Source organism: Mobula hypostoma, chromosome 15, assembly GCF_963921235.1.
Source record: "Mobula hypostoma chromosome 15, sMobHyp1.1, whole genome shotgun sequence".
Classification (NCBI taxonomy): domain Eukaryota; kingdom Metazoa; phylum Chordata; class Chondrichthyes; order Myliobatiformes; family Myliobatidae; genus Mobula; species Mobula hypostoma.
Window position 1 is genome coordinate 72734953 of NC_086111.1, and position 72089 is coordinate 72807041.

Consider the following 72089-nt stretch of genomic DNA (forward strand, 5'->3'; position numbering starts at 1 on the left):
GAGGAATGTGCAAGACAGGTATATTCCAAAAAAAGAAGACATTTTCGAGTGGAAAATGGATGCAACCGTGGTTGACAAAAGAAGTCAAAGCCAAAGTTAAAGAGAGGGCATACAAGGAAGCAAAAATTAGTGGGAAGAGAGAGGATTGGGAAGTTTTTAAAACCTTACAAAAGGAAACCAAGAAGGTCATTAAGAGAGAAAAGATTAACTATGAAAGGAAGCTAGCAAATAATATCGAAGAGGATACTAAAAGCTTTTCCAAGTATATAAAGAGTAAAAGACAGGTGAGAGTAGATATAGGACCGATAGAAAATGATACTGGAGAAATTGTAATGGGAGATAAGGAGATGGCAGAGGAACTGAACAAGTATTTTGCATCAGTCTTCACTGAGGAAGACAGCAGTATACCGGACACTCAAGGGTGGCAGGGAAGAGAAGTGTGCGCAGTCACAATTACGACAGAGAAAGTACTCAGGAAGCTGAATAGGCTAAAGGTCGATAAATCTCCCGGACCAGATGGAATGCGCCCTCGTGTTCTGAAGGAAGTAGCTGTGGAGATTGCGGAGGCATTAGCGATGATCTTTCAAAAGTCGATAGATTCTGGCATGGTTCCAGAAGACTGGAAGATTGCAAATGTCACTCCGCTATTTAAGAAGGGGGCAAGGAAGCAAAAAGGAAATTATAGACCTGTTAGCTTGACGTCGGTGGTTGGGAAGTTGTTGGAGTCGATTGTCAAGGATGAGGTTACAGAGTACCTGGAGGTATGTGACAAGATAGGCAGAACTCAGCATGGATTCCTTAAAGGAAAATCCTGCCTGACAAACCTATTACAATTTTTTGAGGAAATTACCAGTAGGCTAGACAAGAGAGATGCAGTGGATGTTGTATATTTGGATTTTCAGAAGGCTTTTGACAAGGTGCCACACATGAGGCTACTTAACAAGATAAAAGCCCATGGAATTACGGGAAAGTTACATACATGGATAGAGCGTTGGCTGATTGGCAGGAAACAGAGAGTGGGAATAAAGGGATCCTATTCTGGTTTGCTGCCGGTTACTAGTGGTGTTCCACAGGGATCAGTGATGGGGCTGCTTCTTTTTACATTGTACATCAACGATTTGGATTATGGAATAGAGGGCTTTGTAGTTAAGTTTGCTGACGATACGAAGATAGGTGGAGGGGCTGGTAGTGCTGAGGAAATGGAGAGTCTGCAGAGAGACTTGGATAGATTGGAAGAATGGGCAGAGAAGTGGCAAATGAAGTACAATGTTGGAAAGTGTATGGTTATGCACTTTGGCAGAAAAAATAAATGGGCAGACTATTATTTAAATGAGGAAAGAATTCAAAGTTCTGAGATGCAATGGGACTTGGGAGTCCTCGTACAGGATACCCTTAAAGTTAACCTCCAGGTTGAGTCAGTCGTGAAGAAGGCGAATGCAATGTTGGCATTCATTTCTAGAGGAATAGAGTATAGGAGCAGGGATGTGATGTTGAGGCTCTATAAGGCGCTGGTGAGACCTCACTTGGAGTACTGTGGGCAGTTTTGGTCTCCTTATTTAAGAAAGGATGTGCTGACGTTGGAGAGGGTACAGAGAAGATTCACTAGAATGATTCCAGGAATGAGAGGGTTAACATATGAGGAATGTTTGTCCGCTCTTGGACTGTATTCTCTGGAGTTTAGAAGAATGAGGGGAGACCTCATAGAAACATTTCGAATGTTAAAAGGCATGGACAGAGTGGATGTGGCAAAGTTGTTTCCCATGATGGGGGAGTCTAGTACGAGAGGGCATGACTTAAGGATTGAAGGGCGCCCTTTCAGAACAGAAATGCGAAGAAATTTTTTTAGTCAGAGGGTGGTGAATCTATGGAATTTGTTGCCACGGACAGCAGTGGAGGCCAAGTCATTGGGTGTATTTAAGGCAGAGATTGATAGGTATCTGAGTAGCCAGGGCATCAAAGGTTATGGTGAGAAGGCAGGGGAGTGGGACTAAATAGGAGAAAATTGATCAGCTCATGATAAAAATGGCGGAGCAGACTCGATGGGCCGAATGGCCTACTTCTGCTCCTTTGTCTTATGGTCTTATGGTCTTATTACTGAGGGCATGGGTTGTAGAGTCCTTGAAAGTGAGTCTGTAGGTTGTGGAATGAGTTCAGAGTTGAGGTGGGTGAGGTTATCCACCCTGGTTCAGGAGCCTGATGGTTGAAGGGTAATGACTGTTCTTGAACCTGGCAGTGTGGCTCCTAAGGTCGTTTGCATCTCCTGTACCTCCTGCCTGATTGTGGCAGTGAGACGAGAGCGCGGCCTGGATGGTGCGGATCTTTGATGATGGAGAGAGGGAATGGCAACAGACCTGAGAGATGATCGGTGGAGGCGGCCATGGGCCTCTATTGAGCACCTGCCTAGGGTAGGGGTGTCTAGAATTGGAGGGCACAGGTTTAAGGTGAGAGGGGCAAAATTTAAAGGAGATCTGAGGGGTAAATCGTTCACCCAAAGTGTGATGAATACCTGGAACGAGCTGCCAGAGGAGGAGGTGGAACCAGATACAATTATATGAGATTAATTGTATGTCCATAAAGTGATGCTGGGCACAGGAGTGGTTGCTAGGCAAAGGAGTGTCTATACATAAGGTGATTCTGACAGGAAATGATAAAGTAGTGGTGGTTGGGGGTGTGGAGGGGTGGGTTAATTGGTGGAGGTGTTTATCAGGCTTACTGTTTGGGGAAAGTAACTGTTGTTGAGTCCTGGTGTGGAAAATACACAGCTTCCTCCCTGCTGGGAGTGGAACAAACTGTCCATAGCTGGGTGGGTGGGATCCTTCGTGATATTGTTCCGAGATGGATCATTCAGTCCTGTGCTATACAAATTGATAATTCCATGGAGAATACCTGGGATGAGATGGGGACAGGAACTGATTATTCACCCTCCACAACAATGCACCTCCCACACCAACTCACCTCCCACACCTATTCACCTCCCACCAACTCACCTCCCACACCACCTCATCTCCCATACCAACTCACCTCCCACACCTATTCACCTCCCACACCACCTCAACTCCCACACCTATTCACCTCCCACACCAACTCACCTCCCACACCACCTCATCTCCCACACCAACTCACCTTCCACACCAACTCATCTCCCACACCAACTCACCTCCAACACCTATTCACCTCCCACACCAACTCACCTCCCACACCACCTCATCTCCCACACCAACTCACCTCCCACACCACCTCAACTCCCACACCTATTCACCTCCCACACCACCTCACCTCCCACACCACCTCATCTCCCACACCAACTCACCTCCCACACCCTCATCTCCCAAACCAACTCACCTCCAACACCTATTCACCTCCCACACCAACTCACCTCCCACACCACCTCATCTCCCACACCAACTCACCTCCCACACCACCTCAACTCCCACACCTATTCACCTCCCACACCACCTCACCTCCCACACCACCTCATCTCCCACACCAACTCACCTCCCACACCAACTCATCTCCCACACCAACTCACCTCCAACACCTATTCACCTCCCACACCAACTCACCTCCCACACCACCTCAACTCCCACACCTACTCACCTCCCACCAACTCACCTCCCACACCACCTCATCTCCCACACCAACTCACCTCCCACACCTATTCACCTCCCACACCAACTCACCTCCCATACCAACTCACCTCCCACACCACCTCACCTCCCAAACCACCTCATCTCCCACACCAACTCACCTCCCATACCAACTCACCTCCCACACCTATTCACCTCCCACACCAACTCAACTCCCTCACCAACTCACCTCCCACACCACCTCACCTCCAACACCTATTCACCTCCCACACCAACTCACCTCCAACACCTATTCATCTCCCACACCAACTCAACTCCCTCACCAACTCACTTCCGACACCTATTCATCTCCCAAACCAACTCACCTCCAACACCTATTCATCTCCCACACCAACTCAACTCCCTCACCAACTCACTTCCAACACCTATTCATCTCCCAAACCAACTCCCCTCCAACACCTATTCATCTTCCAAACCAACTCACCTCCAACACCTATTCATCTCCCAAACCAACTCACCTCCCACACCAACTCACCTCCAACACCTATTCACCTCCCACACCACCTCACCTCCCACACCAACTCAACCCCCACACCAACTCACCTCCCACACCACCTCACCTCCCACACCAACTCAACTCCCACACCAACTCACCTCCCACACCACCTCACCTCCAACACCTATTCACCTCCCACACCACCTCACCTCCCACACCAACTCAACTCCCACACCACCTCACTTCCAACACCTATTCACCTCCCACACCACCTCAACTCCTACACCAACTCACCTCCCACACCTATTCACCTCCCACACCAACTCACCTCCCATACCAACTCACCTCCCACACCACCTCACCTCCAACACCTATTCACCTCCCACACCACCTCACCTCCCACACCAACTCAACTCCCACACCAACTCACCTCCCACACCAACTCACCTCCAACACCAACTGTATTCACCTCCCATACCAACTCACCTCCCACACCAACTCACCTCCAACACCTATTCATCTCCAACACCAACTCACCTCCAACACCTATTCATCTCCAACACCAACTCACCTCCAACACCTATTCATCTCCCACACCAACTCAACTCCCTCACCAACTCACTTCCAACACCTATTCATCTCCCAAACCAACTCCCCTCCAACACCTATTCATCTCCCACACCAACTCAACTCCCTCACCAACTCACTTCCAACACCTATTCATCTCCCAAACCAACTCACCTCCAACACCTATTCATCTCCCAAACCAACTCACCTCCAATACCAACTCACCTCCCACACCTATTCATCTCCCAAACCAACTCACCTCCAACACCTATTCATCTCCCAAACCAACTCACCTCCAACACCTATTCATCTCCCACACTAACTCACCTCCCACACCAACTCAGCTCCCATACCAACTCACCTCCAACACCAACTGACCTCCAACACCTATTCACCTCCAACACCAACTCACCTCCCAAACTTATTCACCTCCCACATCAATTCACCAACAACTCCAATTCACCTCCTACACCAATTCATTTCCCACATCAATTCACCTTGCACACCAATTCCAACAGCCAGAGGGTGGTGAATCTGTGGAATTCATTGCCACGGGCAACTATGGAAGGCAAGTCATTGGGTATAGTTAAGGTACGTGTTTTTCATTAGTCAGGTTATCAAATAGCTCATTCAGCCAGAAAGACCTGTAACTGTGCTGTATAAGACCATCAGACCATAAGATATTGAAGTGAATTGAATTGAATTGACTTTATTACTTACATCCTTCATATACCTGAGTAAAAATCTTTATGTTACGTCTCCGTCTAAATCTGCAATGTGCAATTTATCGCAACTTATAATAAATAATATGCACATCAGGACAGTCAATGTATCATAGAGATACAATTGTATCAGCGTGAGTTAATCAGTCTGATGGCCTGTTGGAAGAAGCTGTTCTGGAGCCTGTTGGTCCTGGCTTTTATGCTGCGATACCACTTCCCGGATGGTAGCAGCTCGAATAGTTTGTTGCTGGGGTGACTCGGGTCTCCAATGATCCTACGAGCCCTTTTTACACACCTGTCTTTGTAAACATCCTGAATAGTGGGAAGTTCACATCTACAGATGTTCTGGGCTGTCCACACCACTCTCTGCAGAGTCCTGCGATTGAGGGAAGTACAGTTCCCACACCAGGCAGTGATGCAGCCAGTCAGGATGCTCTCAATGTGCCCCTGTAGAAAGTTATTAGGATTTGGAGGGCCCATACCAAACTTCCTCAACCGTCTGAGATGAAAGAGGTGCTGTTGTGAACAGAATTAGGCCATTTGGCCCATCAAGTCCGCTCCACCATTTCATCGTGGCTGATCCACTTTCCCTCTGACCCAATCTCCTGCCTTCTCCCCATATCCCTTCATACCCTGACTAATCAAGAATTTATCAACCTCTGCCTTAAATATACATAAAAACTTGGCCTCCACAGCTGCCTGTAGCACAGATTCAACACTCTTCGTCTAAAGAAATACCTCCTCATCTCCATTCTAAAAGGACGTCCCTCTATTCTGACCTCTAGTCTTCGACACAAAGCCATAGGAAACATCCTCTCCACATTCACTCTATCAAGGCCTTTCATCATTCGATAAATTTCAATTAGGTCGCCCCTCATTCTTCTGAATTCTAGTGAATACAGGCCCAGAGCTTGTCTTCATCTGAAGACAATCCGTTCAATCTTGGAATCATTTTCGTGAACCTCCTTTTCATGCTCTCTGGTTTCAGCACATCCGTTCTAAGATAAGGGGCCCAAACCTGCTCACGATACTCCAAGTGAGGCCTCACCAGTGCTTTATAAAGTCTCCACATTACACCCTTGCTTTTATATTCTGGTCCTCTTGAAATGAATGCTAACATCCCATTTGCCTTCCTCACCACAGACTCAAACTACAGATTAAACTTTAGGGAATCCTTCATAAGGACTCCCAAGTCCCCTTGCACCTCAGTTTTTTTGTATTTTCTCTCCATTTAGAAAATAGTCAACCCTTTCATTTCTTTTACCAAAGTGCATTATCATACACTTCCCAACACTGTATTCCATCTGCTTTTTTTTTTGTCCATTCTCCTAATCTGTCTAAGTACTTCTGTAGCCTCTCCATTTCCTCAAACTACCTGCCCCTCCACTTATCTTTGTGTCATCTGCAAACTTTGCAACAAAGCCAGAAAGGCAACATCCATTACTAAGGACCCCCATCACCTGGACATGCCCTCTTCTCATTGTCACGCTTCATCCTCTTTGGAATGTATATATCCTGTGCCTTCCAGATTGCTTCCAGAAATTCCAGCCATTCCAGCTATGCCAACTTTTCCAATCTATTCTGGCCAACTCCTCTCTCATACCTCTATAATCCCCTTTACATAGAAACATAGAAACATAGAAACATAGAAAATAGGTGCAGGAGTAGGCCATTCGGCCCTTCGAGCCTGCACCGCCATTTATTATGATCATGGCTGATCATCCAACTCAGAACCCAGCCTTCCCTCCATACCCCGTGACCCCTGTAGCCACAAGGGCCATATCTAACTTCCTTTTAAACATAGCTAATGAACTGGCCTCAACAGTTTGCTGTGGCAGAGAATTCCACAGATTCACCACTCTCTGTGTGAAGAAGTTTTTCCTAACCTCGGTCCTAAAAGGCTTCCCCTCTATCCTCAAACTGTGACCCCTCGTTCTAGACCTCCCCAACATCGGGAACAATCTTCTCGCATCTAGCCTGTCCAATCCCTTTAGGATCTTATACGTTTCAATCAGATCCCCCCTCAATCTTCTAAATTCCAACGAGTACAAGCCCAGTTCATCCAGTCTTTCTTCATATGAAAGACCTGCCATCCCAGGAATCAATCTGGTGAACCTTCTTTGTACTCCCTCTATGGCAAGGATGTCTTTCCTCAGATTAGGGGACCAAAACTGCACACAATACTCCAGGTGTGGTCTCACCAAGGCCTTGTACAACTGCAGTAGTACCTCCCTGCTCCTGTACTCGAATCCTCTCGCTATAAATGCCAGCATACCGTTCGCCTTTTTCACCGCCTGCTGTACCTGCATGCCCACTTTCAATGACTGGTGTATAATGACACCCAGGTCTCGTTGCACCTCCCCTTTTCCTAATCGGCCACCATTCAGATAATAATCTGTTTTCCTATTTTTGCCACCAAAGTGGATAACTTCACATTTATCCACATTAAATTGCATCTGCCATGAGTTTGCCCACTCACCCAACCTATCCAAGTCACCCTGCATCCTCTTAGCATCCTCCTCACTGCTAACACTGCCACCCAGCTTCGTGTCATCCGCAAACTTGGAGATGCTGCATTTAATTCCCTCATCCAAGTCATTAATATATATTGTAAACAACTGGGGTCCCAGCACTGAGCCTTGCGGTACCCCACTAGTCACCGCCTGCCATTCTGAAAAGGTCCCGTTTATTCCCACTCTTTGCTTCCTGTCTGCTAACCAATTCTCCACCCACACCAATACCTTACCCCCAATACCATGTGCTTTAAGTTTGCACACTAATCTCCTGTGTGGGACCTTGTCAAAAGCCTTTTGAAAATCCAAATATACCACATCCACTGGTTCTCCCCTATCCACTCTACTAGTTACATCCTCAAAAAATTCTATGAGATTCGTCAGACATGATTTTCCTTTCACAAATCCATGCTGACTTTGTCCGATCATTTCACCGCTTTCCAAATGTGCTGTTATCACATCCTTGATAACTGACTCCAGCAGTTTCCCCACCACCGACGTTAGGCTAACCGGCCTATAATTCCCCGGTTTCTCTCTCCCTCCTTTTTTAAAAAGTGGGGTTACATTAGCCACCCTCCAATCCTCAGGAACTAGTCCAGAATCTAACGAGTTTTGAAAAATTATCACTAATGCATCCACTATTTCTTGGGCCACTTCCTTAAGCACTCTGGGATGCAGACCATCTGGCCCTGGGGATTTATCTGCCTTCAATCCCTTCAATTTACCTAACACCACTTCCCTACTAACATGTATTTCGCTCAGTTCCTCCATCTCACTGGACCCTCTGTCCCTTACTATTTCTGGAAGATTATTTATGTCCTCCTTAGTGAAGACAGAACCAAAGTAATTATTCAATTGGTCTGCCATGTCCTTGCTCCCCATAATCAATTCACCTGTTTCTGTTTGCAGGGGACCTACATTTGTCTTTATCAGTCTTTTCCTTTTTACATATCTATAAAAGCTTTTACAGTCCGTTTTTATGTTCTCTGCCAGTTTTCTCTCATAATCTTTTTTCCCCTTCCTAATTAAGCCCTTTGTCCTCCTCTGCTGAACTCTGAATTTCTCCCAGTCCTCAGGTGAGCCACTTTCTCTGGCTAATTTGTATGCTACTTCTTTGGAATTGATACTATCCCTAATTTCTCTTGTCAGCCACGGGTGCACTACCTTCCTTGATTTATTCTTTTGCCAAACTGGGATGAACAATTGTTGTAGTTCATCCATGCAACCTTTAAATGCCTGCCATTGCATATCCACCGTCAATCCTTGAAGTGTCATTTGCCAGTCTATCTTAGCTAATTCATGTCTCATACCTTCAAAGTTACCCCTCTTTAAGTTCAGAACCTTTGTTTCTGAATTAACTACGTCACTCTCCATGTTAATGAAGAATTCCACCATATTATGGTCACTCTTACCCAAGGGGCCTCTCACGACAAGATCGCTAATTAACCCTTCCTCATTGCTCAAAACCCAGTCCAGAATAGCCTGCTCTCTAGTCGGTTCCTCGACATGTTGGTTCAAAAAACCATCCCGCATACATTCCAAGAAATCCTCTTCCTCAGCACCTTTACCAATTTGGTTCACCCAGTCTACATGTAGATTGAAGTCACCCATTATAACTGCTGTTCCTTTATTGCACACATTTCTAATTTCCTGTTTAATACCATCTCCGACCTCACTACTACTGTTAGGTGGCCTGTACACAACTCCCAGCAGCGTCTTCTGCCCCTTAGTGTTACGCAGCTCTACCCATATCGATTCCACATCTTCCCGGCTTATGTCCTTCCTTTCTATTGCGTTAATCTCTTTTTTAACCAGCAACGCCACCCCACCTCCCCTTCCTTCATGTCTATCCCTCCTGAATATTGAATATCCCTGAACGTTGAGCTCCCATCCCTGGTCACCCTGGAGCCATGTCTCTGTGATCCCAACTATATCATAATCATTAATAACAATCTGCACTTTCAATTCATCCACCTTATTACGAATGCTCCTTGCATTGACACATAAAGCCTTCAGGTGCTCTTTTACAACTCTCTTAGCCCTTTTTAATGCTTGCCCTGGATTTGTCGGCCTGCCACTTTTACTTTTCCCCTTTGTACTTTTTGCTTCTACGCTCACTTTACACCCCTCTGTCTCTCTGCACTGTAATACTGATACATCTGACTTTAGTATCTCCTTCTCTAACTTCAGGATGAAATTAATCATAAACCTAATTCTGATTCTGTATTCTGATTCTGATACTATGGTTACTGACCCCCTAAGGGTTCTCTTACCTTAAGCTCTCTAATCAATTCCAATTCATTGCACAACACCCATTCCAGAACAATTGATTCCATAGTGGACTCAGCCATGAGCTGCTGTAAAACACCACCTCGTAGGCATTCTATTAATTCCCCCTCTTGGAATTATTCACCAACCTAATTTTCCTAATCTAACTGCATATTGAAATCCCCCATGACTATTGTAACAGTGCCCTTTTCTCATGCTTTTTTCTATCTCCCATTGTAATTTGTAGATCACATCTTTACTACTGTTTTTTTACTACCCATCAGGGTCTTTTTACCCTTGCAGTTCCTTAGTTCTATCCACAATGATTCAACACCCTCTGACCCTATGTCAACTCTTTCTAATGATTTGATTTCATTTTTTACCAACAGAGCCATGCCACTCCCTCTGCCCTCCTGCCTGTCCTTTTGCTACAATGTGTATCCTTGGACATTGAGCTCCCAGCTATGATCTTCTTTCAACCACGTTTCAGTGATGCCCACAATGTCATACATGCCAATCTGTAACTGTGCTGCAAGTTCATCTATATTCCATATAATACGCACATTCAAACATAACATCTTTAGTCCTGTATGCACCCTTCTCAATTTTGTCTGCCTTTTACATTGCAACTCATCCTGTTAACTGCAGTTTGACTCCAAATGAAACACAGAACACCTCCTAGGAACAGACCCTCGATCCACAATGTCTGTGCCAACTCTACTTAGCCTCTCCATCTCCTCATAATTTTATAAACTTCTGTTAGTCTTTCTCTCTGTCTCTGAAGCTCCAGAGAAGGTAATCCACATTTTGGACGACTTGTCTCTATCTTTGGGTTCACATCCACTGCTCTGTGCTCTCTGTCACTGTACTCTTGATGGTACTGATTTTTATTCCACAAGATCCAGTGTGTCACAAATCCAGACATTTCATTTTTTAATCGAGATTGTGTTATTTGTCAAGTTTAAGTTCACTGGTGGAATAGTCTTGATTCACAGAGGACTACAGCACGAAAATAAGCAACTTGGCCCATCTAGTCCATGCAAACTGTTATTCTACCTTGCAGCGTGGGCCTGCACCTGGACCATACCCCTCCCATCCATGCACCTATCCAAGCTTCTCTTAAATGTTGAAATCAAACCCATACCAATTGGACTGATCTCTCTAGAAATTTACTCTGGATCTCTAGATTGGTTATCATGTTAACCAGTAACAGCACAATGGTTACATGATAGCCAGTCTAGATGTGTTGGGCTGAAGGGCCTGTTTCTGTGATCTATGGCTCCGTAACTATGGTTACCATGAGAGGAATATTTTGCATTGGAAAAAAATGTCAACAAATACACTCAAAAACTTCTATAGTTATACCCTGGAAAGCATTCTGACAGGCTGCATCACCGTCTGGTATGGAGGGGCTACTGCACAGGACCGAAAGAAGCTGCAGAAGGCTATAAATCTAGTCAGCTCCATCTTGGGCACTAGACTACAAAGTACCCAGGACATCTTTAGGGAGCCGTGTCTCAGAAAGACAGTGTCCATTATTAAAGACCTCCAGCACCCAGGGCATGCCCCTTTCTCACTGTTACCATCAGGTAGGAGGTACAGAAGCCTGAAGGCACACACTCAGCGATTCAGGAACAGCTTCTTCCCCTCTGCCATCCGATTACTAAATGGACATTGAAGCTTCGGACACTACCTCACTTTTTTTAAATATGCAGTATTTCTGTTGTACATTTTAAAAATCTATTCAATATAAGCAATCGATTTACTTTTTTATTTTATGTATTTTTTTTCTTTTCTGCTAGATTATGCATTGCATTGAACTACTGCTGCTAAGTTAACACATTTCACTTCACACGCCAGTGATAATAATCCTGATTCTGATTCTGAAAATGGAGCAAAGCCAGGAGAATTTGAGGAAGAGTTACAGGTGTATGCTCAGGAGATATCCACAAAACATAGGAGCAGAATTGGGCCATTTGGCCCATCATGTCTGCTCCATCATTCAATGGAGGTTTTGAGGTTTTTCTTGTCAACTCCTTTCTTCTGCCTTCTCCCTGTAACCCTTAACCTCCTGACTGATCAAGAACATAGCAATTTCTGTTTTAAATGTACCCAATGACTTGCCCCATCATTAAAATGTTCCCACAACCAATGGGCTCACATTCAAGGGCTCTTCATCTTGTGTTTTCAATATTTATTTCTTATTTATTTATTAAGCTCTATAGTGTTCAGCTGAAGATTTCAACGGGCTGGGGTTCTGGACTATATACGTGTATTTTACTAATATTCTATGTGTGCTTGTTGTCTTGTACGTGTGAGAACTGGGCCTTAGGCCGCGGTGACGCACCAGGTCTCACGGACTCCACCGGGTTCGGCGTGGTGCGGCATCCTCGCCAGAATCAGAGCTGCCCCCCGCCCCCCCCCCAGTGTTCAAAGGCGCGGGTTTTGGACTCTTTTATTGCATGATTGTGATACCGTTTGTGTTTGCTATCCTGTGTGTGCTTTGTGCTGTGTGTGACTGTTGGTTCTGTCTTTTGCCCCTTGACTCCAGAGTAACGCTGTTTCATTTGGCTGCATTCATGAGCATGGTTGAATGAAAATTAAACTTGAATGGAATTGGATTATTATCTCTTTCTTTTTGTTTTTGCAGTTTGTTATCTTCTGCACTCTGGATGAACGCCCAAGTTGGGCACTCTGTCATTGATTCTGTTACTGTTATTATTCTAAAGATTTATTGACTATGCCCACCAGAAAATGAATCTCAAGATATGGTGACATACATGTACTTTGATAATAAATTTACTTTGAACTTTGAACTTTTGAACTTTGACTTAGTCTCCACTGCCCTCTGTGACAGTGAATTGTACAGATTCACTACCCCGTGGCCAAAGAAAGCCCACCACCTCTCAGTTCTAAATGGACGTCTCTTTCTTCTTGAGTTTAATATTGGGTGTCAACTCACCCAGTCGGCCCACCTTTAAGTTCATCTGTTTCCCTACCCCCTTTAACTTCCTCCGGGTCACTGACACGTGTCATGAAATTTTGTTGTTTGTGGCAGCAGTACAGCGCAAGACGTAAAAATTGACTATCAATTACAAAAAAATCCCTCACCGTCTCGGCCATCATCGGGCAAGAGGAGTAGAGCCCGCGCCACCAGGTTCGGGAATGTTGTTACCCTACAAGCATCAGGCTCTTGAACCAGCACGGGTAACTTCACTCACCCCAACACTGAACTGACCTACAGACTCACTTTCAAGGACCCTTCACTACTCATGTTCTCCATATTAATTCTCGTCTTTGCAGTTTGTCTTCTTTCGCACATGGGCTGTTTGTCAGACTTTGTTATCAGAATCAGGTTTAACATCACCAGCAAATATCCTGGACTTTGTTAACTTTACGGCAGCGGTGCAATGAAATACATGATAAGTAAATATAGAGGAAAAAAACTGAGTTACATTCGGTATATATATATCTGTCTATTGAATAGTTACGTTAAAATAAGTAGTGGAAAATAACAAAAATTAAAAAAAGTAGTGAGGTGGTCGTGTTCAGGGGTTCAATGTCTTTAGGAATCGGATGGCAGAGGGGAAGAAGCTGTTCCTGAATCACTGAGTGTGTGTCTTCAGGCTCCTTCCCAGTGGTAACAGTGTGGAGAGTGTGAAGGGGGCATGTCCTGGGAGGTGGGGATCCTTAATGATGGATGCCCCCTTCCTAAGGCACCACACCTTGACGGTGTCTTGGATACTGTGGAGGCTGGTACCCACGATGGACCTGACTAATTTTACAAGTTTCTGCAGCTTATTTCGATCTTGTGCAGCCCCACACCCCCGTACCAGACGGTGATGTGGCAGTCAGAGTGCTCTCTGTAGTTTTCGAGTGTTTTAGTTGACAAACCAAATCTCCTCAAACTCCTAATGAAATATAGCTAACACGCACAAAATGCTGGAGGTACTCAGCAGGCCCGGCAGCATCTACAGAAAAAAGTTGGCCCAAAACATCGACTGTGCTTTTTTCTATAGATGCTCCCTGGCCTGCTGAGTTCCTCCAGCATTTTGTGTGTGTTGCTCGGATTTCCAGCATCTGCAGATTTTCTCTTTTTTGTGATGAAATATAGCTGCAGTCTTGCCTTATTTATAGTTGCAGCAATATGTTGTATCCAGGTTAGGTCCTCAGAGATATTGATATCCAGGAACTTGAAGTTGCTCACTGTCTCCGCTTCTGATCCGTCTGTGAAGATTGGTTTGTGTTCCCTCATTTTACCCTCCCGAATCCATGGAGACTATGTGGACGGGAGATTCAAATCTCCCAAGAGCCTTCAAATGAGAAGCAGGTTTAATAACAATGATTAGGTAATTTGAAATTTGTTGTTTTGACTTTGGTGGCTGTCCGTCATATCCAACGATGACAAGAAACCTGTGCGGGGGAGCTTTTAAAAGTGGAAACCCAGCTGCACTCAGGCAGTTCCACTCTGTTGACCTCAGAAGTCCGGGTCCAGTGGTACAAACAAGCGTCACAAGCTGGGGTCTTCCTTGATAGCAGTGGATGACCATGACGTCTTCTGTGCCTCGTCATGCCCTTTGCTCTCCACGGAGCGTTGCAGAACCGCCATCCCGGCCGTTGGATCTCACCGTAGATCTCACCTCCCCATCCGCCAGAGCTGACTTCGCCTGCTGGAACAGGCACGTCCTTATATCCCCCAGGTGTGAGACCCACCAGTTGAAGTGGTGTACTGGGATGTGGCCACTGCCACATGCAAATGGCTACTTGGAGCCACAGGTGAGAACTGAGTGTCTGTTGGGGACCAAAGGTGGGTGAGCTGCCCCAGAACGGACATGACAAGCTCCTTCACCAGAGGTGCTACCTCTCCCTGGACACCCCAGACACCCCTGTTTTGTCATAATATTACTATAAATGACAACAATAAATAGGCAGTGTAAAACAAAAGGAATAATGAGGCAGTGTTCATGGGTTCAGGGGGCATTCGGAAATTTGATGGTGCAGGGAAAGAAAGAAAGATTTAAAGAAAGATTGGCTTTATTTGCCACAAGTACTCTCAGTGGCCACTTTATTAGGTACACCTGTACACCTGCTTGTTAATACAAATATCTAATCAGCCAATCATGTGGCAGCAACTCAATGCATAAAAGCATACAGACATGGTCAAGAGGTTCAGTTGTTGTTCAGACCAAACAACAGAATGGGGAAGAAATGTGATCAAAGTGACTTAGACTGTGGATTGATGTTGGTGCCAGATGGGGTGGTTTGAGGATCTCAGAAACTGCTGATCTACTGGGATTTTCACGCATAAGTCTCTAGAGTTTTCAGAGAATGACACAAAAAAATCTGGCGAGTGCCAGTTCTGTGGGCGAAAATGACTTGTTAATGAGAGAGATCAGAGGAGAATGGCCAGACTGGTTCAAGCTGACAGGAAGGCGACAGTAACTCAAATAACCACACGTTACAACAGTGGTGTGCAGAAGAGCATCTCTGAATGCAAAACACATTGAACCTTGAAGCAGATGGGCTACAGCAGCAGAAGACCATGAACATACACTCAGTGGCCACTTTATTAGGTACCGGAGGGATCTAATAAAAAAGCTACTGAGCGTTCATTGAAACTTCCAGTGAAATGGCTCAGGAAGAAGGGAAGAGGCTCCTGTATCTCCACCCTGAAAGGAGTAATGAGAAGAGACAATGTCCCAGATGGTGAGGGATCTTAATGATGCAGTCTTCTCCTAACTTTCCCTTCAACTCTGACCCCTCACATCCCCTGACTCTCTCCCAATAGCAGCCATGCCTTCTGCTGCCTGGCCCCAGAGACCCAGAACACCCACTCTTGGTATTCTGGCTGGAATCCTGCCGGCTGAGCCAATGAGCGCAGGTTGTTGTCATCAGGGTCAGTCAACAAGGCAACCATTGGAGGAGTCAGGCTAGAACACAAAGTCATCAAGATAAAGGGAACAAGAAAGCTTCAGTCTCCATTAATATCCTTTCCTGACCATAAAAGAAACAACAAACAACTGATTTCATTTTTTCCTTTGAATGTCAGCCAAGAAAGCACTCTCCACATCCATTAGCAGACCATTGCTCTCATCTGTCACGTTAGGATCTCTCCCAGTGGACAACCCGTACCTTGCCTTGTGCCCAGCATTGGTTTATCAGCATACACTCTGTCTCACGTCTCCAGAGGGCGGCCAACATTCTGTCCAAGAACACGCGCTCCTGTCATAGTCCATCAGTTCCAAGGCCCACCTCGTCCCTAACATAGACAGGGTCGGCCACAGGGGCCACACCAGACATCGAACACCAGTAACGCTCAGCAGGAGCCAAAACTCCAAGGACCGGGGCAACAGGCTAATGCAGAGAGTGAGAGGGAGAGAAAGAGGAAAGAGAGATTGGTGGGGTTAAAGGACGTAGGGAGAGTGGGAAAGACAGGGAGAGGGAGAGATAGACATAGAGGGCAAAAGAGAGAGGGGAAAGGGAGAGAGAGGGAGGAAAAGAGGAGGGAATGGACGGAAGGTGGGGAGAGATTGAGAGAGGAGAAAAGGGAAAGAGGGGGAGGAAACAAGAGAGAGAAACAGAGGAAAAGAGAGAGGAGACAGAGGGAGAGTTAGAGGGGTGAGAGAGAGAGAAGAAAGGGGGAGAAGGGAAGGAGAAGAGAGGGAGATAAGACAGAGAGGGAAAATGGACAGAGTGGGGGAGAGAGAGAGAGATGGGAGAGATGGACAAAGGGAGAAAGAGACAAAGAGAGATAGAGGGAGTGATTGTGTGTGTGAGTGTAAGTGAGTGAGTGAGTGAGTGTGTATGTGTGTGTCCTGCCCCAGTAAGGGTCAGGGTGTGTGTGTGTCTGTCTGTCTGTGAATGTCCTGCCCCAGTGAGGGTCAGTTTGTTTGTGTGTGTGTGTGTGTGTGTGTGTGCCTGTCTGTCTGTCTGTCCGTCTGTCTGTGAATGTCCTGCCCCAGTGAGGGTCAACATATGAATGTGATGCCTAAATATCAGATTCTGACTCCGTACCCCTGTGATGCAGTCAGTACATCTCAGGGTGATTTTATCAGACGGTTTGGATTATTACTGCTACGGCCTGTCATTTCCATCGCAGACTCTCTCACTATGGGTCCCTGCGTTTCCCTGTGGGACGCTGTCCCTGGCCGGGCCGGGCACTTCAGACAGGGAATGGTGTCCTATGAAAGGCGAGCCCTGCGTTGTCGCCACTTGAGTGGTGATGTACCGGCTGCTGCCGACACAAACATGATTTAAACACATTTGTTTGACAACACACGAAATCCAACACTTTGTGTAATACGATTAGGGAGAGAGAGTGTGGGCTCTGGGACAGAACTCCTCTCCCTCGGCAGTCTGGAGGCTCCAACTGAAGTTATATAACACCCAGATAGCAGAGGAAATAGATATTTCCTTCCAAGTCATTCAAACTCTGTTTTGTTCCCTGATTACATTTGAGCCTCGTTGGTCTTTTCCAACTTTTCTAAAAAGTGAGATCATAACAGCATAAGACATAGGAGCAGAATTAGGCCATTTGGCCCATCTACCCTGCTCCACCATTTCACCATGGCTGGTTTATTATCCCTCTCAAACCCCGTTCTCCGACCTTCTCCCCGTAACCTTTGGTGCCCTGACTAATCAAGAACTTTACATATACCCAAAGACTTGGTCTCCACCCAGCCGTCAGTGGCCATGAATTCCACAGACCCACCACCCTCCGGCCAAAGAAATTCCTCCTCATTTCATGTCTAGTTTACTTCACGCTGTGAACGGAGATGCTTACAGGGCTCCGTGTACAACTCGGAGTGCAGATACACCTGCATGCCATTGGAACTTGAGGGTTAAGTTGTGAAGACAGCCTCTATTTTCTCGATCAGCACCTCTTCAAGAAGGCAACATCCGTCATCAACGATCCCCACCATCCGGGCCAGGCCATCTTCTCACAATTTCCGTCAGGCAAGAGGTGCAGAAGCCAGAAGTCCCACACCACCAGATTCAGGAACAGCTCCTTCCCTTCAACTTCAATTGATTCTTTTATGGATTTATTGAGTATGCCTGAAAGAAAATGTATCCTAGGATTGTATATGGTGACGTATATGTACTTTGATAATAAATTTACTTTGAATATTTCAGTGCGAACATAGCATGCCCACCAAATTGTATCTCAGTACAGTCACCCTTTGGAACTGTTCACATGTGAATCTCCAAGTATTGATCACCCCTGCACTGGGATCCACCAATAATCAGTTAATTAATATTCCAGCATCAACTTGACGTCCTTCCAAACAGCTTCTAGTAAATGGGTGAGTCAGAGCCAAGCAACACACATATAAGTTGCTGGTGAATGCAGCAGGCCAGGCAGCATCTCTAGGAAGACGTTTCAGGCCGAGACCCTTCGTCAGGACTAACTGAAGGAAGAGTGAGTAAGGGGTTTGAAAGTTGGAGGGGGAGGGGGAGATCCGAAATGATAGGAGAAGATAGGAGGGGGATGGATGGAGCCAAGAGCTGGACAGGTGATAGGCAAAAGGGGTACGAGAGGATCATGGGACAGGAGGTCCGGGAAGAAAGACAAGGAGGAGCGGTGGGGAACCCAGAGAATGGGCAAGGTGTATATTCAGAGGGACAGAGGGAGAAAAAGGAGAGTGAGAGAAAGAATGTGTGTATATAAATAAGTAACAGATGGGGTACGAGGGAGAGGTGGGGCATTAGTGGAAGTTAGAGAAGTCGATGTTCATGCCATCAGGTTGGAGGCTACCCAGACGGAATATAAGGTGTTGTTCCTCCAACCTGAGTGTGGCTTCATCTTTACAGTAGAGGAGGCCGTGGATAGACATCTCAGAATGGGAATGGGATGTGGAATTAAAATGTGTGGCCACTGGGACATCCTGCTTTCTCTGGCGGACAGAGCATAGATGTTCAGCAAAGCGGTCTCCCAGTCTGCGTCGGGTCTCACCAATATATAAAAGGCCACATCGGGAGTACCGGATGCAGTATATCACCCCAGTCGACTCACAGGTGAAGTATCGCCTCACCTGGGAGGACTGTTTGGGGCCCTGAATGGTGGTTAGGGAGGAAGTGTAAGGGCATGTGTAGCACTTGTTCCGCTTACACGGATAAGTGCCAGGAGAGAGATCAGTGGGGAGGGATGGGGGGGATGAATGGACAAGGGAGTTGCGTAGGGACTTCCTCCTTTACCACCATTCGGGGCCCCAGACAGTCCTTCCAGGTGAGGCAACACTTCACCTGTGAGTCGACTGGGGTGATATACTGCGTCCGGTGCTCCCGATGTGGCCTTTTATATATTGGTGAGACCCGACGCAGACTGGGAGACCGCTTTGCTGAACATCTACGCTCTGTCCGCCAGAGAAAGCAGGATCTCCCAGTGGCCACACATTTTAATTCCACATCCCATTCCCATTCTGACATGTCTATCCACAGCCTCCTCTACTGTAAAGATGAAGCCACACTCAGGTTGGAGGAACAACACCTTATATTCTGTCTGGGTAGCCTCCAACCTGATGGCATGAACATCGACTTCTCTAACTTCCGCTAATGCCCCACCTCCCCCCGTACCCCATCTGTTACTTATTTTTATACACACATTCTTTCTCTCACTCTCCTTTTTCTCCCTCTGTCCCTTTCACTATACCCCTTGCCCATCCTCTGGGTCCCTCCCCCCCCTTTTCTTTCTCCCTGGGCCTCCTGTCCCATGATCCTCTCGTATCCCCTTTGCCAATCACCTGTCCAGCTCTTGGCTCCATTCCTCCCCCTCCTGTCTTCTCCTATCATTTTGGATCTCCCCCTCCCCCTCCCACTTTCAAATCCCTTACTCACTCTTCATTCAGTTAGTCCTGACGAAGGGTCTCGGCCTGAAACGTCGACTGCACCTCTTCCTAGAGATGCTGCCTGGCCTGCTGCGTTCACCAGCAACTTTTATGTGTGTTGCTTTAATTTCCAGCATCCGCAGAATTCCTGTTGTTTGAGTCAGAGCCAAATTGTCCTGTCAGGTTTAGTCAACTTAGAAGTGTGTGGTTTAAATGGTTTACCTCAGTTCATTACAAACTCCTAATGCACTGGTCTTCAAGGATAATCAACCTGACCCAGACAAGTGCAAGCTGACCCCGTGTCCTTCAACGAGCGTCAACCCTTGCCGAAACAAAATCCTCCCTCTGCTTTTAATAATCAGCATTGACCTGTAAAGAAAGCCTCAGCAGATAAAGTTCACAGATCGAACGTCACACCTCCTGCGATATCTGTGTACCATTCTCCCTGCAGCAGACTCACTGTCCCATGGTTCAAACGCATTGGCTCTTCAAAGGGGCAGTTCCATTGCCACTGGCTCCCCCAGCACATAGTCCCCTGGACACTGGTTCCCACTGGCACATAGTCCCCTGGCCACTGGCTCCCCCAGCACATCGTCCCCTGGACACTGGTTCCCACTGGCATGCAGTTCCCTTGGTGCTTGTTCCCACTGGTATACAGTCACTCGGACATTGGTGTCCACTGGTATGCAGTTCCTTAGCACTGCCTCCCACTGGCACATAGTTCCCTAGACACTGGCTCCGACTAGCACATGTTTCCCAGGGCACACAGTTCCCAGACAGGGCTTCCACCGGCACACAATTCCCTGGAAACTTTAAACAAACAAGAGAAAATCTGCAGATGCTGGAAATCCAAGCAGCACACACAACATGCGGGAGGAGCTCAGCAGGTCAGGCAGCATCTAGGAAAAGAGTACTTTTTGAAGTACTTTTTTCCATAGATGCTGACAGGCCTGCTGAGTTCCTCCAGCATTTTGTGTGTGTTCGCTGGAAACTGTATCCCACTGGCACACTGTTCCCTGGATACTGGCACAAAGTTACCAAGGCACTGGCTCCCAGTGACACACAGTTCTCCTGACACAAGCTCTAACTGGCACATGGTTCTTTGGAACTGGCTTCCACTGGCACGTAGATCCCTGGACACTTGTAGAAAACATTTGCTTTCATAGGTCACGGAAAAGAATATAAAATCTGGGAGATTATGTGGCAACTATATCAAACATTGGTTAGAACACATTTGGAGTATTGTGTGCTGCGCTGGTCTGCTCAGCCCCAAAGAGGAAAGATGTGGTTGTGCTGGAGAGAGTGCAGAGGAGATTCACCAGGAAGTCACCTGGTTTCGAGAAGTTTAGTTTTGAAGAGAGATTGGGAAAGCTGAGTTTGTTTTCCCTCGAGTGAAGGAGGCTGAGGACTGACCCGATACAGGTTTAGAGACTATGACAGGCATAACTCACGTAGGTGGTTAAAATCGCTTTCCCACAGTAGGGTGTATCAAAAACAAGAGGGCACAGGATTGAGGTGAGGGGGGAACGTTGTGTTATACAGAACGGTTTATATCTGGAATACCCTGTAATGGAGATGGAGGAACCTGATACAAATAATATGTTTGAGAGGCATTTCGACAGACACTTAAATAGAACATAGAACATTACAGGCCCTTCAGCCTACCATGCTCGGTTGACATTTTAACCGACTCCAAGAACAACCCAACCCTTCCCTCCTGCATGGCCGCCCATTTTTCTGCCAGCCACGTGCCTATCTATCTAAGAATCTTCTGAATGGCACCAATGTATCTGCCTCGATCACCACCCCAGGCAGGGAGTTCCACACACACACACACACACTGATCACGGTGCAAAAAACTTACCTCTGACATCCCCTCCCCCCATACTTTCCCTAATTAGCTTAAAATTATGCCCCCACGTATTAGCCATTTGCCTCCTAGGAACAAATCGCTGGCTGTCCACTCGATCTTGACCTCTTTTCATCTTATACAGTCTGTCAAATCACCTCTCAGCCCCACCCTCACTGGGACAGCTGCCTGGATACAAGCCCTCACTGGGACAGATGCATGTATACTGACTTCCACTGGAGTACATCTGTGTAGACGACCATCCACTGGGATACAGTTCTGTTGATACAGGTTACCACTGGCACACCATTCCACAGAGTCTCTCCTTCGCATAGCGCCTAGTTTAACCACCTGTACTTGAGCATATGACAATAACCTTGACTTTGGCTTTTACTTTGGCGAAGAACTTGGCTCCTTACAGGTTTTGCAAATAATGCTCAGTGCTGACGTTATTTTTACCATCTCGGTTGATATCATTGTTGGATCAGTATGGAGGCGCCAATCCCGTGAATGGTAAAGCCTACAAAAAGTGGCGGATTCAGTTTAACCATCACAGGAAAAGGCCGTCCCCACCACTGAGCACATCGACCACAAGAAACCAGCATCCCGTCTAGGATCCCTAGCATCCAGGCCATGCTCCCTTCTCACTGCTGACATTGGGAAGGAGGTACAAGAGCCTTAGGTCCCAAACCACCAGGTTCAGCAACAGTTATTGCCCCTCAACCATCAGCTCCCACACCACCAGGTTCAGGAACAGTTATTACCCCTCAACCATCAGCTCCCACACCACCAGGTTCAGGAACAGTTATTACCCCTCAGCCATCAGCTCCCACACCACCAGGTTCAGCAACAGTTATTACCCCTCAACCATCAGCTTCCACACCACCAGGTTCAGGAACAGTTATTACCCCTCAACCATCAGCTCCCACACCACCAGGTTCAGGAACAGTTATTACCCCTCAACCATCAGCTCCCACACCACCAGGTTCAGGAACAGTTATTACCCCTCAACCATCAGGTCCCACACCACCAGGTTCAGGAACAGTTATTACCCCTCAACCATCAGGTCCCACACCACCAGGTTCAGGAACAATTATTACCCTACAACCATCAGGTCCCACACCACCAGGTTCAGGAATAGTTATTACCCTTCAACCGTCAGGTCCCACACCACCAGGTTCAGGAACAGTTATTACCCCTCAACCATCAGGTCCCACTCCACCAGGTTCAGGAACAGTTATTACCCTACAACCATCAGGTCCCACACCACCAGGTTCAGGAATAGTTATTACCCCTCAACCGTCAGGTCCCACACCACCAGGTTCAGGAACAGTTATTACCCCTCAACCATCAGCTCCCACACCACCAGGTTCAGGAACAGTTATTACCCCTCAACCATCAGGTCCCACACCACCAGGTTCAGGAACAGTTATGACCCTTCAACCATCAGGTCCCACACCACCAGGTTCAGGAATAGTTATTACCCTACAACCATCAGGTCCCACACCACAGGTTCAGGAACAGTTATTACCCCTCAACCATCAGGTCCCACACCACCAGGTTCAGGAACAGTTATTACCCCTCAACCATTAGGTCCCACACAACCAGGCTCAGGAACAGTTATCACCCCCCCCAAACATCAGGTCCCACACCACCAGGTTCAGGAACAGTTATTACCCCTCAACCATCAGGTCCCACACCACCAGGTTCAGGAACAGTTATTACCCCTCAACCATCAGGTCCCACACCACCAGGTTCAGGAACAGTTATTACCCCTCAACCATCAGGTCCCACACCACCAGGTTCAGGAACAGTTATTACCCCTCAACCATCAGGTCCCACACCACCAGGTTCAGGAACAATTATTACCCTACAACCATCAGGTCCCACACCACCAGGTTCAGGAATAGTTATTACCCTTCAACCGTCAGGTCCCACACCACCAGGTTCAGGAACAGTTATTACCCCTCAACCATCAGGTCCCACTCCACCAGGTTCAGGAACAGTTATTACCCTACAACCATCAGGTCCCACACCACCAGGTTCAGGAATAGTTATTACCCCTCAACCGTCAGGTCCCACACCACCAGGTTCAGGAACAGTTATTACCCCTCAACCATCAGCTCCCACACCACCAGGTTCAGGAACAGTTATTACCCCTCAACCATCAGGTCCCACACCACCAGGTTCAGGAACAGTTATGACCCTTCAACCATCAGGTCCCACACCACCAGGTTCAGGAATAGTTATTACCCTACAACCATCAGGTCCCACACCACAGGTTCAGGAACAGTTATTACCCCTCAACCATCAGGTCCCACACCACCAGGTTCAGGAACAGTTATTACCCCTCAACCATTAGGTCCCACACAACCAGGCTCAGGAACAGTTATCACCCCCCCCAAACATCAGGTCCCACACCACCAGGTTCAGGAACAGTTATTACCCCTCAACCATCAGGTCCCACACCACCAGGTTCAGGAACAGTTATTACCCCTCAACCATCAGGTCCCACACCACCAGGTTCAGGAACAGTTATTACCCCTCAACCATCAGGTCCCACACCACCAGGTTCAGGAACAGTTATTACCCCTCAACCATCAGGTCCCACACCACCAGGTTCAGGAACAGTTATTACCCCTCAACCATCAGGTCCCACACCACCAGCTTCAGGAACAGTTATTATCCCTCAACCATCAGGTTCCTGAACTAGTGTGGATAACTTCACTCACCTCAACTCCGAACTGATTCCACACTCTCCAGACTCGCTTTCAAGGTCTCTACAACTCATGTTCTCATTATTATTTATTTCCTTTTTTTTTTGCATTTGCTCAGTTTGTCTACTTTTGCATATTGGCTGTTTGTTAGTCTCTGTGTGCATTTTTTATTAATTCTATTGTATTTCTTTTTCTACTGTGAATGCCTCCAAAAGAGTGAATCTCAGGTTAGTATATTGTGATATCTACGTACTTTGATAATAAATTCACTTTAAAACTTGAACTGGAAATATTCATTTTGTCCTATCCCACCCTCCGACACACACCCAAATTATCTGTAAATAGTTAGCGGTGTCCACGTTTATTTGGGGAGTTTATTCCCAGGGTAACCGGACCAGATGGTGATGACTGATTAGATTTCCTGACAGCTAAATCTCATTGAGATTTTAGAATTAAATCAGCCCTGCGTTAGGATCAGCCGTTGTGCTCTGAGGACACTGAAGCTCACAACAGCGGGTGAGGGGACTCCCTAAAAGTCTCCCAACAACCACTGGTTCAGGGCATCAGCAAATTTTGCCTTCAAGCAAAATAAGGTGGCAGGATATCTGTTCTCACCTGGCAGACTCTGGTATACTCTTAAATAAAAAATCATTTGTCGAGGGATTGAGTTCAATAGTTGTGAGATGATGTTGCAGATCTATAAAACTCTGGTTAGACCACACTTGGAGTATTAGGTTCAGTTTTGGTCGCCTCATATGAGGGAGGATGTGGATGCTTCAGGGAGGGTGCGGAGGAGATTTATCAGGGTGCTGCCTGGATTAGAGAATGTTTTATGAGGATAGATTGAGTGTCAGAGCTTTACCTTTTGAAGCAAAGGAGAATGAGAAGTGATTTGATAGAGCGGTACAAGACAGGAGGTATAGATCGAGTGGATAGCCAGAGACTTCTCTCCAAGGCAGAAATAACTAATACGAGAGAGGGCATAATTTTAAGGTGATTGGAGGAAACTGTAGGGAGGGATGTCAGAAGTTGTTTTTTTCATACACAAAGAGTGGTGGGTGTGTGGAAAGCACTTGGGAGAGACAGATACATTCAGGGCATTTTAGAAACTCTTGGATAAACAGATGGATGAAAGAAAAATGGAGGGCTCTGTACGAGGGAAGTGTTCGATTGATCTCAGAGTAAGTTAAAATACTAGCACCATGCTGTGGGCCGAAGGGCCTGTACTCTGCTGTTATATTCTATGTTCTATTTTGTTTCAGATTCAGAGTCAGATTGGTTTAGTTTCACGTACACCAGGGTGCAATGAAATTCAGATTCAGATCCCGATTCACTCGTCACAGGTACATCAAAACCTAGAGAGAAATATTCATTCGTGTTAACTCCGGCGCTGACATAGCCTGCCCACCACGTCCAGCAGAACATGCCAGAACACAAGAACGGCAAAGCAAGCCCCGTTCCTACCTGACAGTAACGCCGCCAGGAAGGCCACACCTTGGGGTGGCACGGTAGTGTAGTTGTTAGCACAACGCTTTACAGTGCCCGCAACCCAGGTTCAATCCCACTGCCAGTAAGGGTCACTCCCTGCGACACGTGGGTTCCCTCCGTGTCCTCTGGTTTCCTCCCACAGTCCAAAGATGTACCGTCTGGTGGTGATTAGTAGGAGGATTGCTGAGCGGCGGGGCTCAGAGGGCTGGAAAGCCCTGTATCTCAATAATTAAACACAGGTTACTCTGAACACACAACACGTCGAACCTTGACGATCGCAAACATACAGAAATATACTCCTGTACCTCTGAGTGGACATCTTAAAGTCAAATTAGTTTTCTGCACATTTCAGTAAACTGTTAGCACTTTGCTCAGCACGGATGAGTTGGGCCGAATAGCCTGTTTCTGTGCTGTATAACTCTATAGAGTCACTGACCACTACATACAAATGGACTTTCAGCCCCTCTAGCCCAACTAGTATTCTGCCTCGTCCCATTGACCTGCACCCAAACCATAGCCCTCAATAACCCTCCCTTGCTTGTACTTACCCAAACTTCCCTTAAATACTGCAGTCAAACCCACATCCACAACTTCTGCCAGCAGCTCGTTCCACTCTCTCGCCACCCGCTGAGGAGTTCCCTTTAAATATTCAACCAGTCTATGACATTGTCCCACTGGTCGGGACACCAGGTTTGGCATAAATCTCGTCTCCCCTCTCGGCCTCCCTTCCCCGTCAGAATGCATTTGGTTATTAAGCAAAGGTCCATCCCCTTCACCACAGCAGCTAGCGAACACTCTGGCAGTTCGATTCCCCTTTTAAATCCTCTGATGCTTGTCCGAATGACAGTGCTCTGTCCGGTACTGGGTCACCCATACTCCATTCTATCAGTTGGAGAGAGGGTTTATTGCAATTTAATTCCACTTTGAATAGCTTCACTTTCATTCCCTCACTTAACCCCGTTCTGATAATTCAATTTCCTCTTTTGTTTTTGCTGTAAGTATCAAAGTGAATCATTATTTGTGGCTCAACTCTCTGCCCTGGGACAGCTGGGCAAAATGGATATTTAGGCCATAAGACCAGTAAACGTAGCAACAGAATGAGGCCATTCAGCCCGTCAAAGTCTTCTTCATCATTCTATCATGGTAGATATATTATCCCTCTTAACCTCATTCTTCCCGTAACCTTTGACGCCCTGACTAATCAGAAAGCTATCAATCTCTGCTTTAAATACATCTAATGACTTGCCCCCTCCCTCCCCACAGCCATCTGTGGCAATGAATTCCACGGATTCATCTAAAGGGACTGCCTTCTATTCTGAGCCTGTGCCCTCTGGTCCTAGACTCTCCCAAATTAGGGAACACCCTATCCTTGTCCATTCTGTCTGGGCTTTTCAATACTCGATAGATTTCAGTGAGATCCCCCTCATTCTTCGAGTACAGGCCCAGAACCATCAAATGTTTCTTATACATTAACCCTTTCGTTCCCAGGATCGTCGCCGTGAACATCCTCTGGACTCTCTCCAATGCCAGCACAACCTTTCTGAGACGAAGGGTCTAAAACTGCTGAGTCTAGGACCCCAAGTGCAGTTTGACCAATGCCTTTTAAAGCCTCAGCATTACATCCTTGCCGTCGTTCCTAAGAGTGACACTGAGCACCTCACTGAACTCTGTGCAGTCCGCTCGCCCCATTCTGGAAAGGATGTCGAGGATCTGTGGTGGGTGCAGAAGTGGTTCACCAGGACGCTGCCTGATTAGAGGGACTGAGACTTAAGGAGAAGACAGACAAACTTTGTTGTCTTCTCTGGGATTTGGAAGATGAAAGGAGACCTGACAGATGTTTAAATTATGATGAGATTAGATTATGAGGACACGCAGTCCTCTTTTATTGTCATTTAGTAATGCATGCATTAAGAAATGATAAGATGTTTTTCCAGAATGATATCACGAAAACACATGACAAACCGACTTAAAAACTAACAAAAACCTCATAATTACAACATATAGTTACAGCAGTGCAAAGCAATACCGTAATTTGATAAGAACAGACCATGGCACGGTAAAAGTCTCAAAGTCTCTCGAAAGTCCCATCATCTCATGCAGACGGTGAACCTCCAGCGCCGCAAACTTGCCGATGCAGCATCCTGGAAGCATCCGACCACAGTCCGACTCCGAGTCTGTCCGAAAACTCCGAGCCTCTGACCAGCTCTCCGACACTGAGCACCGGGCACCATCTCTGCCAAGCGCTTCGACCCCAGCCCCAGCAATAGGCGATATGCAAAGCCGAGGATTTGGGGCCTTCCCCTCCCGAGATTCTCGATCGCACAGTAGCAGCGGCAGCAAAGCGGGCATTTCAGAAGTTTCTCCAGGTGTTCCTCTGTGCTTCTCACATCCGTCTCCATCAAATCCGGATTGTGTACAGCCCCCTAGTTACACATAATCGATATTCATTTGGAATGGCCACGCACGCTGTGTCACGCCGCCATCTTCTCCTCCCTCCTCCTTACAGGCATAGATAGAGTAGACAGAATATTTTTGCCCCAGAGTAAAAATGTCAAATACTAGAGGGCACGCATTTAAAGTGAGAGGGAAAGTTTAAAAGAAACATGGGTGGTTTAGTAGAGATGAGAGGTGTCAGGCCGGAGGCCCAGATGAGGCCTGTTCTGAGGTTGGAGGCCTGTCTGTGTGTGTAAGTCGGTGAGGGGTGGGAAAGAGAAAAGGGGCTTATTTTGCTGTTGATGTTTTGTTTTGTTTTATCGTTGTTGCTGCTGCTTGTGTTGTCCAGCTGAGCATTGTAGGCATGCGACCTTGGTGCCAGAGTGTGTGATGGCAGTCGCAGGTTGCCCCAGCACATCCTTAGGTTCAATGGTTCGATTTATTATCAGAGAATGTATACAGTATACAACCTGAAATTCTTACTCCTCACAGACATCCACAAACCAGAGAAGAGCCCAAAGAATGAATGACAGAAACATCAGAAACCCAACCCACCCCTTCCCCCGTGCATAAGCTGCAGAGAAAACATCAACCCCCCCCACTTGCTCCAGCAAAACCACCAAACGCCCTCCCCCCTACCCCCCACCCTGAAAGCAATAGCAAAGCCCCCATGATCTAGGGTCCAACAAAAAAAATCCACAGTCCATCCCGACACCTCGGTACCTCAGACAGGCTCTCGCTCACTAGCGAGAGAGGGAGAGGTCAGCAGCTTGTTCTTTCGACGTTACAATCTGCTGCATCACTTCTCCAAGACCCCGACTCAGGGACTAACAGGCTGTCACACACCGTCAAAAGAGAGAGTGTGGATCTCTTGAGCACAGACGCCTTCTTCCATCAGCAGTGCGTACCACCTGCTGCCTCCACGCTTCAGTCGGAGACGTTGGCGAGGAACTGGGTTGTCCAAGGGGCTGTTCCCCGAAGGCGCACCTCTTCCAGGCCGCACCCGGAGGTACCAAGCTGCACGGCTAGTCCGAGAACCCACCGCCCGTGGCGAACCATAGTTTGAGCTTCAGCTATAGGTCACGAACTCCGAAAGGACCTCAGCCACGTTGAAGAGAAAAGAGAGACATTATAAATGAAGAATAAGCTGTCTGACGGACAAACTGGAAGAAGCCGCCCAGGTCGGCAAAGCCCTCTGGTTGTGTTGAAACGGCGCATTTCACGATGCGTTTCTATGTTCACGTGATAAATAAATCTGAACCTGAACAAGTTTTTACATAGTGGTGGATGTCTCGAACAGGCTGCTTGGTGTGGAGGTGAAAGCAAATACAATAGTGGGATTTGACTGGTTGTTAGGTACGTCAATGGGGAGGATGGAAGGCAGAAGAGATTTAATTTAATTCATTACAGTTTTTGAACTATCACGGGTCAAAGGGGCACGTTCCTGCACGGTGATGCTCTATGTAAGAACAAGAGAAAATCTGCAGACGCTGGAATCCTGAGCAACACACAGAAAATGCTGGAGGAACTCAGCAGGCCAGGCAGCACCTGTGGAAGAGAGTACAGTCGACGTTTTGGGCCGAAACCCTTCAGCAGGACTCTATGTATGAACTGCAGAGGTTCAAGAAGGCACCTCTCCACCTCCTTCTCAAGGGAACCAACGTGGGACAGTAGGAGGAGTACAGAGAGGAAGAGGGCAGACAAGAAAACCTGTACTGGATTACGGGGGGAATCTGTAGCCGAGCAACAGACCATTCAGCCCAATGAGTTCATATTCTTCCCTCTTCAAAACCATAAGACCATCAGACACAGGAGCAGAATTAGACCATCTGGCCCATTGATCCGCCAAACCGTGACGGACTCAGCCTGTCTCTCTCCCGACAGCATCTCCAGGCAGCACCGCCTTAAAACAGCAATCTCCATCATCAGAGATCCCCACCACCTGGGCCTTGCCGTTTTCTTCATAGCACCATCAGGCAAGAGGTACAGAAGCCTGAGGTCCAACATCACCGGGTTCAGGAACAGCTACTTCCCTTCAACCATCGGGTTCATGAACCGACCTGCAAAGCCCTCATTTCTGGAGTTTAGAAACACTGTGACTAGCTTATACTAAAATGGGCTAAAATTTTTGTTCAAATGCTTTTCCTTTGTGTAAAAACCATGTATAATTTATACAACATGGGAAAAGTGCTCCCGACCACCAACAGTATCTCAAGAAGGAGATCTACCATCGAAAACCCCCACCATCCAGGCCATGCCATCTTCTCACTAATAGCAGCGGGCAGGAGCTCCAGAAGTGGGAAGTCCCACAGCACCGGGTTCAGGAACAGCTACTTCCCTTCAACCATCAGGTTCATGAACTGACTGGCACATCTCTTACCCAACCTCAGTAGCAGAACTCTGTGGACCACATCTTGCACTGCTACGGACTTGTCTCTGATTGTGCTTTTTTTTGTTCCAATGTCCACACCATCGGTCGGTTAAATAAGTGGTGCAGAAATAAAAAAGTAGTGAGGTAGTGCTCGTGCGTTTAACGTCCATTCAGGAATCGGATGGCAGAGGGGAAGGAGCTGTTCCTGAATTGTTGAGTGCGTGCCTTCAGACTCCTGTACCCTCCTGATGGTAACAGTGAGAAGAGGGCATGTCCTGGGTGATGGGGGTCCTTAATGATGGGTGTTGCCATTTTGAGGTATCGCTTCTTGAAGATGTCCTAGTTGGTGGGGAGGAGAAGATGGCGGCGCGATGCAGCGCGCAGGGCCGCTCCGAAATGATATCGTATTTGTAAGTAGGATGCCGTGCACAATCCTGATTTGATGGAGACAGACGTGAGAAGAATGGAGGAACATCTGGAGAGACTTCTGAAATGCCTGCTTCGCTGCCACTGCTACTGTGCGATCGAGAAACTCCGGAGACGAAGGCCCCAAATCCTTGGCTTTGCCTATTGCCTGTTGCCGGGGCTGGGGTCGAAGCGCTCGGCAGAGATGGTGCTCGGTGTTCGGTGTCGGAGGGCCCGTCGGAGGCTCGAAGTTTTCGGACGGACTCAAGAGTCGGCTGTGGTCTGGTGCTTCCAGGGTGCTGCATCGGCAAGTTTGCGGCGCTGGAGGTTCATGGCAGGAAGAGTTTTTCTTCCTTCTACCATCTGCGTGAGAAGATGGGACTTTCGAGAGACTTTGAGACTTTTTTTTTACTGTGCCCGTGGTCTGTTCTTTATCAAATTACGGTATTGCTTTGCACTGTTGTAACGATATGTTATAATTATGTGGTTTTTGTCAGTTTTTTTTAGTCTTGGTTTGTCTTTTTTTGTGATATCATTCTGGAGGAACATTGTATCATTTCTTAATGCATGCATTACTAAATGACAATAAAAGAGGACTGTGTGTCCTCATAATCTAATCTAATCTAATCTAATACTACAGAGGCTGATGCCCACGATGGAGCTGGCTGAGTTTACAACTTTCTGCAGCTTACTTCGATTCTGTGCAGTAACCCCCCCCCCACCCCCCCACACACACACACCAGACGGTGATGCGGCCAGTTAGAATGCTCTCCATGGTACATCTGTAGAAATGGGTGAGGAAACTGAAACCTATACTATACACAGGAGAGTTTGCAAACTCCACACAGACAGCAAGTGAGGTCCCTAGAACTGAGAGGCAGCAGCCCTGTCTATCGCGTGACTGAGCCGTCTAAGATACCTTATTAAGGAGAGTTTAGCCGCAAGCACAGGAGCAGTGCACAACAACCAGAAGACTCAATGTTTTAGAAGCAGCTTCTTCCTCTCTGCTGTCAGATCTCTGAACAATCCATGAGCCCATGAACACTGCCTCGCAATATTTGCCCTTGTTTTGTACTCCATATTTAGTTTTTACAGTACTGTGCTAAAGTCTTAGGCACATATACATAGCTGGAGGTGCCTAAGACTTTTACACAGTACTGTATCTGTCAACGTGGAGCAGAGAGCAAGTTTGTAAATCTGGCGAGGTGTAAGGGGCTGTTGGGAATGGCGGGGTTGGTGTCATGAGAGGGGTGTGGGACTGGTGGCAGAGAAGGAGTGTCAAGGGATGGGCTGGGGGGTTGGCATCGGTGCAGACACACCCAGCCCTGAAACACCAGGTAAGGTCATTTGATTCCAAACAATTGGTTTATTGATCATTACCAAATGTCTCTCTGGTGCTTCCCGCTCCCTCCCCTCTCCCTTCCCCTTTTCCCTCTCCCTGCCCAGTTCCCACATTCAGACCCATATCAGAATCAGGTTTATCATCACTCACATACGTCATGAAATTTGTTTTATTTTATGGTAGCAGTACAGTGCAATACATAAAATTACTACAGTACCGTGCAAAATTCTTAGGCACCCTAGCTATATATATGTGCCTCAGACTTTTGCTCAGTACTGTATAGTTTGTCTTTGTAATTTATAGTATATTTTATGTATTGCCCTGTACTGCTACCACAAGACAACAAATTTCATTACATGTCAGTGATAATGACCCTGACACTGAGTGTTGTAAGTTTATGTGTCCAGTTTGTTGGTTTTGTCTACCTTTGGATGCCATAATGCTGGTTCCCCAACAGTTAACCAGCAGGAAGGGACGAAGTAAAGACTTCCTGAGTCGTTGCTGCCTGAGACTTATTTCCCAGGGCTAATATCGAGATAAGTGGGCACATGCTGAAGGTTGTGAGTTCGAGCCCCAGCCGAGGCAGCGTGTGTGTCCTTGAGCAAGGCACTTAATCACACATTGCTCTGCGACGACACTGGTGCCAAGCTGTATGGGTCCTAATGCCCTTCCCTTGGACAACATTGGCGTCATGGAGAGGGGAGACTTGCAGCATGGGCAACTGCTGGTCTTCCATACAACCTTGCCCAGGCCTGCGCCCTGGAGAGTGAAGACTTTCCAGGTGCAGATCCATGGTCTCGCAAGACTAACAGATGCCTTTACTTTAATATCGAGATACAGTGTGGAATAGGCCCTTCCAACCCTTCGAGCCACACTGCCAGCGACCCCAGATTTAATCACGGGACAATTCACAGTGACCAATTAACCTGCCAGCCAGTACGTCTCCGGATGGTGGGAGGAAACCGGAGCATCCGGAGGAAACCCACGCGGTCATGGAGTGAACGTACAAACTCCTTACAGAGAGCAGCAGAAATTGAACCCAAATTGCCTGCAGTGTAAAGCGCTACGCTGACCATCATGCTGCCGTCCCGCATACTGGTTTTAGTCATTTTAGGGACTGAAGGAATATATAGAGGAAACGTCGGAGGTAGGTGTTTTACACAGAGTGGTGGGTGCGTGAGATGTGCCACCAGGGTGGTGGTAAAGGCAGACACATCAGGGACATTTAAGGAACTCTTAGATAGGCACATGGATGAGAGGAAAATGGAGGGCTATGCGGAAGGAAGGGTCAGATTATTGTGGGCAGTTTTGGTCCCCTAATCTGAGGAAAGACATCCTTGCCATAGAGGGAGTACAAGGAAGGTTCACCAGATTGATTCCTGGGATGGCAGGACTTTCATATGATGAAAGACTGGATCAACTAGGCTTATACTCTCTGGAATTTAGAAAATTGAGGGGGGGATCGTATTGAAATGTATAAAATCCTAAAGGGATTGGACAGGCTAGATGCAGGAAGATTGTTCCCGATGTTGGGGAAGTCCAGAACGAGGGGTCACAGTCTGAGGATAAAGGGGAAGCCTTTTAGGACCGAGATGAGGAAAATCTACTTCACACAGGGAGTGGTGAATCTGTGGAATTCTCTGCCACAGGAAACAGTTGAGGCCAGTTCGTTGGCTATATTTAAGAGGGAGTTAGATATGGCCCTTGTGGCTAAAGGGATCAGGGGGTATGGAGAGAAGGCAGGTACAGCGTTCTGAGTTGGATGATCAGCCATGATCATACTGAATGGCAGTGCAGGCTGGAAGGGCCGAATGGCCTACTCCTGCACCTATTTTCTATGTTTCTGTGATCTTGGAGTAGGTTAACTATTCAGACAAACATTGTGGACTGGAAGACCTGCCCTGCTCTGCTGTTCCATGTTCAATCCGCTGTTAATGAGTCAGACTAGGATGGGAGCTCCAAGAAGAGAATTCAGTTGGAAATCTTTACACTGCTCTCAGGGAATTAGTTCTGGCTGAGCAGTTCCAGGATTTCCTGTTTTTAATTTAGACTTCCAGCATCGAAGGTGTTGCATTGTTTCAGGAAATTCTTCTTCATGCGGTAGGGGATCCACGCCAGTGACGGGCTCCAGGATTGAAAGTGGTGCTTGACAGGAGTTCAGTGATGACCCAAGGTCCACAGACATGGACTGAGGTTTAATTAGAATTGTTCAGAACAGGGGAAAATAGTATAAGCACTGGGCCAACAAAATCTCTCAACCTAATTAAAACCTAACGCTGTCACTGTGACGTGAACACAGTAACCTAGAACTAAATTAATACCGCTCCGTTAAGGGCGTCTATTTAAGCCAGGGTGTGGTGTAGCGACACCTTCACTGGACTTTGAGGCCAGTGGTCCTGGGTTCGAATCCAGCTGGCTCCTTTCCACCTGTGCCACATTGAGCATCGAGCTAGCAGCTCGGCCTCGTAAAAAACAGACAAGAATGCTAAAGAACTGGCAAGGTTGCCACCCGATGCGCCACAAGGCGCGGAAAGGAACAGCAACAAGAGCATCTGTCTAAATCACTAGTCTTCTTTCCTGGAATATGGGCTAAGGTAAGCACAGGTAGTGTTGTCATCACTGTGCTTCGAACCAGTCAATGTATGTTTTTCAAGTAAAACCAAGTGAGGCGTTTTAAGTTTAATGAAACCTGTAACACGTTTATTTAACTCCAAAACCTACAAAACCAAAGCGCACAAAAAATCCTTACACAACAACGTCATCACGTCAGACCCCCTCTTAAAGTGAAGCCCCAACTTAATATCAATGGCTGTGGATTATGTACGTTTCTCCCGATTACATTACCCTACAGAGGACCCACAGAACTCACTGTAACTGGCATTGTGAGTCTGTCTGGAGCTCAGACAAGACACCCGGCTTGGGTCCAGTGTTCCATGGGTGGAGGAACCGCAGGTGCCTCTGGCTCGTCCAGAGGTACGTTGACAGGTATGTGCTCATGTTGTGGTGCCAGGGGCATGGCAGTGGAATACTCCAAATCTTTGTGGGGCGGTTTAAGGAGATCATCGGATTTAGGGACCATATGGAGGAGTGAAGCTCAGGGACTAGTCAAATAGCATACAATGCCAAGTACAGCGCAGACTATCAGCCATTTTAACATGCCCCCTATGGTCCTTCACGGGTGCATTAGCGAGGGCTATGTGAACTTGATCAGGCATTTGCTGCATGAGGAGTTCTTTAAAAATAAAACAGGGATGGTGATTTCCCAGGAGAGACAGCATGTGGTCCGTTAGCTCTGATGGCTTAGCATCGCCGAGACTGGGCAAGGCGAGCAACTGTTTGGCGCGATCACACTCCGATAGTTCAGAAGTCTGTAAAGGGTGAGTTTTCAACGATCGGTATTTATCGTGATCAGCCGGTGTTCAAGCAGACTCACCATTCTTGCTGCCATGGAATTGCTGAGAGACCCTACCACATGGTAGAATTTGGTGTCGTCAGCGGAGATTTCTCCTGGAGCTAACTGGGCTTCAACTTGTATGAACCAAGCGACAGCTTCTTGAATTGACTTTATTACTTCCATCCTTCACATGCATGAGGAGTAAAATTCTTTACGTTACATCTCCATCAAAATGTGCAATGTGCAATTTATAGTAATTTATAATAAATAGTATGTACAACAAGACAGTCAATGTAACATAGAAATACAATTGTATCAGCATGAATTAATCAGTCTGATGGCCTAGTGGAAGAAGTTGTCCCGGAGTCTGTTGGTCCTGGCTTTTATGCTGCGGTACTGTTTCCCGGATGGTAGCAGCTGGAACAGTTTGTGACTGGGGTGACTAGGGTCCCCAATGATCCTTCAGGCCCTTTAGCGCACCTGTCTCTGTAAATGTCCTGAATAGTGGAAAGTTCACATCTGCAGATGCGCTGGGCTGTCCGCACCACTCTCTGCAGAGTCCTGCGATTGAGGGAAGTACAGTTCCCATACCAGGCAGTGATGCAGCCAGTCAGGATGCTCTCAACTGTGCCCCTGTAAAAAGTTTTTAGGATCTGGGGACTCATACCAAACTTCTTCAACTGTCTGAAGTGAAAAAGGCTCTGTTGTGCCTTTTTCACCACATAGCCGGTATGTACAGACCACGTGAGATCCTCGGTGATGTGCCTGCCAAGGAACTTAAAGCCGCTCACTTTGCTCCCAAAACTCCGGTAATTTCAAAGCGACTGCAATGGCCATTATGTTCAATAGCTCTGGAATCATCCTATAGCATCAATGTAGGTTTTTGCAAATAAAATAAAGTGAGGCGTTTTATGTTTAGTGAAACCCGTAACCCATTTTATTGAACTCCAAAACCTAACCACAAAAGTGTGCTAAAAATCCTTACGTAACAATGTCATCACATCAGATCCACCTCTTAAAGCGAAACTCCATTCAATGTTGATGGTTGCGTTTCTCCCAATTATGTTACCCTACAGGCCGAAGGACCTGTTTCTGTGCTGTATTGTTCTATGACTCTAAGTAATGAGACACCCAGCAATGAATCCAGGAGGTTTCCAGAAAAATACAGAGGGCAACTGTAACCACGGGAAAATTCACTGAACAATTCCACGTATATCAGTGATCATATAAAGAAAGTTAAACGATAAGAAAAACAACATCTTACACCCCAATCCAACATATACCTCTATCAAATCTGCCCTCATTTTCATACACTCCAGGGCAGAAAGTCTTCACCTATTCAAGCTTTCCCTATAACTCAGGTCCTGAAGTCCCAGCAACATCCTTGTAAATTTTCTCCCTACTCTTTACAGAAAGAGTATTAGGTGTACTGGTCTACAGTTCTTATGTTTCCCTTTGCAGCCCTTCTCCCCGCATCCCCCATCCCTCCAGCTCCCATGCCCGTCCACTAGGTTTATGCTCTGTATCCAAATCCCACCCTATCCACGGGGTTTAATAATTCCACCAATAATCCAGGAGCTTTTCCAAGAAATGTCCTACTGGGTCCCTCTTGCCCTACAGACAATAGGCTCCCAGGATCTCAGCTGTGCTCTCCTACACTGGCTTTGGAAGGACTGAGAGCCTGCTCCGCCATAAAGTCTGAAGAAGCTGCCCTCTCCCTGATATTCAGCATCTGGTACGAAGGCTCCAAAGCACAGAACTGGAAAAATTGAAGAGTTGTAGACTCAGCCATCATAGACACATCCCTCCCAATCATCGAGGATACCTTCTCGAGATGATGGCATCCATCGTTAAGGACCCTCACCACCCAGGACATGCCCGATTCTCATTACTACCATCAGGGAGGAGGTGTGCGAACTTGAAGACCCACACTCAATGTTTTAGGAACAGCCTCTCACTGCCATCGATCTCTGAATGTCCCATGAGGTCTTTTTACACTGTTTTTAAAAAATATTTTCTTATTGTAATTGATACTAACTTTTACGTTATGCACTGTACACTGCCGCAGAACAACAAATCCATACATAGTGATAATAAATCCGATTCTCTGTCTGATTAACCCGAGTCTTACTGCTGGGCCCTCACCAGCGTTCCCTACAGGGCCAGGGCCAGTTCCGTTCTCCGTGTTCAGGAGAGGACAGTCAAACTGAAAGCTTATCCCTGATTTCCATCAGCATCACCAATCTGTCCCTCAAACACGTTTAAATTTTCATCATCTCATCATCACACTACGGAACTCCCAACAGTAGGGAGACTGTCTGTGATTTTCCTCGTAAACAGAGGCACAAAGAAATCATTTAGGAGTTTTGTCATTCCGAGATCACTTGATATAACACACCCTCGGGCCCACAGTTTCACTGAACGCCTGGTTGCTATTTCAAAGCCTTTAAAATAGTGCTATATATTCAGATCAGTTTGTGTATTTTAACTCTGATTAGGTATCTCTCTTCCTAATGCTATTCAGTGCCTACCTCTGATACCTACATGCCTGCATACCGGTAGATACAGTACCTTGCTAAGGTCTTAGGCACATATATATCACTAGGGAGCCTCAGACTTTTGGACAGCATTGTATTTGTCAATGTGGAGCGGAGAGCAAGTTTGTAAATCTGGCAGGAGCAAAGGATGTTGGGAATGGTGAGGGTGGAGCGCCACGGGAGGGGTGCGGGACAGGTGGCAGAGAAGGAGTGCCGGGGTGGGAGTGGCGTGGGTGCAGACACACCCAGCCCTGAGACTCCAGGCAAGGTCATTTGATTCCAAGGAATTGGTTGATCGATCATTACAGAATGTCTCTCTGGTGCTTCCCTGTCCCTCCCGTCTCCCTTCCCCCTTCCCCTTTTCCCAACCATGATGCCCCTCTCCCTGCCCCCTTCCCACTCTCAGCCCACAGCAGAGACCCAGATCAGAATCAGGTTTACCATCACTCACAAACGTCATAAAATTTGCTTTCCAGCAGTACAGCACAGTGCAATATATAAAATTACTACAGTATTGTGCAAAAGTCTCAGGTATCCTAACTATATTTTATATATATATATATGTGTGTGTGTGTGTGTGTGTGTGTGCGCGCGCGCGCGTGCACAGGCGCCTGACACTATTGCACATACTGTATGTCCTACTAGTGTACATGAACACACTCACCGCCACGGCTATTTGCCCACTCAGGCACACAGAGATAGACTCAACAACACTCAGACAGATACAGTCACACATAGACATAGCCACACACGCTTTCCCTCACAGAGGCAAACACACAATAAGCATAAAAAATCAAAAACACACAATTCATATAAATATAAAAGTAATCCTATTGAATACAATGTACAAGTAACTGTTAAGCTCTTCTCGTTTACACTTATGACAGTGCGGCTAAGCACAGTTCCAATGCCATATTCATAGAGCATAGAACATAGAACAGTACAGCGCAGTACAGGCCCTTCGGCCCACAATGTTGTGCCGACCCTCAAACCCTGCCTTCCATAAAAGCCCCCACCTTAGATTCCTCCATATACCTGTCTAGTAGTCTCTTAAACTTCACTAGTGTATCTGCCTCCACCACTGACTCAGGCAGTGCATTCCACGCACCAACCACTCTCTGAGTAAAAAACCTTCCTCTAATACCCCCCTTGAACATCCCACCCCTTACCTTAAAGCCATGTCCTCTTGTATTGAGCAGTGGTACCCTGGGGAAGAGGCGCTGGCTATCCACTCTATCTATTCCTCTTATTATCTTGTACACCTCTATCATGTCTCCTCTCATCCTCCTTCTCTCCAAAGAGTGGTCAAGTTTGCTGATGACACCACTGTTGTAGGCCGAATCGAGGGCGGTGAGAGGGAGATTGAAAATCTGGCTTGAGTAGTGTCACGACGACAACCTCTTACTCAATGTCAATGAGACCAAGGAAACATCCTCTCCACATCCACTCTATTGACGCCTTCAATATTTGATAGGTTTCAATGAGATCCCCCCTCATTCTTCTGCATTCCAGTGAGCGCAAGCCCAGAGCCATCAAATACTCCTGAGCCTTTCCATCCCAGAATCATTTTCATGAACCACCTTTGAACCCTCTCCAATGTCAACACATCCTTTCTCAGATAAGGGGCCTAAAACTGCTCACATTACTCCAAGTGAGGCCTCCCGGTGCCTTATAAAGCCTCAGCATTACATCCTTGCTTTTATATTCTAGTCCTTTGATAAGTCTGAGCACCGGTGCCCCACAAGGCTGTGTACTCAGACCCCTGTTGTACTCACTGTACACCCATGATTGTGTAGCCATGTTTCCATCGAACTCAATATATGAGTTTGCTGATGTAGACCCTATTTCGGGTAATGATGAGTTTGAGTACAGAGAGGAAATTAAGAACTTGCTGGCATGGTGTGAAGACAATAACCTATCCCTCAACATCAGCAAGACAAAGGAACTGGTTGTTGACTTCAGAAGGAGTAGCAGACCGCACGACCCCACTTACATCGGTGGTATGCAAGTGGAACAGGTCAAAAGCTTTAAGCTCCTCGGGGTCAATATCACAAATGACCTGACCTGGTCCAACCAAGCAGAGTTCACTGCCAAGAAGGCCCACCAGCGCCTTTACTTCCAGAGAAAGCTAAAGAAATTTGGCCTGTCCCCTAAAACACTCACTAATTTTTTTAGATGCACCGTAGAAAGCATTCTTCTGGGGTGCATCACAACCTGGTATGGAAGTTGTCCTGTCCAAGACTGGAAGAAGCTGCAGAAGATCGTGAACACAGCCCAGCACATCACACAAACCAATCTTCCGTCCTTGGACTCACTTTACATTGCATGCTGTCGAAGCAGTGCTGCCGGGATAATCAAGGACATGACCCACCCAGCCAACACACTTTTCGTCCCTCTTCCCTCCGGGAGAAGGCTCAGGAGCTTGAAGACTCGTATGGCCAGATTTGGGAACAGCTTCTTTCCAACTGTGATAAGACTGCTGAACGGATCCTGACCTGGTTCTGGGCCGTAACCTCCAAATATTCGGACCTGCCTCTCGGTTTTTTTGCACTAACTTACTTTCCTTTTTCTATTTTCTATTTACGATTTATAATTTAAATTTTTAATACTTACTTTCGATTTGTAATCCAGGGAGCGGGAAGCGCAGAATCAAATATCGCTGTGATGATTGTACGTCCTAGTATCAATTGTTTGGCGACAATAAAGTATAAAGTATAAGTTTGTGGGTAGTGTTCTCTAAGTGACATGTTTGCTAAGTGCTCGAACCATCGTTTGAGCTCTGGCTTCAACTCTTAGGTAGGTACATGGATGATAGAGCAATGGGGGGCTATGTAGGGGGGATCTTGGAGTAGGTTAAAAGGTCAGCACAAGATCATGGGCTGAAAGGCCTGTACTCTGCCCTAGTGTTCTATGATTCTATAGTTCAATGGAAAGTCTGAACCAAGTTTACTGTCACGTACACAAGTCCATGTGTGCTCAGATGCAATCAGAAACTTGGTTGCAGCAGCACCTCTGGCACCTGGCCCCCTTCTCGTTGTGATATTCAACCTGATTCGGAGTCAGGTTCTGATTCAAGAACCAAATGGTTAAAGGAAAGTAGCTGTTCTTGAACCTGGTGGTGTGGGACTTCAGGCTTCTGTACCTCCTGCCCGATGGTGGCTGTGAGAAGCTGGCCTGGCCCGGGATTTTGACCTCGGATGCACTGTATGAAAGGGAGGGAGACAAAATCCCCCAGAATCCAGCCACAATCATCACATAGCCAACGGCATGAATATCAGATTAGCCAAGGTCATTAATTGCAATCTTGATTTGAATGCAGTAACAAGTGTAGCCGTAAAGTAATCTCCTGAATGCCCCCGAGAGATTGACCGAGTGTGAATGCAGGCCTATGCGTCTTTAAGTATGTACTCCCCTGCTCCCCCGTTTGCGTTTTGGGAGGGAACGCAAATCAAAGAACCCAGTGCAAAGCCACCGTGACCACAGAATGCAGTGGCTATGGATATCTGCTGCGTCTCCAATGATCCGCATATTCATGGCAACCTGCAGGATTAACATGAATGGGAACTGCTGGAAAGGGGCCAGTTACGTCATGAAGGATCCCACCCACCCTGCTCATAGACTGTTTGCCCCGCTCCCATCAGGGAGAAAACTGCTAACTTCCACACCAGGAGCACCAGACTCACACTTTCCCCAAGCAGTGAGACAATCAACACCTCCACCCATTAACCCACCAGCTACCTCTCCTTTATCACTTCCTATCAGAGTCACCTGATGTACAGACACTAGTGTCACTCTATGGACATACAATCAATCTATGTATATAAGCTATCTTATGTATTTATTTGCTGTGTTTTTTATTATGCTGCCTGGCCTGCTGCGTTCACCAGCAACTTCTATGTGTGTTGCTTGAAATTCCAGCATCTGCAGATTTCCTCGTGTTTGCGTTTTAAAAAAAACAATTTTGAAGATGTTATCGGGCCAGATCAGTCCAGTGCATGTGTCGAGCCACAGCCCTGACATCTCTCGGCCACCGCTTTGATGCAGGGAGTGAATCACTAAATACGTCCCCAGCCCTGCAGATACCCCGGGGGCAGGGAGCGGGGCATCTCGTGAGCTGAATTAACTGTTTATATCAAAACAACAGGCACACTGATTGATTCAAATTACGTACACACATACCCTGGTCAGCAAAGGTCTGATTGTTGATGAACTCAACAGGGGCCATTTATCACAGGCAGGAATGGGAGAGTCGTCTATCGACTGCAGACGTACTGTCCCAGGGGCTCGAATTTGGGAGTTGGATATCAAGGCAAGTAGTCACAGAGTCATAGACCACAGAAGCAGGCTTTTTAGCTCATCTTGTTCATGCCAAACTATTATTCTGCCTTGTGCCTTTGACCTGTGCCTGGACCATAGGCCTTCACACCCCTCTCATCTAAGTGTTTATCCAAACTTCTCTTAAATGTTGCAATTGAAGCCACATCCAACCTATCTTCCTGACAGGCAGCATACAAGTTTGATTAATGTTTTATGTATTATCTACAGGGATGGGTAAGGAATCGATTCTTTCATCAGGTGTTGGTAAAGCAAATTTTTTTGGGCAGAAAGGTGTCCAGAACTGGCCCTTGATCAACAGGTATTGGGTGCATGGATGGGGTCTTGACAGAGCAGCGGCCAATCAGGATCTGTTTTCTTTGTCCATTTGTACTCATGTAATTATGTAATATTCAGTAAATATTTAAATATTCATGTTAACTCCTTCAGTGACTCTAAATCATTAATGTAGTAACCACAGACTCTTGGAGCCGAGCACTGGAAATGAAATAGACACTTTGCAAACTCTTCAGTCAGTAGTTACAGATAATCCCGTGGCTGGTTCTATCCGCTCGTTCCTCATGTTCTCTCCCTCCTCCCATCTCTCTCTCACCCAACACTCCATGGGCGTTTACACTGTACACAGAAGCAGGCTGTTCGGCCCAACTCGTCCAGGCCAGCCGAGAAGCCAGAACAGTATGGGAGCGTAACGCTACCAAAGCTTCAGCAATCCAGGTTCGATTCCCGCTGCTGTCAGCAGGGAGTTTGTATGCTCTCCTTGTCATTATGTGCGTTTTCTCCAGATGCTCTGGTTTCCTCCCACAGTTCAAAGACGTACAAGTTAGCGTTAGTAGGTTGTTGGCATGCTGTGTTGGTGCCCAGAAGCATGGTGACACTTGCAGGCTGCCCCCTCAGATCGCATCGGTTGTTCTGCAAATGATGCCTTAGAGAGATCTAACATAGCACAGTACCGCACAGTGGCCCACAGTGTCTGTAAAAACCTCCCCATCCTGCCTGTGACAAGGTATTCTGGAGATCTAGACTCAGGCATGGTCACTCAGGATGAAATGATCCAATGGAGGACCCCATAAAATATCACAGAGTGCAAGGAGTTGGTAGAGCAAGCGAGAGTATGGGCGTCTTTCAAAGCAAACTTTCCACAGATGTACCATGGAGAGCATTCTAACTGGTTGTATCACCGTCTGGTACGGAGGGGGCTCGGCACAGGATTGGAAAAAGCTGCAGAAGACCATAAGACAAAGAAGCAGAAGATGGCCATTCGGCCCATCGAGTCTGCTCTGCCATTTTATCATGAGCTGATCCATTCTCCCATTCAGTCCCACTCCCCAGCCTTCTCACCATAACCTTTGATGCCCTGGCTACTCAGATACCTATCAATCTTTGCCTTAAATACACCCAATGACTTGACCTCTACTGCCACCCGTGGCAAAAAATTCCACAAATTGTTGTAAGTTCAACCAGCTCCATCATGGGCACTAGCCTCCCCTGCATTGAGGGCATCTTCAAACGGTGATGCTTCCATCATTAAGGACCCCCCACCACCCAGCACATGCCCTCTTCTCAGTAATCCCATCAGGGAGGACATACAGGAGCCTGAAGACACACATTCAACATCGAAGGAACAGCTCCCAGTTTAAGAAAGCACAGCTGAAGGCAGGTGACAACTTACTGGCGGTTCCCAAAGCAAGAAATTCAACTAAATATTGTAAGTAAGATGAAGCTCAAGGTTGTATAATGGGTTGTATAATAGCTGTATTATTACTTCGATAATAAATGCACTTTGAACTTTGAACTATTGTACTTCGAGCTTCTTCCCTGCTCCATCAGATTTCTGAATGGACAATGAACCCATGAACACCACCTCACTATTTTTGCTCTTTTTTGAACTGCTTATTTAATTTTATTTATTTATATATATATATTATTGTAATTTATAATGTATTTTATGTTTTGCTCTGTACTGCTGCTGTAAAACAACAAATTTCATGACATAGATCCGTGATAATAAATCTAATTCTGATTCTTAAGAATTTAAACTTTAAAGTCAAGACATTGTTGGATGCAGGTGGGTTAGCTTGCAAAAGTGACAGGACACAGTGTGAGTTGGAGTACCAACATCAGATCTTTAAGTCTGCACAATGATGCATAAAGGCAAGCACCTTAAACAGCAGGTGCTGGGCAGAGAGTAATTCAACTCCCGGCTGAGCCCAGTGCAGTCACAGTTCTTGTTCACATTACCAGAAGACCACAACGTCTAGTTGTATCTGCCCCTATCGGTGACACCTCGCTGTGGTTTATCACCCTCATGTTGTGTTATAATCCAGCATCTGGCTCGGCTACCTTTGGGATCCTGCAGACTTGAGGGTCACCCTCATAATGTCAGTAACTTAAAGGAAGAGGGGAGAAAGACAGGAACCACAGAACAGTCAGTCTAACGTCTATGGTAGAGACAAATGCTAAAGCTGTGATTGGCAAGAAACTGTCGGAAGGATTGGACAAAGTACATTTATTATGAAAGTATGTATGCAGTATCCTCCAAGAGGACCTCAACTTTGTCAGATGACCCAGAGAGCTATGTTGGCCTGGAGCTAGGGTTTTATGTTTTGGTTCTTGGTAGGGTCACCCATGCCAAACAGGTCAAAGTGCAGGGGCCAGACTAAGAGTGGTCCATGAGTCCTCCGGGTTCGGGGGTTCAGATCAGAGCTAACAACCTTGACTGGCCAAACAAAATTGTTACAGAAACAGCAATGAAGAATCCTTAAACATGAGGAAATCTGAAGATGCTGGAAATTCAAGCAACACACATCAAAGTTGCTGGTGAACGCAGCAGGCCAGGCAGCATCTCTAGGAAGAGGTACAGTCGACGTTTCGGGCCGAGACCCTTCTCTCGGCCTGAAACGTCGACTGTACCTCTTCCTAGAGATGCTGCCTGGCCTGCTGCGTTCACCAGCAACTTTAATGAAGAATCCTTCTACATCTGAGTGTGATAGTATTCCTGCGTCTCCACCCGGGACTTGCATGACAGACAGTAGTGAAAACCAAGAGGAGGCTACTGACACGATGAATGAAGCCCTGAGCACGGTCAGAGATGGAGGACCTTCATTACTGCCCTAAATGCCAGTGACATAACTGACGGTAAGTAATACATGCAGTATACAGCCCTGAGATTCCCCTTCCCACAGACAGCCACGAAACAAAGAAACACCAAGGAACCCATTTAAAGAAAAACATCAAACCCGCAACGTACAAAAAAGAACAAATCTCGCAAAATGGCAAAAAAAATGAATAAGTGAAAAATACAGAATGTAAACCATCAAACAGTCCAGGCATATTGTGTAGGTTTTTAACACAAATTACGCATTCCACTCTATATGTTGATGTTGTTGTTAAGTGCCATTGAGCTGTTTGTCTCATGACGACCCTATGGATAGTGTAGTTGCCTGTAGGGTTTTCATGGCAAGTTACGTATGAAGATCGCCAGGCCTTTCCTCCGCGCAGATACTGCTGCCACCCAGGCTGGGACCCGGCTGGATTCGAACTCAGGACCATCCATCTCCAAGTCCAGTGCTGATGCCACTACACCACCGGGCGGCCTTATGTTCGATGTACAAGTGATAAATAAATCCAAATCAGAATCTTCCAATCTAATGTAGTCTCCTCTACAACAGAGAACCAAATACAATTTGGGTGACACTTTGTGGAGCGTATGATGTTGGTTGTCTGTCGATCTCGACAATGATGGAAGGAACCTGTATGGGAAACCTTTCAAAGCGGAGAAGCCATTGCACTGGGGCAGTTCCACTCTCTTGACCTCAGAAGCCCTCTATTCCAGTGGTATGAGTGAGATGTGGAACATCTAATCTTCTATAAAGGCAGTTAAAGTGTGAGGCTCTTCAATCAGAATCATCTCCCCCTCCCTCTTCCCTGTACTCACCCAATTAAGTCCGAGTGCTGAGGGTGCCAACCTTTGAGGCCATGGTTCATCTGTAGTGGCTGTTTATACTTCATGGGCCTACACCCAGACCCCACTTCCTGCAGCCTGTACACGGCTGTGAGCTGAGGTCACGCCTGGGAGCTGCCTGCTGCCTCATCACCAAATCTGAAAGGCACCCTTTGATCTGCCTGAAACCTGCCGGTCTCCCAGCACATCGAGATGTCCGTGGGGACACACCGCCAACCAGCACATTCTAGGCTGCAGGTGGTTGGTGCAGCTACCAAAGTTCAAAGTAATTTTTTATTATCAAAGTATATAGATGTCAGCATATACAGCCCTAAGATTTGTTTTCTTGCAGGCATACTCAGTAAATCCAAGAACCGTAATACACTCTTCAGCCATCAGGATCCTAAACCGGTGTGGATAACTTCACTCACCTCAGCACTGAACTGATACCACAACCTATGGACTCACTTTCAAGGACTTACAATTCATCATTCACAACACGCTGGAGGAACTCAGCAGGTCAGGCAGCATCCGTGGAAATGATCGGTCGACGTTTCGGGCCGGAACCCTTCGTCAGGACTGTAGGGGGAAGGGGCAGAGGCCCTATAAAGAAGGTGGGGGGAGGGTGGGAGGGAGAAGGCTGGTAGGTTCCAGGTGAAAAACCAGTAAGGGGAAAGATAAAGGGGTGGGGGAGGTGATAGGCAGGAAAGGTGAAGAAGGAATAGGGGAAAACACAATGGGTAGTAGAAGGAGGCGGAACCATGAGGGAGGTGATAGGCAGCTGGGGGAGGGGGCAGAGTGACATAGGGATAGAGGAAGGGAGGGGGAGGGAATTACCGGAAGTTGGAGAATTCTATGTTCATACCAAGGGGCTGGAGACTACCTAGACAGTGTATGAGGTGTTGTTCCTCCAACCTAAGTTTAGCCTCATCATGGCAGTAGAGGAGGCCATGTATGGACATATCTGAATGGGAGAGGGAAGCAGAGTTGAAGTGGGTGGCTACCGGGAGATCCTTTCTGTTGTGGCGGATTGTGTTTACTCTACAACTCATGTTCTCAGTATTATTTATTTGCCTATCTATCTATTTATCCATTTATCAATCCAGCAAACAATCGATTAATTATTTTTGCATTTGTACTGTTTGTCTTTTGCACACCGGTTGTTTGTCCGTTCTGAGAACAGGGCATGACCGGGGTAATGGGGGTTCATGCCATTACTGAGGCTTCATAAGGCAATGGTCAGGCCACACCTCTGTGAGCAGCTTTGGGCCCCTGAACGCAGAAGGGATGAGCTGGCATCGGCGAGGGTCCAGAAGAGGTTCACCAGAATGACCCCGGGAATGAAGAGGAACGTTTGATGGCTCTGAGCCCGTACTCATGGGTGTTTAGAAGAATGAGGGAGGATTGCAATGAAACCTATCAGATTCTGAAAGGCCTAGACAGACTGGATGTGAAGAGGGTGTTTCCTGTAGTGGGGGAGTCACAGGGCACAGACTCAAAATACAAGGACATCCTTTTAGAACAGAGATAAGGTAGAATTGTTTAGCCAGAGGGTGTTGAATCTGCGGAATTCATTGCCACAGACACCTGTGGAGACCAAGTCATTAAAGCAGAGATTGATTAGTAACAGTGTCAAAAGTTACAGGGAGAAGGCAGAAGAATGGGGTTGAGAGGGATAATACGTCAGCCATGGTGGAATGGCACAGCAGAGTCGCTGGGCCGAGTGGCCTAATTCTGCTCCAATGGTAACGTTGGAGAAACAGCTAAGTGATGCACAGAAGGATCCCACAGACCACAATGATTGGAGGATCTGTTTGGCACCGGCGTCTGAAAAGAGCTGAAATGTTGGCCCAGGACACCGATGGGAGTTTGAAACATTCTCACACCATTTTTCTGCATCGCTCCAATCATTGCTAGTTCACATATCCATGGGATCGATCTGTGCGGGGACTGGCAGCCGCGTTCCAAGGGTAGCCTATTGCCCGTGAAGTGGATTGGAGGAGCCTGAGATCTGAACAAGTGTTGGTGTACACAAAACTCTTCCTTTTCAAACTGTTTGTAAAAGAGATATTCCTTTAGTTGTGGCCAGAGAGCCATTATCATTCAAAGCAGCCCAGGTACTGAGGCCAAAGTCGGTAACTCGGCACTGACCGGGGACCTCCAGGGAACTTGCTGCGCTATCGTCAGGTGTGGAGGTGGTGATAGATCTATGTTGTGACACCTTTTAAGTGATCAGTTGCTACTCAACATGGCCGAAGAAAATAGGTGCTGTCTTTTGAATTATTCAGACTTTCTCGAATGAATAATGCAGGCAAATCTCTGAGGATAGGGTGTGATCATTGTCTGGTATGGAGGCTCCGATGCGCAGGATGGTAAGAAACTGCAGGAGGTTGTAGACTTAACCAATTCCATCCCAGATATTCTCTCCTCTCCCCCCTCCCGTCGGGCAGATGATACTAAAACCAAGGCACAAGGACAGTTTCTACCCCGCTGTTAAAAGACTATTAAATGGTCTGCTAATACGATAAAGTGGACTTTTGATTTTGCCATCTACCTTGTTTACCTGTCTACACTGCACTTTCTCTGTCACTGTAACACCTTATCCTACATAAGCACAAAAGATTCTGCAGATGCTGGAAATCCAGGGCAACACACACAGAAAGCTGGAGGAACTTTATGACACCTCTGTCCCATTTCTCACTCTCTCTATCTCCATCCCTGGAGACAAATTGTCTCCTGAAATCTTTTATAAACCTACAGACTTCCAGGACTTTCTTGACTATACCACCTCCCAGCCAGTCTCCTATAAAAATGCCATTCCCTTTCCTCAGCTCCTTCATCTCTGCCGCATCTGTCCCCAGGGTGAGGCTTTATTTTACAGGACAACAGGGACGTTCTCCTTCGCCAAAGACCAGGGTTTCTCTCCCTCCACCATTGACGCTGCCCTCACCCGCATCTCTTTCCCGGACATCCACGTTCACTCCATTTTCCTGCCACCTTAACAGGGATAGAGTTCCTCTTGAGACTCTGTGTCCAGCTCTTCATTCCCTCCAGCTTATACTTTATACGTTATTGTCGCCAAACAATTGATACTAGAACATACAATCATCACAGCGATATTTGATTCTGCGCTTCTCGCTCCCTGGGTTACAAATCGATAGCAAATATTAAAAATGTAAGTTATAAATCATAAATAGAAAATAGAAAAATGGAAAGTAAGGTAGTGCAAAAAAACTGAGAGGCAGGTCCGGATATTTGGAGGGTACGGCCCAGATCCGGGTCAGGATCCATTCAGCAGTCTTATCACAGTTGGAAAGAAGCTGTTCCCAAATCTGGCCATACGAGTCTTCAAGCTCCTGAGCCTTCTCCTAGAGGGAAGAGGGACGAAAAGTATATTGGCTGGATGGATCGTGTCCTTGATTATCCTGGCAGCACTGCTCCGACAGCGTGCGGTGTAAAGTGAGTCCAAGGACGGAAGGTTGGTTTGTGTGATGTGCTGCGCCATGTTCACGATCTTCTGCAGCTTCTTCCGGTCTTGGACAAAACAACCTCCATACCAGGTTGTGATGCACCCTGGAAGAATGCTTTCTACGGTAAATCTATAAATATTAGTGAGGGTTTTAGGGGACAAGCCAAATTTCTTTACTTTTCTCAGGAAGTAAAGGCGCTGGTGGGCTTTCTTGGCAGTGAACTCTGCTTGGTTGGACCAAGTCAGGTCATTTGTGATATTGACCTTCAACGGGATCCTACCACCAAATACATCTTTACCATGCCCCACCCTCCACTTTCCACAGGAATCGCTCCCTCTGTGATTCCCTTGTCCATTCATCCACCCCTATTAATCATCCTCCCGGCAGGTACCCCAACAAACAGAAGAAATGCTGCCCATTCACCTCCTCCCTCACCTCCTTACAGGGCCCCAAACAGTCCTTCCAGGTGAAGCAACACTTCACCAGCAAATCTGTTAGGGTCGTCGACTGTATCCAGTGCTCCCGATGTGATCTACTCTACACTGTTGAGACCTGACGTAGACTGGGGGACCGTTTTGTCAGGCACTTCCGCTTCATCCACCAAAATGGAATTTCCCGCTGGCCGACTGTTTTAATTCCTATCCTCATTCCCGTTCTGACCTGTGGGTCCGTGGCCTCCTCTATTGTCATGATAAGGCCTCTCTCAGGGTGAAGGAACAACTCCTCATATTCCCTCTAGGTAGCCTTCAATCTGATGGCATGAACATTATTGTATCTGAAAAAAGTGTGATCAATAAAGTCATTTTTGTTCTGTTTGCTACCAGTAAGTCATCACTGCTCTTCGCCAGTGTCATTTTAAAAACAGCACCATTATAGGAAGGATTGGTGGGGGGGGTTGGAGATACGTCTCTGCCAAAGGAGGTGTAAGGTGCTCCTTCCCTCCACTCACCTGCAGGTCACCCTTGGGCAAGGAGTAGCACCTGCTTATCCTCCCCAAACAGGATCACGTGAAGCCATGGGGGCAGGTGGTGGATGGTCGTATGAGCAGCTGGTGCATATCACAAGTCCTGGTTATGTGACCACTGACGCCAGGCAGACAATCTCTGAAGAGTATTGATAATGGCTGGGGACACCTGTCTTGTAAAGACACTGCCCAGAAGAAGGCAATGGCAAACCACTTCTACTGAAAAATAGGCCAAGAACAATCCTGGTCATGGAAAGACCATGATCGCCCACATTATACGGCACAGCACATAATGATGATGGAACACTCACAATGCGCTGGAGGAACTCAGCAGGTCAGTCAGCATCAGTTGAAAAGATTAGTCGAAGTTTCGGGCCAAAACCCTTCGTCAGGACTGAAGGAAGAACATTGGGGAGGGTTTGAAGAATGCTGGTAGTTGAAAAAAACATTAATTTTTAAGACAAAGGGGTGGGGGAGGGGAAGCGGGGGGTGATTGGCAGGAGAACAATGAGAAGGAGGCAGAACTATGAGGGAACTACAGATTGGGGGACCGCTGCGTCAAGCACCTCCACTCCGTCCGCCACAACAGACAGGATCTCCCAGCAGCTACCCACTTCAACTCTGCTTCACGTTCCCATTCAGGTATGTCCATACATGGCCTCCTCTACTGCCATGATGAGGCTAAACTCAGGTTGGAGGAGCAACACCTCATATACCTACTAGGTAGTCTCCAGCCCCTTGATATGAACATAGAATTCTCCAACTTCCGGTAATTCCCTCCCCCTCCCTTCCTCTATCCCTATTTCGCATCAGCTCCCTCATAGTTCCGCCTCCTTCTACTATTGTTCTCCTGCCAATCACCTCCCTGCTTCCCCTCCCCCACCCCTTTGTCTTAAAAATTACTATTTTTTTCAACTACCAGCATTCTTCAAACCCTCCCCAAAGTTCTTCCTTCAGTCCTGACGAAGGGTTTCGGCCCGAAACGTCGACTAAGCTTTTCAACTGATGCTGACTGAGCTGCTGAGTTCCTCCAGCGCATTGTGAGTGTTCCTTTGACAACAGCATCTGCAGATTATTTTGTGTTTACATAATGGTGATGATGATCCTAACATCCAACATGGTGATCAAAACTATACACAAGACTCCAAGTCTCATAAATGTTGAGCATTAGGGGTAAGAATTGAATTTGAATTTATTTAGATCTTACATCCATCCCACAATGTGAGGGAGTAAAAAATCTTCGTGTTCTGACTATTGCAAGGTACGTTCATGTGAACTTATAAATCTAATGGTTTGTAGAAAGAAGCTGTCCCACAGCCTGTTGCTCTTGGCTCTTATGCTACAGGATCGTTTGCCAGATGGAAGCAGCTGGAGCAGTTTATGATTAGGATGACTGGTGTCCCTGATGATTTTCCAGTCCCTTTTGATGCACCTGCTGCTATAAATGTCCTCAATGGAGGGAAGTTCATGGTCACAGAGGCACTGGGCTGTCCATACCACTCTCTGCAGTGCCCAGCGATCAAGGTTGGTGCAGTTCCCATACCAGGCAGTGATACAGCCAGTCAGCATGCTCTCAGTGGTGCCCCTGTAGAAGGTCTTGAGGATTTGGGGGCCTATGCTGAACTTGTTCAGTCGCCTGAGGTGGAAGAGACACTGTTGTGCTTTTTTTTTGCCACAAAGCCAGTGTGTACAATCCAGGTAAGACCTTCAGTGATGCGTATACCGAGGAACTTGAAACCACTCACCCTCTCAGCTGCAGGCCCATTGATGTTGATCTGGCCGAGCCTGTCTCCATTCCTCCTGGAATCCACAATCAGCTCTTTTGTCATGCTGAGGTTATATAAAAGATTAGTCTTACTGAATTTGGGGTATTGTGTGCATCTGGCCTCCCGATTATAAGGATATGGAGGCTATGGAGAGGATGCAGAAGAGGTTCGCCAAGGTGCTGCCTGGATTAGAGAGTAGGAGCTTTAAGGAAAAGTTGCACATACTTGAGTTGATCCCCCTAGAGCACTGGAGGCTGAGTGGAGACCTGAGAGGTATAGACAGGGTAGGCAGTCACATCTTTCCCCCTGGGTAGGCATGTCAAAAACCAGAGAATATGCTTTTAAAGTTGGAGGGGTGAAGTTTAAAGGTGACACTGGGTGGGGGCAAGTTTTTTACACAGAGAGTGGTATGAGCCTGGAATGAGTTACCCGTGGTGGTAGTGGAAGCCGGCAATTTGATGGCAATTGCAGATGACTATGAATGGAATGGAGGATGTAGAAGATACACAGGAGGAGGACACTTAGTACAAATTAGCACCAAGGTCAACACAACATTGCGCGCCAAATGGCCTGTCCAGCACTGCACTGTTCTATTTTCTATTTTCTAATGTAAGTTAGACATAACTATACAGGACAATAAAGAGAGAGTGAAACAAAGACCAGAAAAACAAGTCAGTCCAAGAGACATGAGGTCACCAATGTTCACTGTTCTGTGCCAGCTTTTTAGAAAAGCTCTCGCTACTCTTTCCTCACAGCCCTGAATATTGTTCCTTTTCAAATATTTTTTTCTATTTCCTTTTGAAACTTCCTGTTGAATCTGCTCCCACTGCCCTTTCGGGCTGGGAACCCAGATCACAGGGACACGCCGTTTATGGAAAACTTCCTTCCCAGTCATTTTCCCTGCGTCTGTGAGCTCCAGTTAGCAATCCTTTCTGCCGACAGAAAGAAACACATCAATTCAAAACGGGACCTTTCACTAAACACCTCCAATAAATCTAACCGGACCCTCCTCCAACACCAGCTGCTCACTCCCCAAGCCCGGGACGATATTGGTAAATTCAAAGTTCAAAGTTAAAAAAGTAAATTTATTATCAACTACATATACTGTACATCACCACTTGCAACCCTGAGATTCGTTTGCTTGTGGGCATTCACAGTCGGTACAAAGAAACACAATAGAACTAATCAAAGACCACACACAACAGGACCGACAAACACCAGTGTGCAAAAGGCAACAAACTACAAATACAAAAAGAAAAGAAAATAATAATTATCATTATAAATAAATGAGCAACAAATATTGACAACATGAGATGAAGGGTCCTTGACTCCTTGACAGTGAGCCCATAGGTTGTGAGAACAATTCAGTGATAGGTTGAGTGAGGTTTGCTGAACTTCTTCTCTGGGCTCACCTGATCCCTGATCCCTCTCCTAGCCATCCTTCCTGTAATATTCCACAAGTCTGGCCACAATAATAGAAGCAGGACACAGACGTTTCAAACAAATTCCAATCTAACAGCTGGAAACTCCCTAGACACAGAGATGAAGACATTAGTACAACCCCTGAGTACGTGAGTCATGCATGACTATCCACAACATAGTCTCCGCTCTTTGAAGAAAGCGTTTCGCTGTTAGAAAGACATTGCAGGTTTATCCTGCGGCCTGGCGTGGAGTCCTGGAATCACACAGCACGGAAGCTGGTTCTTCAAAGTCAATGTTCAAAGTTCCAAGTAAATTTATTATCAAAGTATGTCACCATATATCACTCTGAGATTTATTTCTCGCAGGCATTTACAGGAAAATAGAACTTATGAGGACTATGCATAAACAAAGACTGACGGACAACTGACATGGAAAAGAAGACAATCTGAGTAAATAAAAAGAAATAAGTAATATTGAGAACATGATTTGTAGAGTGAGTCTTTAGATAGATAGATAGATAGATATACTTTATTAATCCCGAGGGAAATTTGGATTCGTTACAGCCACACCAACCCAGAATAGAGCATAAATATAGCAATACAAAAAACCCCAACAATCAAACAACAAAATGCAAACTATGCCAGATGGAAAATAAGTCCAGGACCAGTCTATTGGCTCAGGGTGTCTGACCCTCCATGGGAGGAGCTGCACGTTCGATGGCCACAGGCAGGAACGACCTCCCGTGCCGCCAAGTGTTGTATCTCGGTGGAATGTGGCCGAAGTCCAACAGTGAAATCAGTTCAGCTGAGGTGAGTGAGGTTATCCATGCTGGTTCGGGAGCCTGATTGTTGTAACTGTTCCTGAACCTGGTGGTGTGGGACCTGAGGCTCCTGTACCAACTGTCCGATGGTAGTAATGAGAAGAGAGCACAGGCTGGATGGTGGGGGTCCCGGATGTTGGATGCTATTTTCTTGGGTAGTGCTCCTTGTAGATGTGCTCAGTGATGGGGAGGGCTTTTCTGTGATGGACTGGGCCGTATCCACTGTTCTGCTCCTGGGCCTGGGTGTTTCCATTGCAGGCCATGATGCAGCCAGGCAGGACACTCCCCACTCTGCATCTATAGAAGTTTGTCAAAGTTTTAGATGGCATGCCAAATCTACACAAACGCCTAAAAAGGCAGAGGCGCTGTCGTGCCTTTCTGGGATGGTGACAAAGGACCAATGGGTTCAAGCCGACCAAGATGCCCCATCCAAATTAGTCCATGTTTGGCCCGAAACCTTCTAAACCTTTTGAATCCACGTACATCTCCAAATGTCTTTTAAATGTTGCTATAGTGCCTAACTTAACCACTTCCTCTATCAGCTTGTTCCACATTCATATCACCCTTTGTGTAAAAAAAAGTGCCCCTCCTCTTAAGCTTTCCCCTCTCACCTTTAACCTCTACACACACACACACACACACACACACACACACACACACGCAGTAAAATGAGCTAGAATAAGGTAAAACAATAGTAACACAGAATAACGCGTAAAAGCTACCAAAAACATGCAGTTCTGGTAAATGGTAAAGTACAACATCATAATGAGGTAGATTATGAAGCCAAGAGTCCATTTTATTGTACAAGAGTCTGATAACGGTGGGATAGAAGCTGTCCTTGAGCCTGGTGGTACCATAAATAAGAACGTAAGACACAGGGCAGGATTAGGCCATTTGGCCCATCGAGTCTGCTCCACCATTCCATCATGGCTGACTTATTACCCTCTCTCCTGCCTTATCCCTCCAGAAAAGCCAATGTATGTTCTTTCATGCTTTTGTATCTTCTGTCCGATGGGAGAAGAGACAATCTCTGGGATGGGAAGGGTCTTTGATTATGCTGGCTGCTTTACTGAGGCAACGAGAACTATAGACATGAAAGGGAGGCCAGTTTCCATGATTTGCTGAGGTGTGTCCACAACTCCCTGCTGTTTCTTGGGGTTTCAGGCTGAGCAGCTGCCAGACCAAGGTGTCATTATCCAATGTTTTGCACACATTATGAAGGAGTTGCCCATAGTGTAAGTGAAGTTGAACTACGGATATATTTTATAATCATAGAGATGTTGTCATAGAGACATACAGCGCACCACCTTCGGCCCATAGAAACAGGCCCTTCAACCCACAGAAAAAGGCTCCCCAGCCTTCGACCCATGGAAATAAGCTCTTCATCCCACAAAAATAGGCCTTTCGGCACACAGGAAAAGGCACTTCAGCGTTCGGAAACAGGCTCCTCGGCCTACAAAAGCAGGCCCTTTGGCCCATAGAAACACACCCTTTTGTGTTGCAGAAATATAATCTGCAGAACCAATATTCACCACCACTCACATGCTTAAAATTTCAGTTCACTTTTAGAAATTAGAAGCTGGTTGTCAGTAAAAGTGACCTTGAAGGTGTCACATTGTTCTTCAGAAAACCCCAGCTGGTTCAGTGATTTCCTTTAAAGAAGGAAACCTTGGCAATGTGTCAGAGAGAGGAAAATGAATTCAGCTGTGAGCCACTTTGTGATTTTCTGAGAACCTGCTTTAACCTTTGCAAGGCTTCAACATGGTTTACCTCGAACACAAGAAAGCCTTCAGATGCTGGAAATCCAGAGCAACCCACACAAAATGCTGGAGGAATTCAGGCAGCATCTGTGGAAAAGAGTAACCAGTCTCTCGGTCCCTCGGCAGGACTGAGAGGGGAGGTGGGGAGATGCCTAAATTAAAAGGTTGGGGAGGGGAAAGGAGGCTGGCTGGAAGGTGATAGGTGAAGTCAGGTGGGTGAGAAAGGTCAAGGCCGCAGAAAGAAGAATCTGATAGGAGAGGAAAATGGACAATAGGAGAAAGGGACCCTGGGGAAGTAACAGGCAGGTGAGACGAGGTAAAAGGTCAGTGTGGGGAATAGAGGGGTGTAATTTGTTCACCAGAAGGAGAAATTGATGTTCATGCCATCAGGTTGGAGGCTACTCAGATGGAATATAAGATATTGCTCCTCCAACCTGAGGGAGGCCTCATCTTGGCACAAGAGGAGGCCATGGATTGACACATTGGAATGGGAATGGGAATTGAATTGTTTGGCCACCAAGAACTCCCGCTGGTGGCGGATGGTGCGGGGGTGCTCGACAAAGCGGTCCCCCAGTTTACGACAAGTCTCACCAGTGTAGAGGAGGCCACATCGGGAGCACCGGACACAACATTCGACCCCAGCAGATTCGCATGTGAAGTGTGGCCTCACCTCAAAAGACTGTTTGGGGCCCTGAATGGAGATGCTTGGCAGCTGTAGCCCTCAGGCCACTTACAGACGTAAGTGCATGGAGGGAGATTACTGGCGAGGGACAACGGAATTGAGGAGGGAGCAATCCCTGTGGAAAGTGAAGAGGGGGTGGGAGGTAAATATATGTTTAGTGGTAGGGTCCCTTCGTAGATGGCAGAAGTTACAGAGGACAGCGTATCGGATGCGGAGGCTGAGAAGATGGTAGGTAAGGACTAATATGATGGGAAGATGGGAACTGTACGGGAAATGGAGGAGATGCGAGTTTTTCTCAGATGAAGGTTCCCGGGTCTACACCTCAGCTCTGGCAGATGTGTCCAGCACTCTGGTGCAGGTTTCAGTGGGGCTGAAGTAATCATCTGCCCCAGTACGGAGGCAAAAGTCACCCTCTGGAAACAGGTCCAGAGTAAATGGATGGAGAGGCAGTAACAGGGAGGTAAAGGGAGGACACAAGAAAGTGTACAAGAGAAGGAGAGAGAGAGAGACTTAGAGTGAGGGAGAGAGATTTTAATTGATTCTGCCTGTCTTTCTCTCTGTTGCTTTTATTTCATCCCATCTCTCTCTCTTTCCTTTTTACTCTCTACCCTCTCCCTCCTGTTTCTGCCTCTCTCCTTCTCCCCCCCGTTTCTCTTTCTACACCCTCTCTACCATCTCTCTCACTCCCCTCTTTCTCTCTTTCCTCCCTTTTTCTCCCCTTCTTTCTTACCCTTTCTTTTTTCCTCCTCTCTGTCCCTCCCCTCTCTCTCTCTCCATCCCCACCCTCTATCCCTCTCTCTCCCATTTTCTCTCCTTCTCACTCTTCTGCACGCCAAGCATCTAACTATCTCTCTCTCTCTCTCTATTTTTCAACACACCCTCTCACCTCCTCTCCCCTTCATCGCATCACCCTTACTGGGGCATAGGCCACAGACAACAACTCACTAGAGTCCTCTGTCCTGGGCCAGTCCCTCAAGATGTCCCCAGGTGTAGGCTATCTTTGAAGGTCCGTCCTCTCCCAGGGAGGAGACCTGTTCCCTCTAATTTTCTTTACAGCTACGCAGACCAACCATTGCTCTGAAGAGGAAATTTTTACATGGCCTGAAAATTCTGCAGCACTTTAAATGTTTTTTTTTCTCTAATATGCACATCAAACTAGCACAAACCTCAACTCATACCACAAGTAAACATTGTCATAACTGTCAAAGCTATCGCCAGGCACAAAGGCAAAAGTAAAATGTTTTGACTAGACGGTGTTGGTGTTCAGCGACCTAGAAGTCTAACTATGAGCTACTGATTTCCATTCTGTGTTTATTGTTACAATTTGTAACAGTGTTGTAACTTGAAACAGTGACAATGTAAATACTTTGAAGCTTTTAAATATTTCAAAGTAAAGGTTGTGGCAAATTTATTATTTAGAAAAGTTATGGATTAAATTCATTAACACATAATTACAGAGTATTTCACAATCATATTTTCATAGATTTCAAAATTATATTAGCATTGCATAAAAGAAAATTCCAGCCGTGTGGCAACAAAGGCTATGTGTGCGGGAGCATTTCAGTTATTGCACGGTTACACACCTGCGGAGAGGGAATGGTTCTCCGGAGCTAGTGTTGGTGTTTCTGTCGTTGTTCGGTTGTTAAGTTGAGTCCAACTCTTCATGACCTCACAAACTCCTGCGCACCAAGCCTTCTTGTTGGAAACTGCTTCTCGAAGATCCCCCAAGGTCATACACATTGTCTGTGTAATATTATCTACCCATCATAGCTTCTATCATCCTCTCCTTCTTTTACCTTCTGTGTTACCTAACATGAGAGTTTTCTCCAAGGAATTCCTCTTCTCATGATGCGGCCAAAATATTTACTGCAGCCTTCCTAATAGCCAAGCTCTCACAGCTCTACATCACAACTGGAAATATATGGATCTTGGCTATATGGATCTTTGTAGACAATGTTATGTCTCTGCTCTTCAGTACTTTATCTAAATTTGCCATTGCTACCCTCTCCAGAAGTAAGCGATGTTTAATTTCGTGGCTGCAGTTACCATCTATAGAAATCTTTGAACCGAGAAAACAAAATCCATCACTGATTCCACCTATTTTCCATTTATTACCAGGGAGTTAATAGGGCTGGTCGACATAATCTTGGTTTTCTTAATATTGAATCAGCTTTTGCACGTTCTTTTTTCACTTTGATTAGAAGCTTCCTCACTTTCAGCCATTAGAGTGGTATCATCTGCATATCTGAGGTTGCTGATACTTCGTCCAGCAATTTTGATTCCAGCATCTGAGTCCTCTAGACCAACATTCCTCATGACGTGTGCAGTATATAGATTAAATAAGCAGGGTGACAGTATGCAGCCTTGTCGTACTCCTTTCCCAATCTTGAATCGGTTTGTTGTTCCGTGTTCAATTCTAACTGTTGCTTCTTGATCTTCGTCCAAGTTTCTCATAAGGCAGATCAGATGTCCAGGTATCCCCATTTCTTTAAGGATTTGCCATAGTTTATTATGGTTCATGCTGTCGAAAGCTTTAGAGTAGTCAATAAAACATAGAGAAATACCTTGCCGGAGTTCCCTCGATTTTTCCATTATCCAGCATAGTAATTTGGTCTCTGGTGCCTCTGTCAGCTTGTACGTCTGGCAGTTCTCGTTCCGTATATAGCTGGAGTCTTGCTTGCACGAGGCAGCACTAGGTTTTCACAGGATGGGGTTGCTGGCCCCATGCCCAAACCTTCTCCTCTCACAGCCGGGCTTGGGAACATCCATGGCGGAGTTTCTGCTGTTTAATCGGAGCAGTTATTCGTCACAGTCCTTTGTGGGCGGCCTCGGGAGAGACGAAGGCTACAGGAGTAAGCCCAGCCAGAAAATCCAGAGCGCAGCCTCCAAGGTGGCTGGACGTCACGGAACATCCTTCCAGCAGCTCCTGCAGCCAAGCTGGTGCCAAAGGTACTGCTTCACTTTCCTTTAGACTACACCGGTGAGGCCGTGAGGGGGATCTTGACGGCTGGCCATTCCAGGATCTCCTTACCTTCAGCCCAGGCCTGGGTCCTGGACGGCACACTGCACTGTCCTTCGAGACAGACGGATGCCATCTGCAACAGTTGCTGCTGTTGGAGGACCTCCAGCTAACCAGCCCGACAACCAGAACCACCTTGGAAGCGGTTGTTTTCTATGTAAACCCAGCTTCAAGGAAAACCAGTGAAGTGGTTTACAGGTTGGAAGTCATTTTACATTTCTGACAACCTGCCAAGGTACAGTTCCCCAACGTGTGCCATAAATTCTCGACTATTTTATAACAACACACAGATTTAGAGGAAGCTTCTCTTTTAGGAAGCTAAGGGCAGACAGAACAATGCCAGCAGACTGCACAGGCAAATCCATTGCAAGGTGTTTGGGACAGTGTCCATTCCACTAGGCTTCTGCTCCCTCGTCCTCCCACCCAGGAGTGTCCTCCTGTGTCAGTAATAACATGCTGGTGCTCTCTGCTGTACCCAGAACCTCAGGTCTTCCACTGGACAGAGAGATCCATAAGCACACGCAGCTGAGAGGCTGCTCGTCCACGTTATTGTCTTGTGCTAAAGGTGAGGCCACCCTCAGGGTGGAGGAGGAACACCATTCCATCTGGGCAGCCTCCAAACTGATGGCATCAATATCGATTTCTCCTTCTGGTGGAAAAGAAAACGCTTCCCCTCCCCTCTTCTTCTATTCCCCACTCTGGCCTCCTACCGCTTCTCACCTGCCTGTCACCCTCCCCTGGGTCCCATACTCTTTCCCTTTCTCCTATGGTCCACTCTCCTCTCCTGTCAGATTCCTTCCTCGCCAGCCCTTTCCCTCTCCCACCAACCTGTCCCCTTTCCATAGATGCTGCCTAACATGCTGAGTTTCTCCAGTGTTTTGTGTGTGTGTGTGTGTGTGTGTGTGTGTGTGTGTGTGTGTGTGTGTGTGTGTGTGTATGTGTGTTGCTGGAGTATATGCTGACCATAAGCCCTTAAGGCATAGGAGCAGAATTAGGCCATTCAGCCCATCAAGTCAAGGTGAAGGGGAAAGTTTAAAGGAGGTGTGTGGGGCAAGTCTTTTACACAGAGACTGGTGACTGCTTCGGGTGGTGGTGGAAGAAGTTCTAATAGTGGCAACAGGTCAGGCAGCACCTGTGGAGGAGAATAAACAGTCAAAGTTTCAGGCCGAGACCCTTCATCGCGACTGGAAAGTAAGTGGGGGGGGGGGGGTTGGGAAGGTGCCAGAATACAGACATTTTTTTTTGTTTCTTTTTTTTGTATAGTGTATTGGGGTTTTTTTTCTTCATTTAAAATTCGAAGTGTTTTCTTTCCTCCTTATGAACTGATAAGAGGAGAATTGCTGTTTTCTTTTTTATTATATATTATATACTAGCTTAACACTATGTGTGATTTTGATGATGTCTATCTCAATCCTGGTTTGTATTGTTATTGATATATATATACAGTATTTGAGATAATTCTCCTCTTGTTCGTATTTATGTTCCTTTAAATCAATAAAAAGATTAATAAAGAAAGAATACAGACATTGATGGGGGAAAGGGAAGGAGGATAAGCTGGAAGGTGATAGGTGAAGCCAGGTGGGGGAGGGGGATGAAGATTAAGTAAGAAGCTGGGAGGTGATAGGTGGGAAACGTAAAGTGCTGAAGAAGTAGGAATCTGATTGGAGGGGAGAATGGACCAAGGGAAGAAAGAGGGCACGGGGGGGTGGGGGGAGAGGTGATAGGTAGGTGAGGAAAAGAAGTGAGAGGCCAGAGTGGGGATTAGAAAAAGAGGGAAGGAGGAGGAGAACAAATTTAGAGGAAGTTGGAGAAACCAATGTTCATGCCATCAGGTTGGAGGTTACCTAGACAGAATATGAGGTGTTGCTGAGAGTGGAAGAGAGAGAGAGTTGGTTTCTACACCAGGTAGCTGACCCACAGTCATAAAACTGAGGAAGAGTCCTTTAACTCAGCAAGTAGAGCTTGATGCACTATCAATTACTCCAAAAGACTGGAAGTAGAGTAAATACTGAGGGGAAACTCGACTGAGAGTCAAAACTTGCCTGGAATTCCAGCTACCGGCATACATACTGAGGGACACACTGTGGGAAAGGAGCACTGTCTGGGGCTGAATAGCCTAATTCAACTCCACTGTCTTATGGGTGCTACTGAATCAGGTTTATTATCACCGATATATGTTGTGTGTTGTTTTGCAGCAGCAGTACAGTGCAAGTCATAAAAATTACCACAAGTTACAAAAATAAACAAACGAGGAATAACGAGGTACTGTAGTTACATACACGAAATACTGGAAGAAATCAGCAGCTGAGGCACCATCACTGTGGGGATCACGGGGGTGGGGGAGAGAACTAAGGTAGTATATTACGGTACACATTCATCCGTGCCAGCCTCCGGGGTCTAGGATGCTCCGATTCTCCGGAATATGGACAGCTGGCACGGTCCCTTCAAAAATTCTAGCCTGCTCCACTAATGGCGGCCATGTTTCGGCACCGAGATTTGCATATTTAAAGAGCACCTGACCTCAGGTTCGGGGCTCTGTTGTCAGCTCAGTTTTGGTTCAGTCTACGATTGCATTTAGGATTTCTATCTTGTTTGGATTTTTGTCTAGTCTGGTCAGATTCTCGTCTGGTCAAGAACCCTGTTCTTCTCTCAGTCTCAAAATGGTGTCTCAGTTCTACTCTCCAATACTCCAGCACATGAATGCTCACCATCCTCACCTAGGCCTCTCATCTCATAGTTTTCATCAACCGTTCAGGAATCTGATGGCAGAGGGGTAGAAACTGTTCGGAACAGGACACTGAGGGGCCGGGTTCTGTGGCAGTGTGGTGCTTAGCGCAATGTTATCACAGCTCGGGGCATCAGGGTTCAGAGTTCGATTCCAGCACCATCTGTGAGGAGTTTGTACGTTCTCCCCGTGACTCTGCGTGTTTCCTCTGGTTGATCCTGTTTTCTGTCGCATTCCAAAGACGTACAGGTTAGTGGGTTAATTGGAGATTGTAAATTGTCTTGTGATTTCAGCCCCTCCGTTGATCGGGGTCAGCCATGGATGTTGCTTTCCAGCTATCTGCGTGATACGCAGTACGATATGGAGAGCAAGCTGTCGCCTGTGTAGCAGACTCCCCCTCTCCTGATGAATCCAAAGGAACGGCAGACACCGACACAGTTTGACACCAGCAGCACTGCAGGAGTTGCCAGTCAGCGTTGAAACCAACATTGGGATTCCAGCTCCCGATTTTCCTCGGGTTTTACTCTTGAAGCCTCCCCCATGAGTGGGTACAGCTGCAAGACAGCGGAGGTCTGAGATCAGAGTTTTCCTTCTCCTAGATGAGCTGCCCACCATGCCTGAAGCGATTTGTTTTAAGGAGCCAGTTTGTCCCTTTTCCTGTCAGTGGAAACAGTTCCACCAGGTTCAATAGCTAAGCCACGTGTGAAGCCACGCGTGAAGCCATGTGTGAAGCCACGCGTGAAGCCACGCGTGCGCATGCACCGGTCGTGCATGCAGCCGGTTACAGTTGCTCCGTAGTTTCTTACTTTTAAACTTTTTAACTTAGTTATTTGTTGTTTTTTTTCTCACGGTAACACCCTCTCTAACATGCTGGTGGAGCGAGCTTTACTTGCTTTTTTAGCGCTGGAATTAGTTTTTCAACCAATTTCCCCTGGGATCAATAAAGTATGACCATGACTATGACTAAGGCCAGGAGCTGGACTTGGTTGTCAGAGACGATTTGAAATGCACGCCATTGGGAGCATTTAGTAGGTAGTGGGAGCTTGTCCCCATGACAACCCCGGCTCTGACAACCTTCAGGCCCTGTGATTGGGCTGGGGTTAAAAGGTGTGTTGCTGGGCAGTGCAGCCCGTTAGGCCGGAAGGGCCTGTTCCATGTTGTATCTCTAATTAAATAAATAAACACTTCACCGATGAAATGTTTCAGGATGTAACAATGCTGGCGTTGATCCACTGAAAGCCAAAGCATTGTATTTCTTCTTGCAGTGATTGATGAGAATGATGTGTCCTCATTGTATTTCTGGATATATTTTGAATAAAGCTTATTTTTAGGAGGCAAAAACAAACCTCAGGACCCTGTGGGGTGTGGTGGGAGAGGCCGGACTCTGGGCAACACCACAACTCCCTCCGTCACTCCCTGGTGACATTGGAGCTGTGCTTAGCCTCACAGCCATTAAGTATAAAGCGAGTAGAGCAGGGGGCTAAGCACAAAGCCTTGTGGTTCTCCAGTGCCAATGGCGCCAATCCGAACTGATTGGGGTGAGCAAGCGAGGCATTCAAGAATCCTGCTGCACGAGGAGATATCGAGTCCTGGGTCTTTGAACTTATTGATTAGTGATGGCGTTGAATGTTCTGCTGTAATCATGAAGAGCATCCTGACGTAGGCATGATCAGGCCCCTGAATCTGCACACATAACTTCAATCACTTTATGCCATGACCCCTGTGGGCCTCTGCGGTTTGCCGTGGATTTCGAGGTTTCTTGAGCACCTGTATTTACTAATTGTCATGTTAACTAGAGCTGTTAAGCCCTTGTGTTTTCTGTTTAATCCCGTCAGGTTAATTGTGACTGTCACGAGTTTTTCTGCATTCTGTGATTATGATTATGAGGACACACAGTCCCCTTTTATTGTCATTTAGTAATGCATGCATTAAGAAATGATAAGATGTTTTTTCCAGAATGATATCACGAAAACACATGACAAACCGACTTAAAAACTAACAAAAACCACATAATTATAACATATAGTTACAACAGTGCAAAGCAATACCATAATTTGATAAGAACAGACCATGGCACAGTAAAAGTCTCACAGTCTCTCGAAAGTCCCATCATCTCACGCAGACGATGAACCTCCAGCGCCGCCAACTTGCTGATGCGACATCCTGGCAGCATCCGACCACAGTCCCACTCCGAGTCCGTCCGAAAACACTGAGCCTCCGACCAGCTGTCCGACACTGAGCACCGAGCACCATCTCTGCCGAGCGCTTCGACCCCGGCCCCAGCAACAGGCAATAGGCAAAGCCGAGGATATGGGACCCTCCTCTCTGGAGATTCTCGATCGCACAGTAGCAGCGGCAGCGAAGCGGGCATTTCAGAAGTTACTCCAGATGTTTCTCCATGCTTCTCACGTCTGTCTCCATCAAATCAGTATTGTGCACGGCCCCTAGTTACACATATCGATATCATTCGGAATGGCCGCGCGCGCTGCGTCGCGCCACCATCTTCTCCTCCCTCCTGACTAGTGCTCATCGTGGGGTCCTTGTGTAAAGAATGATTTGTCTTGCAGTGTTGCTCGTCCATGCCACAGATGTTCTGTTGGTATTCCTATGTATAACCTTTCGTTTTTGTCTCTGCAGGGGGAGTCCTCCACTCCTGGGTTCAGTCGTTGCCAGTGGTCATCATGACGCCCTGACTCTGAACTGATTCCACACCTTATGGACTCATTCTCAGCAATTCTATAACTCATGTTCTCAGTATTATTTACTACTTTTTATTTATTCTTTGCACAGTTTCTCTTCTTTTGCACATTGGTTATTTGTCAGTATCTGTTTGTGTGTAGTTTTTTTTCCCATTAATCCTATTGTGTCTCCTTGTTTTACTGTGACTGCCTGCAAAAGAATGAACATCAGGGTAGTACAGTGGATTCCAGTTAATGTGAAACACATTGACTGGAAACATACCCAGACCAACACATTTTTGCCAAATTTAGTGAATACCCCAAATAGCTGAAGTTTCTTGGAAATTGTTAAAAGTATAAATAAGATCAACTACAGTTTCACTGAGTAACAAATTATGTATTTAGATGAAATACAGAACAAATTAGAATACTGCCAATACCTCTACAGTACTATAAAACTGTGTATTAGTTCCTAATAGTTATCTTTCTTTTCCAATCTTTTTATTAGTTTCATAGAATATAAACATAGCATAGCAATAATACAAAGTTATTGGGAATACATTGTTATACTTAACATGAGTAATTATAAAACCAAATAGTATTTAATTGACAAAACTCCCAATCATATAAGATACCAATGAATAATACAGGACAAAAAGAAACTATCTAGACAAAAAGTTCCTAATAGTTATCAATGAAGGAATCCGTCTACGATTTTGTTTTGGTTGACTGTAAACGAGCAGACACTTAGTACGGATAATGGACTGCCTTCATACAATGCTTTCAATAATTGCGGAGAACATTTACAAGGATGCTAGCAGGAGTAGCAGACCTGAGTTATAGAGAAAGGTTAAACAAGTTAGGGCATTATTCCCTAGCGCGCAGAACATTGAGAGGTGATTTGATACAAAATTATGAGGGTTATAGGGTAAATGTAAGCAGGCGTTTTCTATTGAGATTTGGGTGAGACTTGAACGAGAGGTGAAGGGTGAAAGGTGAAATGTTTCGGGGGAAAATGAGAGGGAACCTCTTCACTCAGAGGGTGGTAAGGATGTGCAATGAGCTGCCAGTTCAGGTGATGAATGCGGGTTTGGCTTCAACGTTTAAGAGAAGTTTGGAAGTTTAGTTAAGTACATGGATGGGAGGGGTATGGAGGGGTGTGGTCAGGGTATCGGTCAAGGAGACGAGACAGATTAATAGCTCGGTATGGACTAAATAGACTAAAGGGCCTAGTGGTGCTGTAGTGACCTATGTCTCTATAAAACATTCTGTGCATTCTCTGTATGTACGTACAAGCAACTGTTCCATTGTACCTGTATCTCGCCATTCTTGTGTGCATGACAATAAACTCTATTTCACTTGAGAGCGTTGCTGCTGTAAAGGAGGGACTGGGCCATCCAGAGAAGAAGGCCATGCTCTCTCACTCAACAGACTGACAACAACTTTACTTTTGAACCCCATGGGAACAGTTTCTGCTTTAAAATATCACAAGGGTCTGAATTTGCATTTTTGAAACACGGTTTGTGATTCTGACAGAGTATGTTCAGACTCACTGGCACCTGGGTCCTAATTAAATCCCACTTGTATATTGTTTCAGAGAATTAGAGCCACTCAGCACCACAGGAGACTCCTCAGGGGCCTGTGCCAGGAACAGAGGGAGGGGTGGGGGGTAGGAGCATCTGACTGCCTGACAGCTGAAATTATTTGATTCACTTTAAGAGCTTTTTGGAAACATCTTCACCCAAAACCAAGACCCTTCCTGAGCTGGAAGCTGCAGGTTTGATCCACACCTCGGGGATGACCTGCATGGAGTTTGCACAATCTCCCCTGTGATGGCATGGGAATGGATGCATATGACATAGGAGCAGAATTAGGCTGTTCAGCCCATCGAGTTTGCTCTGCCATTCCATCATGGCTGATTTATTATCCCTCTCAACCCCATTCTCCTGCCTTCTCCCCGTATCCTTTGACACCCTGACTAATCAAGAACCTATCAACCTCCACCTCTGAGTTGGCCTGCACTGCTGCCTGTGGCAATGAATTTCACAGATTCACCATCCTCTATCTAGAGAAATTTTTCCTCATCTCTGTTCAAAATGGAAGTCCATCAGTTCTGAGACCATGCCCTTTGGTCCTAGAATCTCCCTGTATAGGAAGCATCCTCTCCACATCTACTCTATCTAGGCCTTTCAATATTGATAGGTCTCAATGAGATCGCCCCTCATTCTAAACTTCAGCGAGTACAGGCCCAGAGCCATCAGATGCTCCTCATCTGTTAACCCTATCATTCCTGGGATCATTCTAGTGAATTTACTCTAGACCCTCTCCAATGTCAGCACATCTTAACTTAGATAAGGAGTCCAAAATTGCTCACAATACTCCAAGTGCAGTCTGACCAATGCCTTATAAAGACTAGGCAATGCATTCTTGCTTTTGTATTCTAGTCCTCTTAAAATGAGTGCTGACGTTACATTTGTCTTCCTTACTAGCGAATCAACCTGCAAGTTAACCTTTAGGGAACCCTACAAGAAGACTCCCTTTGCCCCTCAGATTTTTAAATTTCATCCCCATTTAGAAAGTAGACTATACCTTTATTCCTTCTATCAAAGTGCATGACCATACACTTCCCTATACTATATTCCAACTGCCATTTCTTTGCTCATTCTCCCAATCTGTCTAAGTCCTTCTGCAGATACCCTGCTTCCTCAACACTATCTGTCCCTTCACTTAACTTTGTATCATCTGCAAACTTGGCCACGAAGCCACCAATTCCATCGTCCAAATCATTGACATATAATGTAAAAAAAAAGCAGTTCAATACGGACCCCTGTGGAACACCACCAGTCACCGGCAGCCACCAGAAAAGGGCCATTTTATTCCCACGTTTGCCTCCTGCCAGTCAGCCAATCTTCTATCCACTCTAGTACCTTTCCTGTAATACCATGGACTATTACCTTGTTAAGCAGCCTCGTGTGTAGCACCCTGTCAAAGGCCTTCTGAAAATCCAAATAAACAACATCCACTGACTCTCCTTAGTCTAACCTGCTTGCTATTTCCTCAAAAAATCCCAAAACATTTGTCAGGCAAGATTTACCCTTAAGGACACCATGCTGATCTTGGCCTATGCTATCATGTGCCTCCAAGTACCCCAAAACCTTATCCTTAATAATGGACCCAACATCTTCCCAACTACTGAAGTCAAGCTAACTCGTCTATAATTTCCTTTCTACTACCTCCCTCCCTTCTTAAAAAGTAGAGTGCCATTTGCAATTTTCCAGTCCTCCAGAACCATTCCAGAATCTAGTGAATCTTGAAAGATTATTACTAATTCCTCCAAAATCTCTTCAGCTACCTCTTTCAGAACCTGGGGTATAGTCCATCTGATCCAGGTGACTTATCTACCTTCAGACTTATCAGCTTCCCGAGCATCTTCTCCTTAGTAATAGCAACGACACTCACTTCTGCTCCCTGACACTCTCGCATCTCTAGCATTCTGCTGGTGACTTCCAGCAAATACTTATTAAGTTGCAACCATTTCTTTGTCCCCCATTACTAGCTCTCCAGTGTCATTTTCCACAGGTCCGATAACTACTCTCGCCTTTCTTTTGCTCTTTATTTTTCTGAAAAATCTCCTTGTATCCTCTTTTATATTATTGGCTAGCTTACCTTCATATTTCATCTCTTCTCTCTTTATAGCTTTTTAGTTGCCTTCTGTTAGTCTTTAAAAACTTCCCAATTCTCTACCTTCCCATTAATTATTGCTGTATTTTATGCCCTCTTTGACTTCTCTTGTCAGCCGTGCTTGCCTCTTCCTCCCTTTAGAATACTTTTTCCTCTTTGAGATGTATCTTCTGAATGTCTTCTGAATTGCCCCCAGAAACACAAGCCATTACTGTTCTGCCATCATCCCTGCTAGTGTTCCCTTCCAATCAACTTTGGCCAGCTCCTCTCTCATGCCTCTGTAATTCCCTTTACTCTACAGTAATAGTGATACATCTGATTTTAGCTTCTGCTTCTCAGACTACAGGGTGAATTCTATCATATTATGATCACAGCCTCCTAAGGGTTCCTTTACCTTAAGCCCCCAAATCAGATTTGGGTCATTACATAACACTCAATCCAGAATTGTGTTCCCCTAGTGGGGTAACCACAAGCTGCTCTAAAAATTCCCTCTGTTGGGATCCAGCACCAACCGGATTTTCCCAATCCATCTGCATATCGAAAATCCCCATCACTATCACAAAGTTGCCCTTTTAAGCAACACACATCAAAGTTGCTGGTGAACGCAGCAGGCCAGGCAGCATCTCTGGGAAGAGGTACAGTCGACGTTTCAGGCCAAGGTCCTTCGTCAGGACTAACTGAAGGAAGAGTTAGTAAGAGATGCTGCCTGGCCTGCTGTGTTCACCAGCAATTTTGATGTGTGTTGCTTGAATTTCCAGCATCTGCAGAATTCCTGTTGTTTGTTGCCCTTTTAACATGCTTTTTCTATCTCCTATTGTACTTGTAACCCACATCCTGGCTACTGTTATATATGAAAGCCATATATGACTCACATCAGGGTCTTTTTACTCTTGCAGTTTCTTAACTCTATCCACAAGCACCCTACATCTTCCAATCCTATATCACCTCTTTCCAAAGATATGATTTCATTTTTTTACCATGACAGGACCCCTGCCTACCTGCCTGTCCTTTCAATACAAGGTGTATTCTTGGATGTTAAGCTCCCAAGACTCAGATGTCCTCAACATCACACCTGCCAATCTCTAATAACTACACTACAAGATCATCTACCTTATTCTGTACCCTGCGTGCTTTCAAGTATAATACCTTCAGTTCTGTATTCATCACCCTTTCTGATTTAGGCTTGCTGTTATACTTTATCCCACTGAGTGTAATTTTACTTTACCATCTGCCTGTCCTTCCTTACAGTCTCACTGCACGTCGCTTCTGGTTGTAGACCAACTGCCCCAGCCTCAGCCATATCACTCCAGTTCCCATTCTCCTGCCAGATTAGCTTAAACACTCCCCCACAGCTCTAGCGAACCTGCCCGCAAGGATAATGATCCCCCTTGGGTTCATGTATAATCCATCCTTTTTGTAGAGGTCATACCTACCCCAGAAGAGATCCCAATGATCCAGAAATTTGGGAACAGCTTCTTTCCAACTGCAATAAGACTGCTGAACGGATCCTAACCCGGATCTGGGCCGTACCCTCCAAATATCCGGACCTGTCTCTCGGTTTTTTTCCACTATCTTACTTTCCATTTTTCTATTTTCTATTTATGATTTATAATTTAAATTTTTAATATTTACTATCGATTTGTAATCCAGGGAGCAGGGAGTGCCGAATCAAATATCGCTATGATGATTGTACGTTCTAGTATCAATTGTTTGGCGACAATAAAGTATAAAGTATAATTTAAAACCTCTCCTCTCCTAGTCTTCCCTCTTCCCTTCTGAGCCACAGAGAAAGACTCAGTACCAGAGACCTGGTCGCTACGACTTCAAAAAGGCAGCATCCATCATTAAGAATCCCCATCACCCAGGATGTGCCCTCATCTCATTGTGAGGAGGTACAGGAGCCTGAAGGCACACACTCAATGATTCAGGAACAGCTTCTTCCCCTCCACCATCATCAACTTGATAGAGGTGTTTAAAGTTATGAGGGGGATAGATAGAGTTGACGTGGATAGGTTTTTTCCATTGAGAGTGGGGAAGATTCAAACAAGAGGACATGAGTTGAGAGTTAAAGGGCAAAGTTTAGGGGTAACATGAGGGGGAACTTCTTTACTCAGAAAGTGGTGGCTGTGTGGAACGAGCTTCCAGCAGAAGTGGTTGAGGCAGGTTCGATGTTGTCGTTTAAAGTTAAATTGGATAGATATTTGGACAGGAAAGGAATGGAGGGTTATGGACCCAATGCAGGTCGGTAGGACTAGGTGAGAGTAAGAGTTCGGCACGGACTAGAAGGACCTAGATGGCCTGTTTCCGGGCTGTA